This window comes from Brassica napus, chromosome C7, assembly GCF_020379485.1.
Source record: "Brassica napus cultivar Da-Ae chromosome C7, Da-Ae, whole genome shotgun sequence".
NCBI lineage: Eukaryota > Viridiplantae > Streptophyta > Magnoliopsida > Brassicales > Brassicaceae > Brassica > Brassica napus.
The window spans coordinates 23,719,121-23,790,404 of NC_063450.1; the positions used below are offsets into that span (position 1 = coordinate 23,719,121).

General features: G+C 35.3%; 7 protein-coding genes and 1 pseudogene across 8 annotated transcripts; 4 read left to right on the forward strand and 4 right to left on the reverse strand.

Annotated features, from left to right (window-relative positions):
* Positions 1-5,330: 5,330 nt before the first annotated feature.
* Positions 5,331-7,504, reverse strand: LOC125590500. Its single transcript, XM_048764086.1, has 11 exons — positions 7,484-7,504; positions 7,107-7,374; positions 6,996-7,023; positions 6,719-6,744; positions 6,560-6,644; positions 6,295-6,430; positions 6,145-6,200; positions 5,823-5,934; positions 5,702-5,747; positions 5,573-5,655; positions 5,331-5,492 (listed from the first exon to the last, which is right to left on the reverse strand). Exons 1-11 carry the CDS (start codon positions 7,502-7,504, stop codon positions 5,331-5,333), a joined length of 1,023 nt encoding a protein of 340 aa, XP_048620043.1.
* A 5,853-nt stretch (positions 7,505-13,357) lies between these two features.
* On the forward strand, positions 13,358-13,924 carry LOC111207988 (polyubiquitin-like). The gene is made up of 2 exons (XM_022706648.2): positions 13,358-13,399; positions 13,448-13,924. Exons 1-2 carry the CDS (start codon positions 13,358-13,360, stop codon positions 13,877-13,879), a joined length of 474 nt encoding a protein of 157 aa, XP_022562369.2. The 3' UTR covers positions 13,880-13,924.
* Positions 13,925-15,948: 2,024 nt separating this feature from the next.
* On the forward strand, positions 15,949-16,430 carry LOC106425599 (polyubiquitin-D-like). The gene has a single exon (XM_022706394.2). The coding sequence runs from the start codon at positions 15,999-16,001 to the stop codon at positions 16,425-16,427; it is 429 nt and encodes a 142-aa protein (XP_022562115.2). The 5' UTR covers positions 15,949-15,998; the 3' UTR covers positions 16,428-16,430.
* Positions 16,431-16,693: 263 nt separating this feature from the next.
* Positions 16,694-23,832, reverse strand: LOC106425611 (importin-9). Its single transcript, XM_013866331.3, has 33 exons — positions 23,584-23,832; positions 23,420-23,481; positions 23,257-23,349; positions 23,009-23,180; positions 22,807-22,922; positions 22,581-22,667; positions 22,361-22,477; positions 22,196-22,259; positions 21,959-22,101; positions 21,759-21,806; positions 21,609-21,677; positions 21,195-21,270; positions 20,928-21,058; positions 20,730-20,789; positions 20,573-20,642; positions 20,421-20,485; positions 20,282-20,343; positions 20,078-20,201; positions 19,933-19,990; positions 19,727-19,839; positions 19,500-19,577; positions 19,352-19,414; positions 19,161-19,256; positions 18,962-19,071; positions 18,410-18,599; positions 18,166-18,280; positions 17,960-18,072; positions 17,787-17,864; positions 17,541-17,606; positions 17,313-17,441; positions 17,178-17,234; positions 16,995-17,075; positions 16,694-16,913 (listed from the first exon to the last, which is right to left on the reverse strand). Exons 1-33 carry the CDS (start codon positions 23,699-23,701, stop codon positions 16,863-16,865), a joined length of 3,075 nt encoding a protein of 1,024 aa, XP_013721785.2. The 5' UTR covers positions 23,702-23,832; the 3' UTR covers positions 16,694-16,862.
* Positions 23,833-24,016: 184 nt separating this feature from the next.
* Positions 24,017-27,626, reverse strand: LOC106425614 (inorganic pyrophosphatase TTM2). The gene is made up of 12 exons (XM_013866335.3): positions 27,369-27,626; positions 26,785-27,140; positions 26,581-26,695; positions 26,298-26,493; positions 26,090-26,203; positions 25,838-26,011; positions 25,495-25,689; positions 25,258-25,380; positions 25,050-25,177; positions 24,845-24,959; positions 24,491-24,763; positions 24,017-24,400 (listed from the first exon to the last, which is right to left on the reverse strand). Exons 2-12 carry the CDS (start codon positions 27,122-27,124, stop codon positions 24,161-24,163), a joined length of 2,013 nt encoding a protein of 670 aa, XP_013721789.1. The 5' UTR covers positions 27,125-27,140; positions 27,369-27,626; the 3' UTR covers positions 24,017-24,160.
* A 21,403-nt stretch (positions 27,627-49,029) lies between these two features.
* On the forward strand, positions 49,030-49,781 carry BNAC07G12200D (protein SOB FIVE-LIKE 1). The gene has a single exon (XM_013866329.3). It carries the CDS (start codon positions 49,030-49,032, stop codon positions 49,516-49,518), a length of 489 nt encoding a protein of 162 aa, XP_013721783.2. The 3' UTR covers positions 49,519-49,781.
* A 2,118-nt stretch (positions 49,782-51,899) lies between these two features.
* On the forward strand, positions 51,900-52,506 carry LOC111207918 (annotated as a pseudogene).
* LOC106425605 (chaperonin 60 subunit beta 4, chloroplastic) lies at positions 52,419-55,790 on the reverse strand. Of its 2 annotated transcripts, none has more exons than XM_013866327.3 (13): positions 55,543-55,790; positions 55,336-55,461; positions 55,129-55,266; positions 54,951-55,046; positions 54,596-54,838; positions 54,263-54,497; positions 54,001-54,170; positions 53,828-53,905; positions 53,688-53,759; positions 53,515-53,619; positions 53,346-53,438; positions 53,180-53,272; positions 52,419-53,097 (listed from the first exon to the last, which is right to left on the reverse strand). In XM_013866327.3, exons 1-13 carry the CDS (start codon positions 55,699-55,701, stop codon positions 52,882-52,884), a joined length of 1,824 nt encoding a protein of 607 aa, XP_013721781.1. In that variant the 5' UTR covers positions 55,702-55,790; the 3' UTR covers positions 52,419-52,881. The 2 variants fall into 2 exon arrangements, with proteins under 2 accessions (XP_013721781.1, XP_013721782.1); XM_013866328.3 differs by having other exon boundaries at positions 55,336-55,471; positions 55,543-55,767.
* Between the last annotated feature and the right edge of the window lie 15,494 nt (positions 55,791-71,284).

A 71,284-nucleotide genomic window follows, 5' to 3' on the forward strand; every position in this document is an offset into this window, starting at 1 on the left:
AAGGAACTATTACAAACTCCTTGAGGTATTTGTTTGTTTGTCTCCATCCAATCCATAAACTTGGATTTATCTTGGTCATCGTGGATATTGGCTGAATGTTGGTCTCTGTGTGTAAAGCTCATCATATTGTGATATTGATGCCTCTGATTGACTTTATTCTCTATATGATTGTCAACTTTTTCGTAAATCTGTCACATATTGTACGACAGTTTATGACTTGTAAGTACTCCAAACGTATAATAGAAACTAAATATTTTATAAGATAAAAAAACTTACATAGCCATAGGAAGACAATGAAGTTTATCATGATCAAATGTGCATAATTCCTATAGGATCACAAAAAATAGTCCTTTATGATGAACAAATTGGTATTGCAAAAATATTTGGTTCTCGAATTCGCTAATACCTGGGTAGGAATTGACCAACTATATTTGTCCGGCTTCATTTTAAGCCAAGAATTTTAGGACGCTAGGCTTGTAATTTTTGGTGGCAGATTTATAGAGTGCTACTAAACAATAAGATCAATTTAGGGTTTCGAGTTCTGAAGGCCGTCTTCTTTATATTTGGGCATAACTATGTTTTCAGATAGATAACTTAAATGGGCTGTGATTGTATTAATGCATATAAAAGCCTAATAAGGGGGATCGGTTGGATTATGATTTTAAGAATGTAATGATTCTTAACAAAAGTTCGGTTTCATTTGGATAATAGTTGGTTTTGGGTGTATATATATCATGACTCAATGTCATATTGTATAATTACATGTATAAATCAGTGGTATTTTTATTATCGGTTTTGCACATTTGATGTTTGTGCTATCTCGATGATACGAAATAGTTAATTTGCATTTCTTATATTCATGGCAGCTTATTTCAAAAAATAATGATGGAAATAAAGAAATTCAAATATTTCAAAATTCTAACTGATGAAACCCTTTACCCAAAACTGAAGTCCTATACCCTAAATGCAAACCGTATACTTTAAATCCAAAATATATATCCCTAGACCCTTAACTCTAAACCTTAAATCCAAACCCTATACCCTAAACCCAAGTCCTATACCGTAAATCCAAACCGTATACTTTGAATCCAAATTCTAAACCCTAAACCGAAACCGTTAATTTTAAATCCAAATGTATATATACTGGTCTAACTCCTAAACCCTAATCCCAAATCGTATACAATAAACCCAAATCTTAGACTTAAAATCGAAACCGTAAACCCTAAACCCAAACCCAAGTATTCAACAAAATTAGCATGAAGGAAACATTTGAAAACTTTCGGTTGAATATAGGGGAATTTTACATATGGGCCTGCGTAAAAATCAATTAAACCCAATATCTGTAAAACGTGCTTGGAAAATAGTATCTTTAAAGTAATATTTAGTATGTTTCATGTCCTAATTACGAAAATCTAAATATAATTTTGTATTTTCAATAAAAACTTTTGATGTATTTAAAAGGTTTTTTAAGTCAGTGACTGCTTTTATATTTAAAAGGTTTTTGTGATATATTAGCTAAGTGAAGGCCAAATGATGAACAAAATCATAACTTTTTTTCACTAACACCACAAATAAGTGCTAATTAATATCACAAAATACTCTTTAAGTACATCGAAACTACACTGACTGAACACACAAGATCAGCAAAGACTGTTTATAAATCATTGAAACACATTGTTCAACAATCAAAATATCATATATTGCAATGATCCATGCAAATATAAAATCAGTTCATCAATTGAATACAATAAGTTGAAGCTATTGAAAATAACATATTTGAAAACTGGTTTACAAAACCAGAAGATAAATTCCGATATTGGTAGCCGAATCAACACAAAAACTAAAACATTTCAAACTTGGAGAGATTGTTAAAACAAAGACGTCAGTCAAACATTTGTGGCTCACCCATCTTGAACCAATCAACGTAAGGAATCTTGACCCCATCCATTTTCTCCTTTGCGAGCACAAGTTCAGTCTTTAGTTTATTCTTCTCCTTCCTCCTTGCGTCTTTCTTGAAGAGTTCCTTGAGTAACTCTAATTTACCTCGCACGCGATAGACTTCACGCTCTTCATCATGCTTGGCTGTGATGGCTTCCAATTGGTTCTGGTACATCAAGAGCATGGCTCGGTAGCGCTCCCTAGTCGCATTCTTTCCATTGTTGAAAGCCTCTTCGAAAGAATAACCGTAATCATCAACGATCGGTTTTTTGAGCTTTAGATCTCTGTTGAATGCCATCGCGAGATCTTGTCTTGCATGTGAACAAAAAAATATTGATTAACATATACAATGATTATATAAGCAACACAATTAGAAACATAATTATACAATTGATAATTCAGATCAAACATAGAGACAAAGCGACTAACAGTGAAATATATCTATTTAGTTAGATCCTCAAAATTAAACAATACATGATACTATAGAGATCTTACAGAATCATTTTTACTATTCCAATGACATTATATATATCCCTAGAAATATGATCGACATGTATTGTTCAATACCCAGATTATATAACGAAATATTGAATTAAGAAACCGTGATTCGATAATCAAATAACTGAGTAATGATATACATGTGTTGCTAAGAAAAAAAGAAAATGAAAGCTTACAAAGCATTTCTGTTTGACATTAGGAGAGAATTGTAGAGACAATGTCGGCGAAGAAGACTGATATTAGGTTTGATAAGATAGGCAACCTCCTACAGTTTATATAGAAAGATGTGTTCTAGAAAAATGCCTTTCCAATTGCCCTATAAATGGTCATCCAATTAGATTCGAATACAATATTTATAAAACCTTTATATGTTTGAAACTATAAAGGTTTCCAACATATATATATTTCCTTATATATAGATATTGTCCGAAAACAAACAGAAAGTAATAGATTTTGAACTACTATATGGATTGCATCGTACAGGAATTTAAAATATTGCCTTCCTTTTCGAATAGTAGAAAAAATTATTAGATATATCATGCCGATTTATTAGATATTTATGGGGTTATTTATTTATAATCTTTCACTCATGTCAATAAATTAAGTTATAAAGATTTCAAAAAATATCGTCATTTCCATACCTCGATAGAATATTTAACTTAACCAATCCGATACGAAAAGACGTATAGTTAAATTATAGACACAAACTCTTCATAATAATTATTTAGGCAGGCCATTTCAAAAATTGAATGTATTAAATCAGTTTCCTCTAATATTGTAAGATCTCAAGAATCCAAACTTGTTTCGATATTGTCCATCACATAATGACGCCACCTTGAAGAATGTGATTTAACCAAATCTATCAAACCACTTAACCCACCACTATACGTATAACCTACTTCCTCTGCCAAAGTCTTATACACAGAAATATATATTTTGTAACTAAAGCAACTAAATCAAACGAATGTGTAACCAAAACATGAAAGCCAATTATAAGCTATAACAATAAGAAAAAAAATGAGATAGGCTAATAAAAAGGCATAATATAATATAACAAAATTAGTTTAGTTTAATAACCGACCAAATTTAAAGGAAAACTGGTTTTAAAAACCAGAAAATATGTTCCGAAAGACATAACCATAATATCAAAAAACATTAAATGTTTTAAACTTGAAGCAAACAAGAAATTGACAAGGTTAATCAAACATCTGTGGCTCATTCAACTTGTACCAATCGATGTAAGGAACCTTCACATCAGACGCCTTGGCCTCTGCAAGCACAAGTTCCGACTGTAGCTTTCTCTTCGCTCAATGCAGACATGTTGAAGAGTTCGTGAAAGAGTTCCAGTTTACCTTGTAGCGAGCGACCTCACGTTCTTGAGCATGCTTTTTGATGACGGCATCATGTAATTGCTTGTACATAAAGAGAATGGCTTGGTAATGCGCAGTCGTCCCCTCCATTCCATTTTTGAATGCCTCTTCTAGAGAAGTACCGAAATCATCAGTCATCGGAGACTTGCGTTTAAGGTCCTTGTTGAATGCCATCGCGAGATCTTGGTCTTACTGTTATTATAAACAGTATTGGTTATAAATTTTATATTATCTAAGCGGAAATAATTTTTAGAATGATCAATAATAAGCATTTGTACACATAAGATCTCCTAAATTCTCATTGATTTTTACACATAACAATCTAAAAATTTGAACTAAAAGTGATTAGTTCATTGAATCTAAGTTATTATAAGCCTATCAAGATCATGGACTGGTTTTTGAACAAAAAGACGCATGACGGATACAAAACCTAAAAAATCTTGATTCAATTGGTAACAAAATATACAGAAAACGGATGAATCTACATGCAATATATTGAAAAGGAAAAACTAAGGAGAAAGAAAATTAACTTACCGAAAGTTGGAGAGACTCAATTGGAGAAGAAGAGAGATGAAAGGTTTTGGTCACAATTCTTCAGTGCTGTCTTTATAATGTCATCGCGGACTTTCGATGAGTCGTGTCTTTTCACATTACTTATCGAAATACATAAATTAAAAATATGTTAATTGCATTTACCTTTGCAAATAATAGTTTTATTTACCGACATAATCATATTTTGCGTGTGTGTTTTTATATAGTTCCCCTCCAAAATCAATTTATGTTGCATGTAAAACATGTTTTAAATAATTTACGATTTTCACTTCCGGTACAAAGAGCCCATAGTTTGCGTGTTTGTTTTTATATCTATGATCTAATTGCATAACCTTTTTAAGATTAATGTTTGCTTAAATAATCAAAAAATGTCTAAAAAGTAGTAGTTATTACAAATAATAGTCTAATCCTTGCTATTACAAAGAATCGTCTAAATAGTATTATTTATTAAGGAGAAAATCAGCTGCAAAGTCAAAATAATAATATGTGGGCTTAAATAATATTCGGGCATAATTTGGTTTTTAGTTGAGTATTACAAATGGGCTGGGATTGTATTACTACCAATAAAAGCCTAATAAGGGGGATCGGTTCGATAATCATTTTAAGATTAGTAAAACTTCGGTTACATTTTTTGTTGTTCGGTATTTCAAATGGGTTGAGATTGTATTTATGCCAGTAAAAGCCTAACAAAGGGGTATCGGTTCGATAATCATTTTACGAATGTAATGATTCTTAAACGTTACCGATTGGCATAAATACAATCTTAAAATGTCAGAGCCAACCAAAAAAATGGGGATCTGGTTTAGATTGGAACTTTTAAAAGTTTTAATCCAAACAAAAGCAAAAAACAAAGGTAATTAGACCAAATCTTAAACAAAACCAAAGACAAAGGTACTTAGACCAAATTAAAAAAAATGATGCAAAAACACAGCCATAACAATAGAAAGGACAGTTTTAAAAAAAAGGGACAGATCACTCGCCCTTGAGTTTCTTTTGAGAGGGTTTCTTGTTAACAGAGTGTTGAACCTCAAGGGAACTGTCTTCATCTTGTTCGCTTTTTCTTTTGGACAAAGGAGTTGCTGTAAAACCACCAGAACCAGAGGAAATATCATCTGCGGACTCCAACATTAGGATCTGCAAGAGACAGATTTAATTGAATCAATATTATGCTAATGTAACAATCAAATTATTCGCAATTATAAGCAGTGTAATACCGGTTTAGGAGGCAAATCAGCAAATTCCTCAACCATTTCACAGTCATCAGTAGCCAATCGAACAACATACTGAGAGCTCTTTCCTTTGATGTTATCAACATCAACTGAAATCTCAAAAAGGACTCTTACCAAAGAGATCGCTAACTGCTTCTGGTAAGAAGTCTTCATCTTCATTCTACAATTACATAGAGATAACACAATAAAAGAATTTATGGTGTTAATTGATGTAAATAGGAATTACTAAAAGTACCTCGTCATAGAGTTCAAAGGCAGAATGACGTACAATTTGTTGAGCATTAGCATCAAACAAAAGAAAATTAGCCTCACCGCTGTCGTCCTTAACATGAGCAATTAATTTGAACCTGAAAACAAAAATAAATAAACGTCACAGACTATTTCCATGACGATCTACCTAACTAAAATGTGTGTATATCTAACCCGCACAATAACTGGAAATGACATCACTGTGTTCTTTATCACATGTATTGCAGAAGAACAAGGGCCGGTCATTGTCATCAACATTGGTTGTAGGCATCACTTTTTTGTTGTGGTATTTGCAACCTAAATATTGCCAGCCACGTTCAGTATCAATTGTTTCAATAGTCCTCAGAGTGACAAAAGTGTCAACCTATTCGTCAATGACAATATGTTAAAAGCATTGATAACACATGGAGTATACTCATGTGTAAAAAATTAAAAAGTGAAGGGTGTAGTCAATATACCAGAGTACTATCAATGATCTCTCTTATGGTTAGCCTCTCATTAAGAATAAAAAACCTGGCACGAATAGATGTAGCTGTACCAACAGACCATTGGCTACTATCGTTGTTTGTAAGAGCAAGTAAAAAATCAGGGAGACTGCCAAATCAAATAATTACACATAATTTAAAAATGTTTCAGTTAAAAATGACGTTCAAAAATTAAAATAAAAATCTAGATGTATTGAACTCCTCAATAGGTCTGGAACGTAAGACGCAGGAGCCGTACCTTGCTTTGAACTCCTCAATAAATTCAAGTGTTGGGTTGAGCAAAATATGGGTTGAATTATACCCGCTAGATATGGAGTAAGCACCTACAAAGTATTTTGATCTTATTAATATGTTATGCGAGTAATAGTTTTCCACAAATTGAAACAATATTATATACCTTTCCACTCTTTAACAGAACAGAATCTGATAACACAAATAATCATGGTGGACATGTTACTCCTACTGTAATCGTATACTTGTTTAGCATAACAACCCCACAGAGTACACATCATCTTCACATTACTTTATAATATAAACTTAAGTTAAATACAGATTATAGATGTTTAGCTAGCAAAATTACTACTACGATTAAGAACTTAGTCTTACTTTGGGTCACGCAACTCAATCAAGAGCCTCATGTTATCTTTCATTTTATTATTTTGTTTTCTAGAGACCCGGAGTTAACTATTTGGCCAACCACATCTACATAACAAAAACAAGCGTCAAATCAGGAATAAGTATAACAAAAGTGAAAGACTCTTTAACCGTGTAAGAAACTAACTCACCAACCAAACAGCTATGATCAAGATTTTCACCAAGAATATCAGAGAAGTCCGCGAAATACTTTTCGGGAACTGCACTTGAAAAATCATCAGCTTTTCCAACAAATGTTGTTTGAAAGAAGCCAATTTTGTACGGATGTGGCATTGTACGGTATTCACCAATAGCATCGTACACTTTGAACAACTGGACAACAATCGCATCTCCCTCGCGTAGCTTGTCATCGAATTTTTTGATGAGTTGTTCACCAACAGAAGCATGAATTCTTGTCCCCTGGTCACAAAAATTATAAGAGTTTTATAAACGTAGAATAAGTATATATCTCGAAATGAATCATAAACGATGCTTCCAAAAAAATGCATTTTGTGTGATTTATACTTACTTCTTTATCAACAAAAACCATTTCAATGGTGTTTCCTGATTCTTTGTTATAGTTTCTCCACAAGCGAACAATCCTAACTTCAATACGCGACGTATCTTTATGGGGTTTTAATTATCTAACATAAGAAACAATGTTTTTGGAGGCTCGCACCATTGCCATTGTTCTTGTAAGAGCTGAATGTTTGTATTTTAAGCATTCGGGTGTCTCCTATATATATAAAGGCGATTTATTTATCATATTAATGACCCCTAATAAAGAATGAAATCGTTTAAATAAAGATATTAAATGTGTATTGTCAAAAAATGATTTGGATATGATATGATTTTAACTTGCGCAAGTAATGTAATAAATATGATATCAACCGGCGCAAGAAATTGGTTTGAATAATAAGGAAAGTTATTAATATTTACATTAGTTAACAATCTTGCGCAAGTCTAAACTAAATATCTAATTATTATCCCCCAAGCGAATATATATATGAGCTTAACTAAATCGACAATATATTTGGGCTTTTCTAAATAGGCTAAAGACATTTTTGCTCTCCTAAGATAATTAAAGCTAATTAAGAAGATAGGACCCAAATATTACCTCATTCTTAGCTTCAACTCAGCTAGTGAAAATGTGGGTACCAAAGCTACATACAGAATCTTCAAGCGCCTGGCTATTTATAACCAGTGCAAAGAATATAAAGTGTCCTGCAATTAGCGATGCAACAGACTGACTAAATAAGTAATGTGAAGCTCTAAATCGTGCTAATGAAACCGAAAACCAAACTTGAAAATCTCAAGAGAGGACTGTCTAAATGCTTGTTGAGTTATTAAGGAGAAGATAATCATACAGTCCTTCTTCAGAGACTGAAGTCGAATCCAAGTTTGTTGTAAATGTCAGTTGTCTCTTCTTGTTCCATCAGTAGACAGTCCGCGAAATACTTCTCTGGACGTGGCAATTAGTTTGATGCTCAAGCTTCATGTTATTGTTTAAGAGAATCAATACCTCAACAGCAAGAAACAGATAGGTAGAAAAACTTCAAGAAGTTAATAATACCTGGTCAACGAAGTTGTTTGACGATTATGTATGTAGCTTCTTCAACCTTTCGATCTCTGAAGGTTAATCAATCAATTAGATACAAAGATTAAAATTGTTAATAAGCAGATCGTAGTTTATAGCTTAACATATGTCGAATCCAATCAGAGAAACCAAAAAATCTTTGTATCATAGCTTAAAAGTCGAATCCAATCAGAGAAACCAAAAAATCTGTATATTCCGAGAGTATCGACAAACTTCACCTCGTCGATCTGATCGATGGTGGAGAGAAGGAAACTCATCTGGTCATCGCTTCTTGACGCGATGGATCTGATTGAGTCTTCAGAGTGTCGAGAAGCAAACTCATCTGGTCGGACTGTCTTCATCGGTTTCAAACCATATCCCCCTTCAATTGATACCCGATTGGAAAAAAGAAAAAGAAGAAACTTCATGAGATACGACGGCGTTTTCCACTCCACGGAGGCGAGTGAATAAAAAAAAGAAAAAGAAAAATTCAAAAAAATCAACCAATAGAATTATAAAAAATTTCTTGAGAAACTCTATGTGATTGCCACGTCAGCAAAAATCACTAAAGTGACTTCTCTTTTAATGTACAGGGGAATAGGTGGTCTGAGACTATTGGAGATAAAATGATTTTTGGGAGTGGGACTCTTTTATCAACATGTGTACTTGTGACTATTTCACCTTTGATAGTTCGTTCTACCATATGAGTCACGATGAGTCTTGTCCAATTGCAGAGACATTTATAGTGATGTGCTTAAGAGCGAGATAAGCAGTCTCTTCATATAAAAATATATGGAAATTCATAAAATGTAAAACTATACATTTTTCAGATATATGTTTTTTGTAGTATTTTCAATTCTTAAATTGTATATTTACTTAAATTTTTTAAATGATACATTTTCGGATAAATATTTAATGTGGTATTTCTATTTTTTATATTGTATATTTATTTATTATTTTATTTTATTTATATTTTATATTTATTTATTCTAATTTTCTTTCTTTTATATCAAATTGCAAGATTACGATAGATGTTTAATCTAATATTTATGTTTCTTCTATTGTATATTTACTTATTCTTTATTTTTCTAATAATGTAATAGTGTCAAGTGAATTCTTTTGGAAGAGGATTTGTATTCTGACGTGGACACTTTCTAGAGCCTCAAATAGCGGTCTCTTCATATAAAAATATACGAGATTTGACCCGTGCGTTCGTGCTGGTTTTTTCCTTCAAATTGCTACATCAACATTTATTATTGTTTAATATATTGTTTCTATTTTAGAGTAAATAGAAAGAGAGCCAATATATATACTGTATATGTATATATATATATATATATATATATAACGTATATTTTTAAAATCACGCGTTTAGCAATATAATTGTTTTTTAAAAAATCAGTTTGGTTCAATATATATATATTTATCTATTCTATTAAAACAGCAACATGACCTATTGATATATGTGTAGTCCAACTATTTTAATACAATTATTAAAACCTATTATTAATTATTTAACAGGAATATTATAAAAAACAAAAATATGACTAAAAACATAAATATAAAAATTAAATTTCTAAAAAAATGTAAAACAAAAAAGTGAAATTGCCACAAATACCACATTCATAGTACCAATTTTCATGTTTACACTTACTAATTTTACTCTCACTTTTAATAAAGTGTAAAAGACACTTATACCCCTAGGGTTAACTAATCTAGACTTAAGGTTTAGAGTTGAGGGGTGGGGTAGGGTTTATGGGATGTGAAATTTAGGATTCTAATAAATATATAAATAAATAATTCAAAATTTTAAAAATAGTTTCAAACATAATTTTCGATTTTCAAAAAGAAATTTTGAAAAAAAAATTCAAAAAAAACATTTCAAAAAAAAAAAAATTTATAGAAAAGTTCGAATTTGAAAAAGTATAATTCGAAAACATAAAAAAAAATATTTTTTTTTATTTTGTTTTTTTAAATTTTTTATTTATTTATATAATAATTTATTATATATATAGATAACAAGGGTATAAGAATTTTTTGTTACTTAATGAATAAGATATTTTTGAAAATATCTCTTTAACGGTGGTAAAAATTAAAAGTGGTACCATGAAATTGGTAAACATAAAATTTTATCAACAAAAAATATATCCGCATTTTTAAGTACGGGTCAAAATATAGTAAAAGGCCAATATATTTTCATGATTGTAAATAATAAGAAACATATAAACTACAAAATGAGCTTTCACGTTTTTGTCGGAAAAAGGCTTTGTATAATAAAAAATCAAAGGTCCAATTAGCAAGTAGATATTGTTGGAAAAAGGCTTTGTTTAATCTAGGGGCTTGTTATGTTAAGTTAATAAGATGTTCAATAATTTTAGGAATATTTAGTGGATCTGTTAACAGCGTAGAATATTTGAATATACCAAATCGATAGGAAATGTGTAATTCTTATTTTAGTTATATGTTCAACTAAATCGATAGAAAATCTGTAATCATTGATTTTCTGTTTAAAAAAGAATTCAAAATCATATTCACGATTAATATATACTAAAACGAATGTTAATTTTGTATATTTCATGTTACTCATATAATTTGGTCTAGTGATGTTCTTGTCAAATACATTGCTATAGTTATCTGGCAGTAAATTTTTAATGTTAATTGTTGTAAAATGGTTGTGTTAAAAAATATTGTAAAATATTTAGCAAAAAGAAAAAATATTGTAAAATGGATAGTAAAATTTTTGGCACGTAATGTTAGACTTTTGGTTTACTAATATATAAAACCAATTTATGAAGAGTTTGAGAATGTGATGCACGAAGGATGAAACCAAATTTTCATTGGTGTGAACAATACAAATGCAGTTATTGGATAAGCAAATTTTAGTGGGCTTGTTATTCACTCTTGTAACATGACGTGAAAGCCTAAAAATTAGTGAAGGTGTATATTAAATGTTAGTAGCATTTGATGGTAATTATTTTAAAAAATTAGACTTAAATACCAAATGTATTTTAGTTTAATAGTTTACTAGGTGATTTTTTCGTGTTCATGCATTGGAATAAAAAATTTAAAAATAAATAAATTATAGTATTGAAAATATTTGGTTTTGTATGCTTATAGGTTTTAAGTAATTTTCTAATTTGTTTTTACGATAAACAATTGTATTAAGTTTCTTCATGTTTTCTTCTTAATCAGATATGTGATTTTAAATATAATGTTTGTATTAATTTAACTATTTGATACGGTATGATGATTTTTTTGTGTTAATCAGGTTAAAATTGGTTTATTACTAGGAAGTACAGTTTATCCACTTATATTTGTATATATATTTTATAAACTTTTGTATAGTTTGATATAAGTTGTTTTGAAAATTTTTAAACAATAAATCTTAAATCAGATATGCATTAATAAACATAATTTGTAACATTTTAAAAAATATTAAACATATATAAATTTATAGATAACAGATAATTCATAATAATTGGTTGATTTAATTGTTCATATTTTGATTGGCTTCGCTATTTACATCTTTGTTTTGGGTTATATCATAATTTTTTGTTATAATTAGACTAAAATAAGAATAATATTGTTCATTATACTTTGTTTAGTTTTTCCATTGGTTGATAAATATATATATATATATATATATATATTATGTATGATTTTATATATGTATTTCAAGAAAATTTATGTTAATATTTTATAAATTTACAGATATTTATTTTTTGTTTATGATTTTTGGAAAAATAAAAATAAAAATAATTTTCTTTTATATATTATCTATTTTTTACATTTTTTAAATATTTAATAGTATTTTTTGTGCTATTGTAAAAAAAAATTTAAGCTAAAATTTAAGCTAAAAATTTAGTTAGTGCAAAAAAGAAAATTTAGTTAAAAGTTTTATTTAAATTTGATCAAGAAAAAAGGAAATAAAATAGTTGTTATCAACGGAAATTATTTATAATATTTTTAGTTGTTATTATAGGTTTTAAATGTAAAAGCTTGATATATTTTTATTATTTTTAGTTGTTATTATAGGTTTTAAATGTAAAAGCTTGATATATTTTTATTATTTTTAGTTGTTATTTTTTATCTTCTAATCCTTTCTATTTATATAAAATAAATTCGGTTTTATTAATGACATACTTTAAATATAAAAATTAATTTATATTTATATTTAATTAAGATATTGCCTTTTCTATTAAATTCCTTTTTGATTTGTATAAATTTAATTTCGATTTTATTAAATTTATAAAAAGCTATATGTTTATATGAAAGATATTGCCTTTTCAGAATAAGTTGATTTGGAAACAAATACTAACAAAAAAAAAAGTTAAATAAAATTTTTAATAATGCCATTATAGTAATTAACTTAATTCATTAAGGTTATCATTGTAATTAACCTTTCTAAGAATCAATGTGAGAGAGACACGTGGGAAACTGACTTATCAAATAAGATATAGATAGATGTAAATAATAAAAATGTAAAACTATATTTTTCAAATAATAAAAATGTAAAACTATACATTTTTCAGATAGATGTTTAATGTAATATTTCCATTTTTATATTGTATGTTTACTTATTATTATTATTTTTATATTGTATAGTTGTTTATTTTAATTTTTTTATTTTATATCAAATTGTAATATTACAATAGATATTTAATGTAATATTTTCGTTTCTTCGATTGTATATTTACTTATTCATTATTTTTGTTTTAATGTAATAGTGCCACGTAATTTCTTTTGGAAATTTTCTAATAGCTTCTTTTGGAAATTTTCTAATGTGGACATTTTTTGGAGCATCAAATTGTCTTTTTATTAGTATAGATGACTTTTCCAAAACGGGTCAATATACTATCTTGGGAAATTGTAACATATAAGTTTCTTCTCAATAATGTACTATAAAACATAATCTAGAGAGAGATAAGAGAGCGAGAGCGAGAGCGAGAGAAGAGAGAAGTTAGGTTTGCAATGCAGATTTCTATCAAGACATTAAAGGGAAAGAGCATAAACCTAGAAGTGGAAGATAGCTCCAACACTATCGACGTTAAGATCCATGGGGAGCCGATGAGTGAACTGGTTTTGCGACTGCGTCCTTCGGGTCGGGGTGAAGCAGCCATGCGTATTTTTGTAGCGACTCTCAGCGGCAGGTCCCATACCCTTCAGGTTAAGGGATCCGATACCATTGGAGAAGTCAAGACTAAATTCTTTGAGATTGATGGCACTCCAGTAGACCAGCTGAGGATAATATTTGCCGGCGTGGCTCTTCAGAACAGTCGGACAGTAGCTGAATGCGGCATCAGGCATGAGTCGACCATTCACTTGACCTACGATCTTTGCGGTTGCTAAAATCTCTCTCTCTTTTTTTTCAATGTTCTTATCATATTATTCTAAGATTTGGTGTTCAATTTATAAAATACTATGTTTAATTTCTTCTCAGACGTGACGAAGGAAAATAATTTCTACGTTATTATCTTCAATAGACTATGTTCTAAAAAGAAGTTTTAGACAAAAAAAGAAGTGTTTTTAAAAAAAAAAAGTCAACACCCTGGAATGAAACATGTAAGGATGATTTATCACGTAATACATTGTTATACAACACACATTTGATTTTCGAATGTACTTTCAGTTGTAAACACACACATTTGATTTCGATAGCTGTGACCTCCTTGTTATCACGAAACAAGTTTTCAATGGAGATCCAGAGTTCTCAAGAGGTGCACTTTGTCTTTAGAACCGTATGGAGGATAGTTTCAGAGATAGTCTCATAAATCAACATCTTTATGAGTCTATCTCGTTATTTCCATTGCTTTTCGTTTGGTGGTGTTGGGGAGGAACTGCCGTCAAAGTCATCAGCTATACCAAACGTGAGGCAATGTATTTTAAAAAGCCCTCTCCATGTGTCATAGTTGAGCTTTTGCAGATCAAGGACAATTGTGACATGCCCCCGTGTGTGATCCTTAAAGGTTTGTCGTTTGTATCCATAGCCAATGAGAGATAAGACTGAGTTTAGGAGATAGATAGAATAGAGAGAAAAGGAGTCAAAAACGTGAGAAAAATGGAGAAAGTGAGATTTGAGAGAAGAAATAATTGGCGGCTAGAGTTTTGCTTACTAAGTTGGTGTATAGGTAGAGCACTATATATATAGATTTACCCTTCTTATGTTATTAAGCACTATATATATAGATTTACATAGGAAATCCTAATCATGTACATGGATATATTTGTATTTATTTATATAGTCTAACAAAGATTACATTCTAAATTTTATTTTTTGCATATATATTCATTCCCCCCAAGGTACATGTAGTCATGAATTGAAATTAAAGTATACTAGGTTTAAATTGTGGGTGTTAGATTTTTTATAAATTGTTTAATGACGTTTCTAAAACACATAGGTTTTTTTCATTTTTTACATCAGAACTCAACCCACCCAGCTTCGAATCCCACCTGAAAATTTATAAAACTCGAGTGGAGCATAATCTCAAAATCCAAAATGCTCGATACCCGGAAGAACTAATTCGCACCCGAACGGATACCGTAATACCCATACCTAATTATTATGTAAAAAAATAAAAATTTCTTTCTTAACTGTTTTGAATATTTGTCACGGGTAAAAAAATTCATTCAAGCATGTGAAATTATTATAGTTTACATGATGTCAAATTATTATGGTAAAACAATTAATTAAGTAGTTTAAAATATAAAAAAGAATGTAAAAGATATAATAAAACAAAAAATAGGTAAGTTCTGTTTTTATTTCTATAATAAATACTGTCAAATTATTTGAAAAAGAACAATTAATAAAATAGTTAAGATGAATTAAAATAAGGAAATGACAGATCTAATAAATCTGTTGAAAATAAAATTAATTCTATTTTGTACTTCTATTTTAATAATATAGATACTTTAAAAAAAATAATAATAATTCATATAAATTATATAAATTTAGAAATTAGAAGATTATATAATATAATGGTTTCAGTTTTAAAAATAAAGAATAAAGTATGATATGTTTTTGATTGTTTGTATTATGCACATTGTTTTACCGTTAGTACTTTTTTTTATAGATATACCGTTAGTATTTAGATAGATAGTAAATGATGTTTAACTTTTCATTAGAAACAAAAGAAGTCATGTTTCTTAATTTGTGTAAAAAACTTATATAGTTTCTTGCAAAATTCGAGAAAGAAAAAAAAAAGTTAAGTTTCTTAATTTGTGTATAAAACTTTTATAGTCTCTTGCGAAATTCGAGAAAGAAAAAAAGTTAAGTTTCTTGATTTGTGTATAAAACTTTGAAAAGAAACCAAAGGGCTGCCTATATTATCATTGGGAAAATGTAAAGTTAACAGATAATTCACTCCCAAAGATGTAAGTATATATATAAGAAACCCCTTTTTTTCAAAAAAAAAAAAAAAAAGATGCAAGTATATAAAAAGAAAACCCCAAAGAGAGAAGGAGAGAAACAATGCAGGTATATAAAAAGAAAACCCCAAAGAGAGAAAGGAGAGAAACAATGCAGATTTCTATTAAGACGGTAGAGGGAAAAAGCATAAACCTAGAGGTGGAGGATAGCTCCAAGCCCATCGACCTCAAGATCTATGGACCCACCCGTCAACTGGTTCTAGGTTTGAATCCCGATGCCTATCCAACTCAGGACGCAGTCATGCGGATTTTTGTATCGACTATAAAGGAGAAAACATTCATCCTGCAAGTGAAGGGGTCCGATACCATTAAAAAAGTCAAGACCATGATCCATGATCAGGGTGGCTTACCGGTGGACCAGCTGAATCTTAACTTTCTTGGCACCACGCTTGAAAACAGTCGCACCGTAGCTTACTACAACATCAAGCCGGACTCCAATCTTGTCATTGTGCAACGTGGTTGCATCTGCTAAACGTCTCTTTGTTTTCCAAAATATTATAAATATTTCTTTTGATATTTCCAAACACAAGTAGCTTTAATGGGTTAAATATTTTTAACGGCTTAAACATTTTCAATATATAATCTTCTGCTGTTAAGAAATCGGTTAAAAAAATTTAATGGCCTTATTTATCATTTTTAGTTTATTTTGTCAACTTTCAGTTTTTAGTTTTCTGTAAGAAATCAGTATGTAACCATATGATCTAACATTACTTGGCAGAAAAATCGAAGAAACATATAAGAAGCTGAAGACTTTTTTCTTTTCAAAACATCAAACCGGAGGATCTTAGAATATGATTAATACGCCGAATATTATGTAAAAATGTCACTCTTACAAAAGGGATGTTGCTACCACTTCTTTAATTCCCACACAATCCAACGCCACGATTTGTGGGTTGTAACGCCAAACCTAGCGGTTCAGTACCGTCTGTATCACGTTTCTTTGCGCATTTGTTAAGCCCTGCAGTTTTTGGTAAACATGCCAAACAGTTCATATCAAGATCAAGATCTTTTTACGTTATATACATGATAGAAACCATACCTGGCAAACATTATCAAACAAAGGCCGGTCTCCACTCGAAAACTTCAACATAAAATCAGCCAGGTAACTTGCTAGATTAATCTGTTTGTTGCGCCGAAAAAGAAACTTGGTGAGACAAATTAAAGATTTGGAGAATTAAGCACAAGAGGTTATGTCGAACATATGCAGAACACAAGAGGTCACCTCATTCAGGGGGTCGGTAACATGGAAGTCATCATCACCATCCCCATTATCTTGGTTCTATCGAAACAATGGTTTAATCGCTGATGAGATACGGTTTAATGGTGTATAGCTTTCTAGGTAAAAGAGAAAGAGGACCTCAAAAGTTCGAGCCATTGCTTCAAGTTGGTCATAAGAGGGTTTGCTTGATTGAGAGGCACCAGTTGAACGTAGCAAGTCTTTCTCACCTTCAACGTTTACTTCATCGACTTCTTCCCATTCACTATCCTGCTACTCCCAAGAAAGGAATTAGCATCTCAAGTTCCACTCAACGTCAAGAGAGGAAAGGAGATTTTAAAAAAAAAATGATCAAGGAAGCATAATCACCTCATCTTCACAACCCAAAACTTGCTCTTGAATTTCAATCAACGTATCAGCTAGTAATGCCAGTACCTGCCAGAGCCAATAATGTAAAATTTCTCAAACCATGCACTAAATAGTCATGAAATGAAAGGAGGTTAAAAAACTGCAAAAGGCATCACAATTAGTCAAAGACAGAACTGTGTATCCCCAAATAATATACGTATTCTGACTTGAAGAATGTTTAGAGTAAGGAAGGAAACAAAAACATACCTTCATGGGTAAAGGGATGATGGTCCATTGTTCTGGAGCAGATTTAGCTTTTGAGCGCGTGGTTATGCCACCATTTGACTGTACAAGAAATGTAAACAAGTCTCTCTCTATTAGGCTGTGAGAGTGAATTGAATTTTCTAAAAATATATAAAAAAAGTACAGCAGCATAAGACCTGGATCCGATTGCCTGGGACATTGACCTTGGCGAATTCAGAATGTCTAGTTGACAGTAATAAGGCCAGAGCTGAGCAAGTGACTTTGATTTGATATGCCCCCTGTATTTCCCCTGAACAAAGATGCTTATCAAAGAATAAGTTTAAACGGCCGGAAAACCCCTCATCAGGTAGACAAATAGAATCACACAACTAGAGATGCTTGCCTTGTTGTTTAGTCCATTCTGTCATAACATAGGCAAATGAATTTTCATGGCCATCAGCGGGTACGCTAACAAGCAGATTGATAAACTGATCAACGTTCGGAAAGCTCATGTGGACCTGCAAAAATCAATGGAAAAAATAGGCTTCCAAGGTTACAGTGTAGGACAGGGAGGCTAAACAGCATCTTGCAAAGAAGAGAGGAACAATTATTATGCTAAAACTATCCAAGTGAAAGGTGAAGGATACCAATCTGGCAAAAATCAGTAGCAATGAGCTTCTGAAACCCGATATTTCAGCAGACTGCATCCGTCTTACAAGAGCAGCAACCAGATCCTGGACACGGGGTGCCATCTCTGATGGAAGATGCAAGATAAGCTGCAGAATGTACTTCCCAGCAAATAGAGATCCAGAACATTCCAGATCAGGGTTGAGAAGCCTACCCCCAACATTGAGAAAACAATTTAGCAAAGAAAGACGGCACAATTAAACCAGATACCAATTGGAAAACATTGAGAAACCAATAAACCAAGGTGCCTGATGAGATACGGATATATCCCCATGTTTATTCAGACGACTACTCTAAGAATCAGAAAAATGCAGGTGACAAAGACCAAATCTTTTATCATGAATAGATTTACCCATATATATGCAAAATCATCATTGATTTTCTTTTCACATGCGTAAGTATTGCCAGCATATTAACATAAGCACAACGTAGAAATGCAAAAAGGTAAATATTGCCTTGAACTTTTGGTGGACGTGAAATAAACCAAACAAAGAGGTAAGTGAAACTTATACCTAGAAGCTGCATCAAGCAAACTTCTCATGGTAAAGCTGGGATCACCACTCCAAGAGAGCAATTCTTGTCTTCCACTAGATATAAAAGCTGCCAGACATTCTGTTGCATTCTGACAAAATTATGAGGCTAGTTAGTGTTAAGTGATCATTTGTAAATAGAAAGCGCTGAACCAAGCTAAGACGTCGAAAAGTTTATCACCTGTAGTTCACTATTGTCCTCACTGTGAAGTATGATGCGAATGACAGCATCAAAGCAAAATTCATATGCAGTTTTCACTACATCACTTGGGGCACCCTATACATATGACTAGAAAAATAGTCAGCAAAACACGAGAAATGCTGAATTTTCACTTAGTAACGTTATATGAAAATCCAGCTAGTATAACTTGCCTTAAGAAGCATGGTTAAAAGATCCAAGGATCCACTCACTAGTCCTTCAGGTTGTTGATGAGGCTGATTATCACCACATAGATGTCATTTAAAAAGAAACTAAAGAAGAGAAAATAGTACACTGAGGATAAAAAGAACAGGTGAGTGCCTTCTTTAAAGCTGGTCCGATGAATGGTAAAATCCTTGATGTCAGAGGATGCAGACAGCCAGGCGAATTCTTTATGGCCTGTGTGACAGCCATACTAAAGACATTAGTCGTACACATAGTTGATTTATTGTTGATTTAATCGAAGCAGTGGTAAGAGATTAACGTAACATGCTACGGAAATTGCATTTCTAACAACGAGATGAATCATAACCACTTTAACTATTTACCTCCAGAACGTCAATTATATCGATACTTATGAAGGGATCAGAGACATGTGCCACCCACACATTAAGAATCACTGGTGAGATAATAGACTCTATTGAGGCTGATGCTTCATGGCCTAGCAAATGATTACATAAAGTAATCAATAAGTGAGAACTGTTATGTAACTAGATTCTGAAATTTTTTGTAAAGAGAAATTATGTTGACTTACCAGCCTTAATTGCTTGTTGGAGAGTTTCAAGTACCAAAATCAAAGTTTCATCTGAAGCCTAAGAAAAAGAATAAAAAATCTCTAGTGACACAAGGAAAATAGAGACACGCACACGCCAATTGTGGTTGTGAGTAGAAAAATTTACCCGATGGAGAAGATCCGTGAGAGATGAGAATAAGTTCATGATCTGAGGCAGAATAACTGAACGGTTCATATCAGGTAGGAGCTGCAAAAGTGCCCGACATGCGCCTACTTTCACAGGTGGAGGCCTGTTTATAATGGTATCTAGTAAGTTAACATTTATTCTCTGTACATAACTACACTACCAGCAGAAGAGTAGGAAACATACACGTCCATGTTAATAGCTCTAACAGCAGCATTGAGGAAGTGCTCAAGAAGTCCAGGGTTGATCTGATTAACGTGAAAATAATTCAATTAATATACTACATACTGAGGTTGTTTTGGAAGAAATGAAACTCAGAATTTACCTCAGAGGAGAACCTAGCGACTGCTGTAAATATGCGAGCATAAAGGAAAGGACATTCATGATGCCCTGTTAAATAAAGGGGCCAGTCATGTACCAAAGTTTGAATTTGAAATAAGATAAATTAGTTGGAGCAGTAAATCTTACAAAACCTACCAGTTCCAGTATCTTCCATTATCAATTGCTCAATAAATTTAGCTAAATTAGCATGGTCAGTTCCCAAGTCCTGAAAAGATTATACCAATATTAAGGATAACATGTTTCCCTCCATAATAACTTTTTTTTGTATTAACATTTCTATGGAAACACGCACCTCAGCATCAACAAGTTGATCGGCAAGAGAAGCCAAAGCATAGAGAGCGGCTTCTCTTATCTACCAAATGGAAAATATACGTGTAGAAAAAACATATTAACAGAATTGGTAACAATTTTGAGAAAAAATTAAGAGAAGTAATAGATTGTCAGACCTTTTAAAAAATACAAGAACAAAGAGAAACTAAAGTCCACTTACTCTCCACCAGGACGAAGAACCAGCTATCTTTTCATTTTGGGACTCATGGAACCGCTTTCCAGCAGCATCTACAACGGCGTTGATCCCTTCCCTACCAAAAGTATTGACAACTTCCTCCAGCAAAAGTATACCTGTGGTGCACCAGGTACTTGTATAGTTACATTTTCATAATTTTTGCATATACATATATGCATATGACCTCTAACTCTTGTCTCTGACTAAACATAAGCATATGAATTTGACTTTAAAGAGTGAGAGACAGCTTGCCTGATATACGACAACTGAAGCTACCCTCATCTTCATCGGCTACAAACTGGTTTACATCCGTGGACCATGTATGAACCTGTAGATGAGATAAAAAAAATAAAGATATGTGTGATTTTTTTAAAAGGCATGTGCAATGTTACACATATAACTAATTCAACTTTTGCTAGCACAAATAACAACAAAAGACTCTGTACAATTTTCTGAGACCAAATATAATGGAAAGGGGTGTCATGACTAGCCAAAAAACATCATATTACAAATTGTATCTGAGCAAGCTCAGGATGAAACAAAGCCTTTTTAAGATTTAAGCAGATAACTGGCGGTATATTAATCATCAGAGATTTTAAAAGACCAAATATAACCACTATATCTAATCATGTTTGAGTAGGCAGAAGATGCATGATTAATCCTTACTTGTTGTTCTGTAACCTGCAGGAAAGCAACGGTTTGATATACTAATTCTCCGACATTACTGGCAATGACCTGAAATAAAAATATTTGGGTAAGAAACCAAAGCACCATACAACCAAACGAAGGAGAAAACTGAAAAGGTTTGAGCCAAACCTTTGCCAGTCTTCTACTGCTAACGATGGTTGATAGAAACTCAAATAGCTGCACAAAGGAAACAGATATGCAAAATCCAGTGTCAGCTGGGCCTCAAACTCATTAAAATACATAATTCTATGAGCGAATACCCCATCTCTAATCAAAAGACTAACTTCGAAAATGAAGGAAAAACCTTGATAGTGAAAATAGCGAGTTACCTGGATGACAAAAGTGTCAAGACTCTTTTCTTCACCATCTGAATCATATCTTCCATCATATGAATCTTCAGCACCTTCAACTGACGATCGAAGATAGACTTGTAGAGATGATTCAAATGTGTGCCACAATGGCCTCATAATAGCTGCAAGAATATTATGTTTCAGTAACGATGCTTCAGATGCATATGTATGAATAAATTTGAATAAACAAGGGATCTGGGTCGCATGAGAACATACCTATCAGTTCACTTTCCATGAGAAATGGGAAATTCTGTACAAACTGATTCAAGCACTTCAATACCTAATCAGAGCAGACAAAACCAACACAAAGACATGGGCCTTGTCAACCATTCAGGCCATCTGATGGGAACAAAATTACAACAATCAGAAGATAAGACGAACCTCCATTCTTAAACTCCAATCATCAGGATCGTCAGGTTGCACAGGATGTTCCAGTATAAGTGAAAACTGAATCATCCAAACCTTAAGTAGAGGAGTAACTAAAGTAGTGGTTTCTGTCTGAATACAAACACTTTATATATGTCAACTGGTAACAGAGGTAGCTGAAGCAAGACGCATTTCAAATTAATGTATAGAATGAGAATTATTAAAAAGAAAGTACCTTGTACACACCACTCATTGCTCCAAGAACAGATATACAAGAATAAAAAATTGAAAGCGCTTTTCCTCGCATATACTTGTCATAGCTCTACATATACAAATGAAAAGTAGAACACAGGAGTGAGTTCGACAAGAGCCTTCATCACTACAATTATCATTTAAGGAATTTGACACGCTAAAGATGTGATTCAACACAAGTCAGATCGTATCAATATCAGGAAACAAACCTGAGGAGAGGAAACGACTGCGTGCAAGCAAGGAAACAACACAGGTACGAGTGTAGGCACATCTTTGTCATCCAAGTCACCAGAGAGAAGAGCCAAACACCTCAAAGCTCCATGAACTGTTGAAATTGGCAATAAAGTTTAGCCTAAGGAAACCTCTAGACTAATTTCATGAGAGGTAACAAAGAACTGAACAAAAATATACCTCCATTGATGTTGTTCTGATCGCTAATCAACTTCAAGAGAAAGGGTAACAGCTCAGGCCACTCTTCTGGCCAGTCATATGTGGCAATTGATGATATATCCATACTAATAGCCGTACAGATTTTTCGATGAGAGTCATCAAGTGAGCCCAAAAGTAGTCCTCTAATAAGATCCTAATAACAAAACCAAACAAGATTCCTTAAAACGTATACAAACTATATCGCAGCAAAACAGGAACACTGAGAGTACCTTTTCCTCACTTGAGACAAGAGGATACTCAAAATCCTCATCGTTCTCTCGCCAATGCTTCTTAATGAACTGTTTTAACAGGACGGCAGCTAAGTAACAAGTAAGTTAAAGAACTCCACAAGAAATAGACTTCACTCTATCAATAACAATGTAAAAAGGATATTTGACGCAATCCCAAAGAGAGGACTTTGTTAGCAGCGACCCTGCACAATGCGCTGCCAAACCCTACAAGTACAAAGAAAATGGGTGATCTTCCTCTTTCATCAATAACAAGAATCCATTAAAAAGCTTTCAACTTTCTGGGCAAAACGATTTAAAGCGACAGACCTGGTTGAAGAGAGGCTTGATTGAGTGAGGTCTCAGCGAAAGAACGAACGTTCTGGTTAGGGTCGAGACTTGCCGTCAAGCACCCGAGCAGCCATTGCTGATCTTGGTCCACCACCATTGTTTCAATTTTTTTTTCAATTTCGCGCTCGATCTTCTTGTAGGAATGTTCGAGAGAGACGGAGTCGCCTCTCTGAGATTTTGATGTCGGAGCCTTTATAGAGAGAGAGGTGATGAAGAGGAGAGATGATGGAATAATGTTTTAGTACCAATTTAAACCGGATCGGTTTGTCGGTTTAAATTGGTTTGATTCGCTTTTCTTATTTCAATCGAACCGATATTTCAATAATCAAAATAGACAGACGAAGAAGACTTGGAATGGAATTGGAATCTTCCTTGATATTTACCGGTTTCGTTAGACAAAGCAATTTGATTATGCTTGAACAAAATAACTGAATCTTATTGAATAAAATTTAAATGAGAATCTGTTTCATAGAAGCTCACAAAACGCCTCCTGTGAGAAAAAATTATCCAAAAAGAAAAGAAAAGAGAGAAGATCCATAATGGGTTAATGATGATGTTATTGCCGCTTGTTAATGTAACTCTTGATCACTACAATCCCTACGCTGCAAAGAGCCAAGGCTGTTAACTTGAGAGGGAGGCTACTAGACAAGAAAAAGCTTTTGCTTGATCGGCTTCTGTTGTTGCTCCCTGTTCTTGCTAGCCGTGACCTTTCTGCTGATGAGCTTTCTCTCATCAGAGTGCACAGGTTATCCAGTTGATGCATCACTTGACGCTGTCCACGTGAGAGGGTTGATATCTGGTTGCCACCAGAAAGCGTTTCAAATCAAATGTAATCAAATACAAAATTTCAAAAAAAAATGTATAAATAATGTGAGAGGTGACTTACCTCTTCCATAAGTGGGGAATCCTTGGCTAACTGGGAAGACGAAGATGAGTGAGGCATTATGGAATTTGTCAAACAGCCATTGTCCAGACTAGAAATGAAATACGAAGTTGGAGCTGAGCCGTTGCATACTTCGGCTTGGACTGTCATGCTCTGCTGTGTTGGTGAGTTCTTGTTGCAGCTCAGCTTTGAGTTCAGCTCTTCGATCCGGTTTGTGAACTCATCCATTCTCTCATTCAGTGATGATATTTGTTCCGAAAGCTGAGTCATAAACCCCTGAAAATAGATTAAGAAACCATTACAATTGCACTGTTAAGTTACAACGAAGACTCTGAATGAAAGAGAACAAACTCGAACCTCGTTGGCTGGAGAGTCATGGTTTCTCTCTTCGTACCTCCTATCGCTTGAAGAGTAACCAGCAAGCTTGGACAGATTCTTATCTCTTTGAGTTGAATATGAGTGTGACATGCCTCTGTATCATAAATGTCATAGCTACTTAAGGACACATGGATTGGATTGGAAGTAACAAAGCTTTCTCATACACTCCTCAAAAGAAGTGTACCTTTTGAGGTTCTTATTTCTCATGGCTACTCTATCTGCAGAGGCTCTCAAGAGCGCTTCTTTTGGGCTTGAACTAGACACCAAATCCTCATCTAAGCTTAGCTTGTGCTTCAAATCATCTGGTAGAGCCTGTAATGGGGACTTCTAATCAGAAACCCACTTGAGATCTAATAGAGAAAATATCATATAGCCTGAGCAGCAAATCATACCATTACTTCATTTATCAGTTTTTCAAGTTGGATCTGCTCAATATAGGTGCGTGGAATGAATGATCCTTCCAATCCTAGCTGCTCTGCAGTGCTCTGTACAAGTTGCCTATCTTTACCTTGCACCTGATGTTCTTACAAATTTAGAATTATATTTTTATAGTCATCATAAAGCCACATCACAGAACTATACAAATTTCTTGAACTATCTGGTGGTGAATGAGTTTTAGATAGACAAACCTGCATGTAGTGACGATTCAGCTGCTCAAGCCAATCGATTTTCACACAAACCTTTTCGGTAGCAAAAACATGGCTGTTCCTTTTAAGTATGGTGGCTATTGTGTATCCCAACGCCATAAGCCCACCAAGTAAGCGAACGCTCACTTCAAAAGTAATCCTTGGGGATATGACAAAAGGAGTATCCGTGACCCATTCCTGGACATCAAAATCAGAACCATAAGTATCCACCACACCACTTTAAGCAATCTTAACATATTACTGAATCGGAAGGTTGTCAGATTTTTCAGAAACTGAAAAGTCATGTTCATGAAAACATGGAAAGAAAACTATTAAAGGGACAAACCTCAAACATGAGGCTGTACTTTCCATCTTTATTCCGCATCCTCAAATGTGATTGGCACGACTCTGGATCTTCACCCGGTGGAAGAAGATATATGTCATAGGTTTCCTCCTTATTCTCTGTGTATCCTTCAGAAAGAACAGCCTTGATCTGATCAACAGATACATCTTTTCTTGACTACAATAAATCAACAGCAAAATAAGTTCAGTTTACTTGACAAAGCATTTAATATTATAACATAGATAGACAAAACACCTTCAAGATGTATGTTGGGCTCTGAAAACCAGTGAAGGGGTTGAATTTATTAATGATTTTAATCTGAGCCGTCTGGAGATCTGGTTCTATGAAAGCTTTGTACATCGGGTACACCTGCATAAACAGTGAGTGAAGCTGTTACTTTCAAATACTTTACATAACCAATAACAGCCAAGAAGCAAAGATATAAAAAGAAATGAGAACAAACTGTTTCAGATATCTGATGGATAATCTCCTCTGGCTGTTGGCCTGCACGTTGTATATCACGCAGAACCCTTTTAACAAGATCAAAGTGAACTCCACCAGTAACGGACACACGAAGATCCAACAAAGGTCGCAGTTTTTCACTCAATGCATAGATTCCTTCAATGATCACAATCCTAGAAGCCGGGACATCAAGAGTCCTAACAAGAGTAAAAAGCAATGTCTTCAGTGGAATAACCATGCTGAGGTGAATGTAATATAAGTATGCATAATGCATCAACCATTACCTATATCCAACACGAGAGCTGGACTTAAAATCATATATAGGAACCTCAACTTGTTTCCCTTCCTTCAAATCTTCAAGATTCTTGAGCAATGTGTCATAGTCCGTTAACCGTGGATCTACATTCCCACACAAAAAAAAAAGTTGTAATAGCTCAATAGATATGAAGAAAACTTGGTTCCTTTTAACTTTCAGATGATACTCTTACCGTCAAAGTTGCCATCAACAATCCGACTAGCGTCATTATAATTGTCCATCGATATGACAGCCACACTCGGCAGGAAGTTGAGTATCTTCTCGGTAAACACCGTCTTCCCAGCACCAGAAGGACCAGCGACCCCAACCAATATGATGCCATCGTTCTTCTGAGAAAGCAACTGGCACGCACGGATAACAGCAAAGAAGCCCTTCTCAAACGACAACCGATCTTGAATTGGGACTATCTCGTACCGAACAGAGTCTCTTCTCTTGACCAATTGGACTTGATCCTTCAAAAGACCGTGCCTCTTCTGATGAAACTCGATCCCGTTGGTGTCTTGACCCATCATGAAGCAATCACAGGACCTGCAAAAAACACATCAAAAAGACAAGAGTTCACATTTACAGTTAAAACACATTAGAGATCCAGAAACGATCAAACAGTTTCATATGAACACTAATGAGCAAGGCAAGGATCACAAGACGTGAAACAACAAATGGGACACCAGATTGGCGAAAAAAGTGTGAAACTTTGAAACACCCATTAACCAAAATCGAAAACTTGACGCCGATTTGTTGGAGTTTGTGACTTACAACGAAGAATCTCGCGTGAATCGGGGATCGTCACTTTCGCAGAGCAGTTCCGAATTGAATAGGAAGAAGGGTTGGGATTTTCGAAGAGAGCTTCTTTATCGGGGCGAGCGATTTCTAGAGAATCTGGCGAAAAGATCTCGTCGACCCACGAGGTTGCATTGAGGGAATGAATGAATGAATGAATGTGAGAGAGAGAGAGAGAGAGAGAGCCTATTTAATACCTTTTCATTGTTTTTTTGTTTTGTTTTATGTTTATGTTAGCTCTTTAGATAAACTTTGAAAATACGCCGATCTTATAGTATAGAGAAATATCAAACTGGGAGAATCCAAGAAATCAATGCGCTTTTCAATTATATTGAAAGTTAATTTCAAAAGATATGAAACTGATGTGTTATTAATTTAGGTATTCAAGTTTAGTTTCTTTGATACTCTGTATAATTTTCTTACGAATCCATGTATTTAATTGAATACAATCTCTTTTTGTCTGTAAACTGTTTACTAGTTAAAATGCTGTCGTATAAAAGCGAGGACGGCCCCGTGGCTTTGAGGGAATTTTGGCCCCAATACGAATATGAGGGAACTTTGGCCCCAATACGAATCTAGATTTGAATTTCGCTGACCACCGACAATTAAGATAGGGGTGAAAAATACGGTCCCTACTTAGATGCTAGTCGGGTTCCCTCCGGAGTGTCAACATTACCTGGATTATCAAAAAAAAAAAAATATATATATATATATATATAAAAAAACATAGATACTTGATATTTTCATGAAAAAGTTTTATGTCTATTTGAGTAATGGCTTCATCGTTTAGAAAAATATATAAGAGATTTTTTGTGTAACTTGTTTAGGTATTTTGGGCAGGGAAGAACCAAAATACAATAATTGAATTTGTAGCTACTTCCTTTAATTGGTATCCCTTGTAACATTTTATTGAATGTTCTCATTTGCTCAAACTAGAAACTTATTTATATGGAATTTACTCCTTATAAGATTTTATTGAATGTTCTCATTTGTTCAGACTAGAAACTTATTTTATATGGAATGTCTTTCATTATTTTGGGATGGTCAATGTTCACTTCAGTGCTTTGGTTACGTACGCACTTGACTACTACAATAATTGGTACTTCTTCCAACATTTATTATTCATATCGGTTCATGCGGAAAAGGATCGTCCCAAGCAGTACCGGTCCCGACATGGTGAACAACACAAGCAATTTTACAAATTTGTGTAAATTCTGTAGTTTTTTTATAAAGGTTTTAGAATTATGTTTGTGAGAGATAAAAATTAAACTGTTTAATTACTGTGTGAACTCTGTAGTTAAAATAATATTTATATATATATATCAATAATTCTTTCTAAAAGCTGATTTATTCAAATATTTTTCGAGGGGTGCTTTTCATGAAGACCGGCACTGCTCCCAAGTTAGTAAGAATAGTAAAAACAAATAATGGGTATGAGTCATAAACATAACAAATGTTCAGTTTAAGTATCAATGCGTATATGGATGATTATAAATCCATCCTAGCTATAAACCACATTGGTAGCATTTTCTGGTTTTATATAGTGAGTTATTACCGGTTGAGAATCACATTAATTCAGAGGTAGGAGTTTTTGCTTTGTACTATATTGTTGTGTACAAGAACATCTTTAATGTTGTGTACAAGAACATCTTTAATGGTATTCTATAATTTTCTATATTCCACTTTAAAAATAGAATTTTTATTATATGGTTGGAATTGCTCTAATGATTTATTATATAATATAATTATTATATAAAGACATCTTCAATGATACATTATAATTTTATCTATATTTCACTAAAAAATAGAATAACTATATTATAAAGTTGGATTTGCTCCAATAGTTTACTGTATATTAAAATTATTCTATAATAGAGTAGAATATAAATAAATGTTGCTTTTTATTCTAAAAATGGAGTAAAGTGATAACGATCCTCTATATTCCATTATATTATAGAGTAAACTCATTTGAACAAATTAAAGTATATAATAAAGTTATTTTTAAAATGAAATATAGAAGAAATTATAGAATACCATTGAAAATGGTTTAATAGGGTGAAATATAGATGAATTTTTTTACTCTAAAATATAGTAGAAGTATAACAACTTTATATATTCCACTTTGTTATTGAGTAATTCTATTATAGATTAAACTATTGGTGTAAATCTAATTCTATAATAGAATTGTTTTATTTTAAAGTAAAATATAGAAAAAACTATAGAATGTCATTATAAATTGTCTAGTTACGCATATCCAATTTTGTTTGCATGTATACGTACTAAATATAGCACTTAAATGTTTTGTTGCTACATATGTTTTCATAGTTTGCTTATATAATTATTAGGAAAACCACATGTTACTTAGTCGGTTTTTCGTTTTTTTAGTTAAAAGATAGTTTCGTATATTCCGCTAAAAAATCCACTCTAAGAACTCTCCGTTAATCATGCTATTATCGACCTAAAATATGTAATTAAAGTCAATACAAATATTGTATAAGAAACTAGCAGAAACAAAAAAAAAACAAGAAATACGGAATAGTAGAAATACGGAATAGTAGTCTAAGAAATTAATTACAGAGTGACGAGGATCCACATGGTGTCTGCTTCTCTGACTTCGTAAGTCGTACACTAAAATTCACATGCACGGTTCAAGACCCTTTAATTTAGGTTCACTTAAAAATATGGGTCCTATAAACTCTAATTTATTGGTAGAAAATCTAGTTTGATTTAATCTATACATTTAATAGCTCATGAATATGCAATTTTTTCTTGTGGAATCTAATAAAGAAATAAAAAGTGAACCAAAATTCAAATAAAACAAAATTAAATAATAAGCATTTAATTAAAAGGACTGGCATAAATACAATAAACGATTACACTTTCGGCATTTCTCCGACTACGAAAAAGGGTGAGCCGTTCATGCCTTTATGGGACCTTAACATTATATATTTGTTTCTTTCTTCCGACAATCGATAATTATATTAGCCTGCACAACAATGTCCAGAGAAAACTATATACTAGTATTTTTGGAGAAAATGATTTTCGTCGAACACGAAAGGCCAACTTCCAGAATCTCACTGTTTTCCAAGTCCACAGAGGTTTGTTTGTTGTGTCTGTATATCTCTATATTCCATCTGCTTGCCAGCCTTAAGCCCAAGAAGAAAATAGTTTGGGCTTGTGGTTACAGTTATAAATTATTTAGAGGAGCATAAATTCATCTAGTTCTATTTCAATTGATTAACTTGTACTAATAGTTATGGCATCAGTGTACCACCAACCAAAAAAAAAACTTAGCTATGGCAGTCAAAACAAAATGTATAGGTCCGATTCCCAAAAGTGTTCGGTGGATAAATGTTATAGTGTACATCTTGTTATTGTTTGGAATTTCTTCTTAACCGAGGTCGGTTGGGTTTAGTTTTCGATTGACATACATGTGTTTGATTAATTCTCCTTTGTGTATTTGCAAAAAAAAGATGGTTTTTATTCTAACGTATAACACGTCGACACTACTGATGCTACAAACTGATCGGACAAAAGTCAAGACAATTAATATTGGTGTTCATGAGCTTTCACCTTTTGAATCTTCTTCGAATGTCAACATCAATCGTCCCCCTCAACTATTCACACCAACACTCAATACACCCATACTTTTTAGCTCTTCAATTTTCCCTAGACTAATTCGATTAATTTTCACAATTGGTTTTCAAATTAACCAAATCACATTTAACTAACAAAATCATATTTTGTATAAACAGATTTTATAATGGTTTAACCCTACTAAAACCTCAATCTAACTTTAATTTTCACTTAAATAGGTTCGTAGATAAGAATTAAAGGTCATATGATTATGTTAATTAAATGTCATTTGATTAATTTAAAAACCAATTGTGGAAAATTGATCAAACACCTAAAGAATTTAAAAGCCTAGTGTATTGAGTGTTGGTGCCAATAGTTGAGGGGAACCCAAATCTTCAAAGTAAATTTGGAAACAAATGGCAAAGACAACAAAATCCGTAAATAGTATTCACAATATCACATAAACCATAACTTTTGACAATATTGGACAGAGATATGAGATATCTAGTGTCGTCTAATTCAAATGAAAAGAAAGTTCCCCAAAGTAGATTTATGTGGACATAAAATACATATATGGTAAAGATTGTGGATCATTTGCAAAAAGAAAAAGAACTTACAAATGCCAAAGTAAACAAACAAACACTACAAGAAAACACAAGCTTAACACAAGCTTAACGACGAAAATTAACGAGGAAAAGTAATCCTCGTAAAATTACGTCGAGTTTACGAGGAAATTACGTGGAAAAGTAAATTCAGCGTTATTTCCTCGTAAATTAACGACGAAACCGTTTCGTCGTAAAGTCGGTGTAAAGTGACGTGGCTTTTACGAGGAAATACGCTTTCTTCGTAAATTCGACGTAAAATTAGCGTGTTCTTTACGAGGAAATAATTACGTGTACTTAGCGAGGAAATTATAGTTGTAACACGTTTTTTTTCGGCCACCTAACTAATTTTCGTCGTAAATTCCTAGGAAAATTACACCTACCAGATTCGAAAGTTTCCTATAAATATGGACATTTTAACATCATTTTAAACACACCAAAAAACAAAAACGTGAAAGAAAAAAAATGGCGGGCTCCGGGAATATTTTCGAGTTGCGGAAGTGGATGTATATGCATAGAGATGCTAACGAGAGAGTGACGAAAGAATACCTTGCGGGGCTGGAGAAATTTATGCATCAAGCAGATTCGACACCGCTCGCCCAAGAAAGTGGTAAGATGTTCTGTCCTTGTCGGAAATGCAACAATTCAAAATTGGCAAACCGTGAAAATGTTTGGAAGCATTTAATAAATAGAGGTTTCACGCCAAATTACTATATCTGGTTTCAACATGGGGAAGGTTATAATTATGATCAGAATGAAGCTAGTAGTAGTAATAGCAATTTCCAGGAAGAACCGGTTGATCATTATTTGTATAATGAACATAGTTACTATCAGGAGGAGATGGTAGATTATGACAGGGTTCATGATATGGTAGCTGATGCATTCGTAGCTCATGATGAAGATGAAGAACCTAATATAGATGCAAAAAAGTTTTATGAAATGTTAAACGCGGCGAATCAGCCACTTTACAGTGGTTGTAGAGAAGGTCTCTCTAAATTGTTGTTGGCTGCTAGAATGATGAATACTAAAACTGATCACAATCTACCTGAAAGTTGCATGAATGAATGGGCATACTTGTTTAAAGAGTATTTGCCGGAAGACAATGTGACTGCTGATTCTTATTATGAGATTCAGAAACTGGTTTATAGTATTGGGTTGCCTTCGAAGATGATAGATGTTTGCATCGACAACTGCATGATCTACTGGGGAGATGATGAAAAGTTAGAAGAATGTCGGTTCTGCAAGAAGCCACGATTCAAGCCGCAAGGACGGGGACATAATAGGGTACCGTACCAAATGATGTGGTACCTACCAATTACATACAGATTGAAAAGATTGTACCAATCAGAGCAGACTGCTGGAAAGATGAGATGGCATGCCGAGCATACTCAGACGGATGGTGAGATGACTCATCCAACAGATGGAAGAGCCTGAAAACATTTTAACAAAGTACATCCGGATTTCGCTAGCAATAGTCGGAATGTGTATCTCGGATTATGCACAGATGGATTTAGTCCATTCGGAATGTCAGGGAGATAATATTCATTGTGGCCAGTCTTTCTTACGCCATACAACCTGCCACCGGAGCTGTGCATGCAACGGGAGTTGCTATTCTTCACCATATTAATACCTGGTCCGAACCATCCAAAAAGGTCTCTGGATGTTTTCCTACAACCACTGATAAAAGAGTTGAAGGATTTGTAGTCAACAGGGGTGAGGACGTATGACTGCTCAACGAAGACTAATTTTACGATGCGAGCGATGCTTTTGTGGACCATAAGTGACTTTTCTGCCTATGGGATGTTGTCTGGATGGACTACACATGGGAGATTAGCTTGTCCATATTGTAATGGAACGAAAGATGCGTTTCAACTGAAGAATGGTAGGAAGACAAGTTGGTTCGATTGTCACCGTCGATTTCTTCCCATTGGCCATCCGTACCGAAGAAACAAGAATTTGTTTAGGCACAAAAGGGTTGTGAGAGATACTCCTCCTCCATATCTAACTGGAGAACAAATTGAAGCGCAAATCGACTACTACGGAGCTAACGAAACAGTTCGTTGTGGTGCTAATTGGCATGTCCCTCGTAATATGTCTGATTCTTACGGTGTTCATCACAACTGACACAAGAAGAGTATATTTTGGGAGTTGCCATATTGGAAGGATCTTCTTCTGCGCCACAACCTCGATGTGATGCATATAGAGAAGAATTTCTTTGAGAACATCGTGAATACAATATTGAATGTCCCAGGGAAGACAAAAAACAACATAAAACCGAGGTTGGACTTGCCGGATATTTTCTCAAGAAGTGAGTTACATATAAAAAGCAATGGACAAGTTCTCGTTCCGATATTCAGATTATCTTCAGAAAAAAAGTCGGTGTTGTTCAAGTGGGTGGCATCAGAAGTGAAGTTCCCCGATGGGTATGTTTCAAATCTCTCTATATGTGTTGAAAAGGGTCAAAAGTTCTCCGGGTTGAAGAGTCATGATTGTCACGTCTTTATGCAACGATTACTGCCCTTTGCATTTGCGGAGCTACTTCCAACAAACATACATGAAGCACTTGCAGGTAGTATATTATAGCGCAGTAATTTTATAATGGTTTAGTTTGCAATAATATATGAATAATAATGTGTTTAATTGTTTTTGGAATATAAAATAGGCATTGGAGCATTTTTCAGGGATCTGAGCACACACACTCTTAAAGAAGAAGTTGTAGAACAGCTTCAGGAGAACATTCCCATCTTATTGTGCAACTTGGAGAATATATTTCCTCAGGGATTTTTTGACGTCATGGAGCATCTAGCTGTCCACCTCCCATATGAGGCATTGCTTCGTGGACATGTACATTACGTATAGATGTATCAGTATGAGCGAGCCGTGAAATATTTGAAGGGAAAAGCAAAGAACCTTGCCAAAGTTAAAGGTTCTATAATTTCTGGAAGTTTGACGGAAGAAGTTTTTCACTTCACATCATACTACTTTGCGTCAAAAGTACGTACACGGAGAAGAGCTCCAAGAAGATATGATGATGGTGGTGTTGCGCCAACATATGCAGTTGCTGGTGTTCCATACATCTTTAGCCAGATTGGGCGACTCGGTGGGAAATCAAAAGAGGTTTAGTGGTCGAGTGAACAAGACGCTCATAGTGCACACACTTATATTCTACTCAATTGCGAGGATCCATTGATGCGTTATTTTGAAAGGTAACATATATGGACACTTCTAAACACATATAAGTATATAATTGCGAAAGATTAATTAATATAAAATGTGATTTTACAGTTTATTTGTTTCTCAAGTTGAAGAAACATTTCCAGGTATATCCACAAGTGACGTAGACAAAAGGAAAGATCAACACTTTATTAAGTGGTTGAAGAATCAGATATTAACTCAAACTCTTTTTCATACATGATCTGTATTTCAACATTCTCTTTATTTTTGCAGGTTGATTATGACGACGATGCAGATTATCCTAAGTGGTTACACGAAGTAATTCAATCTCCACTTGTAAATGTCACCACATCACAGATGTATTTCACACGAGGCTATACTTTTCACACATATGAGTATGGTAGACAGCGGGGCAACCAGTAACTATGGAATATGTGTGAAAGGAGAAACATATTTCTACGGGATCTTGACGGAGATTATTGAAGTCGAATTCTCAGGGATATTGAAGCTGAAATGCGTCCTCTTCAAATGTGAAAGGTTCGACCCCGTCGTCAACAGAGGTGTTCGGTTTAACAAATTCGGTGTAGTTGATGTCAACGGTGGACGAAGGTAAAACGAATTCGAGCCTTTTATCTTAGCTTCACAAGCAGACCAAGTTAGCTTCCTTCCATACCCCCTGTTATTCGGGTCTGGAGACTGTCCCCGAGACTCAGTCTTCTCAGAGAGTCTCTCGGTCGTCTTCTTCTAGTGCACCTCATGTGCCTCTTCCGATGACTCCTCCGACGATGTCTCCTCTTGTGCCTCCTCCGATGGCTCCTCCGATGCCCGCCGAGATTCATCCCGATTTGATGGTGCCTCCGAGTGCTCCTTACTCGCAGTAAACTGTCGAGGACCTTCTCCGTCAGCCAGGCAGAGAAAGTTTACCAGTCATAGACCCCGACCGACCGGACGAAACTTTGTGGTATGTTACATTAATTTTTTTTCAATTCTTTTTCAATTCTTTTATAACATTAATAAATAATTTATACTTAAAATTTTTTTTTTCAGGTTTGGGGTTGGCGGATGTCTTGCATCAGACGTAACCGACACGATCAAAGGTTACTTCTCCATGCCACATCCAAACAGGAGAAAGACGCCGATCTACGTCAGAAAGACGTGGTTCAAAATTTACGCTGTAAGTTACTTTTAATTAATTATATGTACATTTATTTTTTCATGATTTATATTTATTTTTTCAAACTAATTATTAATTTAATTTTTTTTTTGCAGCAAAAAATATCATTGGTCCATGGGGGTCACTGAGAGGGTGAGGAAAAAAATTTACGCGAAGGCGAAAGTTCGCTTGTTGGACACGGTCTCCAACTGGAAGGGTGACTGGATCGTGAAGGGATACGAGCGTGACAAACCCGCTGAGCTCACCACAGATGTGTGGGATGGCCTCATCCGTTATTGGCGGGATCCTGAGTCCATCAGAATCGGTCAGTCTTGCTCTGCCTCCCGTAACACGGTAGATGAGCACGGCCACGGGCCGATGCTTCACTCTACGGGCCAAAAACTCCACGCCGGTGTCCGTTTGAAAATGATAATTAAATATTTTATTTATTAAATTTTTTAATATATATATTATGTATATTCTAACTTTCTTAAATGTTTTTAGGCCAAAGAGACGGGACAACTCATGTCTCTTATGCAACTTTACGAGATGACCCACAAGAATAAGTCGGGCCAATTTCTAGATGGCAAGTCCGAGCAAATCTTCAACGACTTGGCTGCTCAGGTTGACGACCGCCAGACCCAGCTGACCCAGCAGTCCACCGACGGATTACCCGTCACCTTATCCACACATAAAGTGGATAAGATTTACGAGGAGGTAAATTTTTCAAAATTTTAATTTTTTTTATTATTCATTTAATTTAACTTTATATTTTACTAACAATATTTTTTTTTTTTTTTTAAGCTGGTCCCTAAGAAAAATGGACGTACATTGGGGATTGGTTCCGTCAACGATGTTCCGAGAGCGACATCGTCTTATGCTCAGACATGGGAAGATGAAGTCACTGCGCTGCGTAGAGAGTCTGAGCAGCTGCGTAGAGAGTCCGCTCGGATGCGTAATGTGATGGAATCGACGCGATATGCGTTCACAGCTCGTATGGGTGGACTCAAGGGCTTCTTGGACGTTGTAGCGGCCACAAATCCGGAATGGGAGTCCTTGTTGAGGAACTTGCGACGACAAAATCTCATTCCAGGCGAGTCATCATCCGACACATATCCCGAGGCGGATGTTGAGAGGAGGAGTGATGAATTCTACCGGGCGATGAACGACTCTTAGTTTTTTTTTTCGGCTGTTGAATTATAAATTCAAAACTTATTTATATATAAAATATTTTGGTATTGATTTTTTTTTTAAATTTTAATTTTATTAATAAATTCAATAATTTTAATTATTTTTTTAATTATATTTTTAAATTCTTTAAAATAAAATAACGAAGTAAATTCGTAGCTAATTTACGACCTATTTGCATGGAAACTTTACGAGGAAATGACGAGAAAAAGTAAACGAGTATTTTACGAGGAAACATTTTCGAGGATATTACGAGGAAAGATAAACGAGTACTTTACGAGGAAATACTCTCGTGGTTGTTATGTGTACTTTACGAGGAATATCTTTTGAGATATTTACGTGTAGTCTACGAGGAAATCTAGCGATCTCCTTACGTGGAATATTTACGTGGTCTTTACGACGAAATGATTACTTCGTCTTTACGACGAAATATTTTCCTCGCTAATTTATGACGAATTGACGAGGAAATATGTGTTACGACGAACGAGTAACGACAAAACGTGTTTCCTCGCTAATTCCTCGTAAAGCCTCTTTTACGACGAATTCACGAGGAAAACTGCCTTCGTAAAATTTATGTTTTGTTGTAGTGAAACAAGAACCAAGTTATGAGTAAATGGGGGGGGAGCCAACTAAAGTAAAACAAAAAAATTTAGAAACACATAACAAAAGTGAATCGTTAGACATGCACGAATGGTGTGGCTGACGATGAAGAAATGTTTAAGAATCTTACTTAAGACACTGACACGATAATTTCAAACTTCTAAAAACCATATACCTAACTATCTTTTCTTTTATAGTTATCTACTGCAAATACCCTAGTAACAAACTGGACAGAGAATTCTAGTGGGATGGACCAAATGGTGTGAGATGCTTATCCTATATGTAACCAGAACCAGAAGTGCATGGACGCGTCTAATTCAGATTATAAAATAAAAAGTTCTCAAAGGAGACATACACTGATACACGCACTTATATATACAGGTCTGCCCATAATTTTATGAAGTTAATTGTATAGTAATACTAGGATCGTTTAAACCCAGGTTTTTAATTTAAATTTTAGTTTTTAATATATATTTTGCATGTTTATTTTGATATATAAATATCATAATCTATTATAAAAATATAAGTAGCTAGAATATTATAAAACTATTTTCAGTTTTTTTTTTCTGTCTTATGAGTTTCAAATTTTTTAATATTTAAATTTTTTATATTTTTGTTATTGGAAATTATATATAAGGTGATGAGAAAAATAAAAAACAAAATTGATTAAATTTTAGATGTGTGTTTGATTGGTTGGATTGTAGAAATGTTTCATTTCACTTATTTTTTATATTTTTAATTATTCTCTTGGTAATTTAATTGACCCTCCTCTTTAAAACTACAATCCTTTCAAAATATATATTTTTTATTAAAACACCAGTTTAAAAAAGAGAAATTAGTTATGTCTATATAAATATAGTAGCCTTTTCTTGGTTAACGGTTCTTTTTCCAAAGTATATATGCATTTATCTAAAATAGAGAATAATTATGATCTAATCTTTTTTATCATGATTGTTTATTTTAATTTTTTTATCAAAATTATTTATTTTTGATGAAAAAAATTGTTAGATTAACAACTGACTAAAGCTTAATTGAATTATTCTATTTGTTCTTTTGTTCGTTTTTAAATAACTTAAGGTGGACAAAAAAATAATTTAAGGAAATGGTAGATGAGGAGTAACTCAAAACAGACGACATCTGCATGAATTTTGAATATCATGTCGTTACTTTAGACTATCTCTACAACTTTGTGCGCCTGATTCATCCAGTGAGTGGTTGTTAGAAGTAGTCACATAGGTGTCCCTTGAGCAATTGTCTCCACTCTCTACTCGAACGACCTGTTTCTAGCTCCGCCTAAGACTTGCTGGTCTCCTTGTTGTGATCCACGCTTGAACTCTCGTAATATCACCTTCTTTAATCAAAACAGAGAAGCATAGCAGGATCCAATCATTCAAACGGAGCTTTACAGCCAAAGCTACCAGCTTTAAAAATAAAAATAAAAACGTTACCAGCTTTTTTCAGACTTCAACCGCAAACGGACACCTAAACCCTAGCAATGTATCTGATCATAGACTTCTAATATTTTTAACCCTTCTAATAAAAATGATATTGTTATGTACAAACAAACTCTTGCTAGTGTTTATTTTTGGGTTGTGATTGTGTTACTGTGATTATATGTAATTGGCTATTGTGAGGTAAAACTGGGTGTTTGGAGATTTGTATTAATTTGAAAAAAAACAATATTTGACAGGTTGTTTGATGTGCTTTCACTTGGTGTGTGATTTATAATTTTATATTGTGAATGTGTTTTTACCCTGGATCTATCCAAAAGAAACCATTTCATTGCTCTTTACTTCATCTCCATATTATGATTCTCAACGACTTGTCCATCGTCTTTTCCGTGCTTGGTCACTCTGCTTTCACCTCTGAATCCGCATGCATGGCCTTCAATTCTTGCAGAAGACAGTGTCTCATGCACCATTTTCCTTGCTCATGTTGTGTTTTACTCGGTGAGCATTAGAAGTTTGAATCGTTTAATGCATTTCTTAACATGGCCTCCCCCACATTTCTATTATTATTAGAAAAGTTTGTCGCTTGTTAATAATATCTAGCAATGTAATTGTTGGATGAATAAAACAAACGTTTGTCCTTCTCTATTTATTATCCCAAGAAATTCAAATATAGAAAACTCTTGTCTCATCATGTTCGACCTCCACATGTGTGTTTTGATTTGTTGCTGTCTCTTGCGTGCATGATTAAACCATAGGAGAAGTAATCTCAAAGTCAATTTTTTTGGAAAAGTATCATAAAATTGATAATCTAGAAAAGAAAAAGCTTAATATGCATCACCCACAACATCAGATTCTTAGATATAAATAAGTTAATACCATACCTTACCTTCCTCATCATAAGGAAGATAGAAGGATATGAATACTCAGCATAAACACCAACCATGGTTTTATAGAAACCTGCGTATACTACCGAACAAACAGTTATATTGCCAGACACAAATTCTAATTATTAGACCAGTCCTAAAAGAAAAATATTGTCTTCTTCAGTCTCTTTAATGCTAGTTTTTACTTCTTAATCCCAAATATGAATTAACTCAAGTTTACTGCTCGGTTGAAAAACGAAGCACAATGGGTCATAGAACATATTCTTCATCTCGGCTGATCTTCTGAGATTTGGTTCCTCAATCGCTCTCTCTGTCAGCATACAGAACTCTTCACCTATTATGAGAGATTCAACCAACTTAGGATTCACCAATTATAATCCCATATCTCCCATGGTAATAAAGTACAGAGGATATATGCTTTTGTTAGGTCTCCAGAAATACAAAAGCATTTTCTTTAAGAAAAAAAATTATTTTTCTTAAAAACATTCATCCATTTTCAACAACTTAATTAGAAGCAAGCGCTCGGGCCATGTTTGTATATTACCTTTCAAATGCGTTCAGGGTTTGGAAACATCAGTTCGGCTGAAGCATATTGCCCTGAGTCATCACCAGGTTTTTCAATTTGAGAACAACATACCACAGCTTCCAAGGTTCATCCCATGACTTGAGGCGCAATTCTGAAGCTTTCCAACCTGGAACTAACACAACAAAAACAGAATAAACAATCAATAGATTATTCAGTTATAAAACACCTCACCACCCTATTTGATGATGTGAGCATCCTAGAAATGGAGCATTCGACGACATCTATCTATATATATTATTATAAAGTAATGTTTACTCTCTCCTGGTGATGCCAACTATGATTCCAGGTCAGAAAATCAAGTGTTCTCAACGTGACACCTATCCAGTTTTCAAAAACTCACCGTTTCATTAATATGTATACATATGGGTTAAGTTTTGTCTTCGATTAAATGGGCTACATAGTTGATCGTAGACACAAATATTTGGGCCAAAGAATACATCTGATAAAAAATCAAGTAGTATTTTGGAAAAGTCGAATCCTTTCCATCTTCATCTCTCTCGGGGACCTCGCCACTGTGATGTCGATCGATGATCCATGAAATTGCTATGAAGACGAGGGGGCGTAACCGTAGGCTGCATTCAATTAATGTTATTTAGGTTATTTTTAACACCACCTACCCACTTTATCTCATTCAATACACATGCCTAAGAAAACTAAACCTATAAATAAGAGAATTCGATTCTCACAAATTTATCAGTTTTTCCTTCTTAATTATTATAATCCGTAGAAAAACATACCTATCAATTCTGCTCGCCGAATTGAAAGCAGGTTATTTTTCCATGGCTCCTACCGCTATTGAGACAGTTTCCTCAGACGCGGGTGAAGAAAAGCTATAAATAATTAGGTTTTTAGGCATGCGTACACACATGACACACGGTTAAAGAGAACACTTTGGTTCACAAGTTAATTACAAATTACTGTACGAATTATATTAAATAAATTAGTTAGTAACATTTATTTCAAAAATTCTAATCAATTATTTTAATACTGTGGTTAACTTCATTTTGACAAACACCACTGAAGTCAATCCACCATAGTATTTTAAAAGTTTTTTAAAGTATTTTTATTAAATTAAAATAAATATTAAGAGAAACTAAATAATTATAATTTAAAATATTATAATAAATCTACATTATATAATTTCCAAAAGAATAATAAAATAATTAGTTAGAATAATTCTGAAAATTTTATGAAAATAAATACTACTTTTAGTTAAAATAAATTAAACATTTAAAAGAATAGTTATTATTATAAGTTTATTATTCATAAAATCATGTGTTCTTTCTCATTTTATCATAAAAATGACATACCAAACCGTAATGCAATTCCAAACTACGATACTTCAAATAAGTTTATATGTGTTTAGTCTGCATGTAATAATTTTCACATGTTAATGGGTGTTGATCCCAGTGCTGAATATACATGTCCACACACTTAAGATCTCAAATTAGAGCAACCCATTAACCAACAAATTATGGATTACTAACTATAAAGAATATACAATAAGAAAACTCACATACACTTCAAACATAATTCCAACAAACTCTAAAATTATTTGAGACCATAAACGTCAAAATACACCGCTCTTTCAAAAACGAACATAAACTACACACAATGGAAAGATACAGTTATATAATTATATAGATCACATGTAAACCAAATTCCGCGCGTAGCACGGACCGACCCTCAATCATCATAATATAATATGAAATGATTTCTTGGATAAGTCATTGTAACTTAATTACATCATTAATCATAATAAAATAAGTACAAAATGATTTCTTGGATAAGTCATCGTAACGTAATTACATCATTAATCATAATAAAATAAATACTATTATAAGTTCAGACATTTTTTTTGCTGCCATCTCAACAAACAAGAAAAGAAAACATGATACATCATTGTAAATTTTTAAAATTTATAATAAAATTCACATTTTTAACATTTGAATTTTGAACCATATATAGTAACAATACATCAAATGCTCAATAAATAATCTTTATAGCTAACAATACATCATATAGTTATGGTTGTTTGTTATCTTTTTGGTTTAGCCTAAACTTTGGTAATAAAAAAATAAACAAATTGCAGAATTCATTATTTTAAATTTTTTGTTAATGTGAGTTTGAAGAAACACAAAAAAGACAACATGAATATATTTCTCAAATATAATAATACATAAATATATTTTTCAAATATAATAATACATAAATATATAACCTAACATATATTTGTAAATATTAAACAATAACAACTAATATCAAATTTTTATGCTACTTGACTATTTTTCTTAACAAAAGATAAAAACTGGCTTTTTGTTTTCGATTTTTTAAATTATATAATTTCAGAAGAAATGTATTTAAAATCCATTAAATTCAAGAAAAGCAAATATTGTTAACAAAGTAGAATATTTATATTTTAGTGAATTGTTTAAATATAGTAACAAATGCATAATTACAAAAACAAAAGAAATAGTAAAATTTGTAGTAAAAAATATTGAAAATTATAATAAAATAAACTAAAATTTTCATTAAAATTTAAAATATGTTTGTATTGTTTTGCTCATTTGCTTACCCGTGCTTCCGGTCCTAGTTCTGAGATAAACATCTGAGGGAGAGGTCATCAGAGGTGGCGTAGTTACCGAGCAAATCAATACTTGTCCTCCAATAATTAAAAAAAAAAAACAAAAGCGCCTGGGAAGAAAATTTAGTAATGAAAAACGAATAAATGGATCTCCAGTAAACGAAACACTAGATTTTGATCCGCGCTTAGAAAGCGCGGATTTGTTTGTTTTTCATTTATTAATCGAAAACTGATTTATAAATTACCATTATTTTTCATTTCGAACCATAACAATTGAGTTTTTAGGTTTTTATCATTTGTTTTTTTTCTCTTCAAAATATGGTATTTGTTCGAAATATGGTAGCTGTTCTATAATAATGTTTGAGTTTTAAAATTTGTTTTCATATCTGACCTAGATTCATGTTTGAACCTATAGACCCGATACATTGTATATAATCCTGTTCGGATTTAATGAAAAATTTGTTAATTAAAAATCCGATATAACCCGGTAAAAACCTAAAAACTCACTATTAACCCGCGATCTGATACTATTGATCCGATAACAAAATATCTTATAGTACTTTTTTAAAAAATTGATTAAATTACTCATATATTTATTAATATTACATAAATTAGTGATTCCTTAGAATTTGATAAAATTTTATCATGTTATCTAAATAAAAAATGATAATATAAAATAACTTATTGATATGACAATATTAGTTTATTTTCGTTATTAATAACCTATTATAAGTTTGTGTTTGTATTTTAGATTTAAAAATTTATTTTAAGATAGTTTTAAAAATATTCTTGAACACTCGTAATTGCCATATTAATATTATGTATAAAATGACATTATACACTGAAAAATGATATTCAAATATGTATATGATATATGGTGTAGGATATACGATTTTGGTTTGTATTGAAAATATGTATAATATTCAAATGATCTATTTTGAATATTGATACGTATATTTAAGAAAATAATATTTTCATGTTTCTTAATTCATTTATTGTTCATAATATATTTATACTTATATTAAATTTAAAATTAATATATATTTTAAATATATATATAGGCCTATTATTTAGAGATCCATTTAGGTGTATCTGTAGGCCCAAAACCAAAAGACTTAAATGCCATTAATGAATTTTATTAATTCTTTGTAAAAATAAGGGTATTTTTGAGAAAACTGCAATTTTTATTAAGGATATAATTTGAGAATGATCATCTTTTAATGGTATTGATAAGGTGTATAATCAACACATGAAGAACGCAAGACAGAAAAAACAAACAAAAGAATAATCATCTACCCAATATTTTAAGATTCTGGCAGCGGAGTTACCTGAGAGTCGAGGAAGAACATGTCAACCAACCCCAGTAACTCGCCGCGCTTCACATCTCTGGCTTCTCAGAACCTAAGGAGGCGGACCTCGACGGTGGAAGTACAATGGTCGATCTTCAAATCGGAAAAGAGGACAGAAGAATTAGCCATTTTGGAAGATAGATCTCTTAGAAAGCTAATGAATGAGAGAAAGGAAATGATGATCTTAGCGGTGCAGAACAGACCTTTTTATAGCTTAAGATTGTGATGAAGGCAGTAAATGGGAAATCATTGAAGATTATATCGACAATAGTTGATGCCTGCGTTGAAGATGACTCTTCGTTTGAGCTAACCACAAAACGTCTCCAGTTTCGCTCGTTGGGGAAGACGCACAGAATCATAGCCTAGGGTTTCGTTGTGATGTTACATTGCGACGGCGGAGACTCGTATAACCTGGACCGAGATACATAAACAAACCATTAGAGTGAAATCACTTTTCCAAGCTCATATCGTAAGCCCACTTAAAAACGTTTAACTCAAAAATATAAGCCACGTGTCACGTCCTCATAGACCTATTTATCTGGGTGGCGAGTTAATGTGTTCTTTATAATAATAAGATCAGTCAATGTTTTTTTTTTTTTTTTTTTTTACGTCGAACGGCCATTCTATTACTCAAGCTTGAGGTGGTCTGGGTAATCAGACCGGAATAGAACAACCAATGAAAAGTAACTCTCTCTACGAAAGGTCCTAGCAGTCTTAGCTAAAAAGTCCGAAAACTGATTGCGCACTCGCGGAACATGGGTGATTTTGAAATCTGGAAAGCAAATCTGCAGCGTCTCTATCTTCTCCAATTCTATCACAAATCTTGGCCACTTCTGGGGTTCCTTTACCATTGCAATCAGCTCCTTACAGTCTGTTCCAAAGCTCTGACATGGCGAATGTTGAAGCATATTCTCCATCGCCCAGCGCAGTGCTTCTACCTCAGAATGTAATGCTGATTCACATCGAGTGATGTTCCGTGTACCCATAAGTTGTATGTTCTCCCCACTATCCATCCAAGCCCATCCACATCCACTAAAGCGATCAAAAGCTGTCCACGATCCATCCAGGAGGCAAATATTATCCAAGCTTAAGACTTGGTTTTCCTCACCATTGTTGACTTGCACTACCGATGGTATCATCTCGTTTGCACTGAACCAGGCTTGACATTCGCTTTCTGCATATCGGACTAGTTCCAAAGGATCTCTGTCTATTCCCCTGAAGAGTTTATCATTGCGAGCCTTCCAAATATACCATATTATCCAGGGATAAGGATCCCTGTCTTGATCTAGTTCTATGATATTCTTCTTCCTCCAGAATATATAGTCCATGTTTGTATAGACGCTTGACACTGGGAATGTGCCTGGATCTGTAGGAGTTGCCGATAAGGACCATGCTTGCAGAGCAGGAGGGCATTCAAATATAGCATGAGTTACAGATTCCTCTGCTTCCCTACACCTTGCGCAGTAATTATCACACCTCATATTCCTCCTTACTAGATTTCTTGTTACTGCCACCTGACCCGTTATCAGTTGCCATATAAGATGACACATCTTTCTAGGCGCTTTCAACTTCCAAGCAAAGGCTTGAAGTTTAGTGATACTTGGTTCCAGTATCTCCTTTTCCTCATATGGCTTCAACAAATTCTGAGCAACCCAGTATCCACACTTAACTGTGTATTGATCATTTCTCGTGTACTCCCAGCAGAAAGTATCGTGGCGATGAGTAGAGCTTATGGTCATACTGCGAATGAGTGGTATATCACCAGGATGGACATAGTCCTCTAATACCCCTTCGTCCCATTCCTTTGATTCCTGATTAATGAGATCACTAACTCTCATGTTCGGGTTCATCATAGGCGCTACAGGTATAGCTGGTCTAGCAGGTCTCGTTGGGATCCATGGATCCTCCCACACCCTAACTTCATAGCCAGAATGAATCTTCTGTCTGATCCCCAGGAGTAATAGTTTCCGTGCGGCGGAGATGCTTGTCCACACATATGATGGACTACTTGTAGAGACTGCTCGCAATGGCGAGGTCATCCTATAATATCTGCCCTTCAAGACTCTGGCAACAAGTGAATCAGGGTACTGGACCAATCTCCATAATTGTTTGGCCAGTAACGCTAAATTGAACTCATGAATCAATCTGAACCCAATCCCTCCCTCTTTTTTTGGTAGACAAACATTTTCCCATTTCGCCCAGTGTATGCCTCTTTTTGGCGGATTCGAACTCCACCAAAATTGTGCAATGGCACTAGCGAGGTTCTCACAAATCTCCAATGAGAGCAAAAACGTCGACATAACGTATGTCGGGAGAGCCTTGAAAATTATAAACAAGTCACAATAGTCAATCATAATTTTATTAATATCATTTGTTCATATAAAATTTCATATCTAAAATTAATTCTCATTTAATAATACACTTACTCATTATATTTATTAGCAAAAAAAGTTATAATCAATCCTAACAGTTCTTATAAATATTACTTATCAACATAACTATAAATTATATTTACATATAAATATTAACAAAAAAATTAATGTGAAACAATAAAATAAAGTATGCTCCCTTAAAATATAGAGAATATATGACATAGTTGCTTGAATGGTTTTGTCTTATGGACCGGTCTTGAACATGGTATATAGTAATATAGATTGTGAAGCATGAAATGATCATAAAATTTATACACATTTTGTGAGTGATGAAGAGGGGACAGACAAATCAAGATTTTGGTGCTAAAGGACACATGCCCTTTTTCATAGCATTTCACAAACACAAGATAAATGATATTATTCAACCAATCTATCAAAAGTTTTTAGCTAATTCATTCTGTTTCTTCTAGTGATTAAGTTACCAACAACAAAATGAATCTTTGATCCTAAACTCACCACTTGTTATCAATTGATTTAGAGATATAACACCATAAACTTCACAACTAGTCCAACATGCACTAAAGAGCCAATCCACAGAGTGTCCCGTCCTTTTTCACACCGACTTGCCAACCAAAGTTAACAATTAGTTCAAGCCAGTGGCTGATGATGATGCTTTCAGAATCTGTGACACATCAATACTTGAAACCTATAAATAAATGAATGGTGACAATAATAGCGACGTACAATGACATTCCACTGTCACACACGTAGGGCAATTGATAGAAAGAGACCCACATGAGAAAATCCAATGAGTCCAACTCCAGTTTTTCAGACATTACCGATTAGTACAAACTGTAACAAATCCTAACACATATCTCTCCAAGTTCGTTAGACCCACTGTAGTACTACCCCTTTCAGAATTGTTTCTTAAAGAAAGCAAACTGTTTTAAAGCCCAAAGCTAAATAACTTTCTTTATCTTTACTTAAAAATGAATCAAAGTCAAAACAAACGACCCTTTAGTATTATGGACAATCTCATCACACACTTGAATTTGCTAGCAGTCATCAAGATGGCCTCCATTGAAGAACATGTTAAGGTGATGACGCCAGAGAAACAGGAAACGCAATGAAGGCAATTTATATTCAAGCAACCCCTTTGTAATATGGACTCGATAAGTATGGACTCCGTAAGTATTTTATGTGACAGTTGTTATACTCCTTTTAGTTCTGTCCTTATCTTAAGAGGAAAATAAAATGACAACTAAAATCCAGTTGGGTTTCACCTTTCATTGAATTAATTGAGACAGGAAGAAAAGGCTGCAACAGTTTTAAAGATAGTAAGAGGATTGGAGGAGGAAGAAGAGTATTAAAGGAATGAAGAAGAGAAACAGCTCTTAACCTACTTAAGTAAATGCCTTCTTTTATTCCTTCTTGCTGTTGAGGTGGGTCTCTTCTGCTTTCCACCTCGAAAGCTGATCTTTAATATTTAAGATAGCATGTGATACATAGGAGATAAGAAAGAGTACAGAGAAGTTAAAACTTACTCGAGTCATATGAATATTATCAATTAAGAAGAGGCACATAAAGATAAGTTCAACTTATGAGCTCACTAATGACAAGCTCAGAAGGATGATTCTTATTTCGTGGATATTGATGTGTCCTGACTCTAGACTAGATTACAGGTTGTTAGTAACCAATATATTTGTTTAAGGAAAAGTTTAGATAAATATAAATATTATAGAAAAAGAAGAGGATAGGCTTTTAATTCTATATGTGAGAGTACTTTATATTGAAGAAGGCACTAACCTTCCTTGGTTGACATATATCTGCAATGGCTTTGTTTGGTAGTGCTTCAATTGAGTGAAAACAATGGTGCTAGGGGTTGCCATGTGGGTGAAACTTACTTCTTCTCTTCAATTATATGAGGCTTCTAATAGGCTCCGGCTTTTCTTGATACTTGGAAAAAAAAACTTCTATTTATTGATGATGGAAGAGCAAAACCAAAGAGAGACAGAGACACAGAGCCTAAATCAGAGAGTAAAGTGGTGAAGTGGATCGAAACAAACAAGGTATGTAACTAGACAAATCTAGTTATCTTTTGTGTGTGTGTGCGCATATATGCTAACATTGAAAACTTGGTTTGTTTTCTTCTTTACGTTGATCAAAGCCATGGAGTCCCCTAGGAACCATGGAGCCTCTGAGGAGGAGGAATACAGCAGTTGTGAGTCAGGGTGGACTATGTACATAGGAGACGCCTTCCAAGGAAATGGCCATTCTACTGTTGTTGTTGATGATGATGGTGATGATGATGATGAGTACTCACATGTAAAAGATGTCGATGATGGTTACGAGAATAATGATGGTGGTAAAGAGAGTGATGACTCGATGGCCTCTGATGCATCTTCAGGGCCTAGCAATCAGATTTCAAACAACATCAACAAACATGCAGCTAGGAAGAATGGTTCTAAACAAGTCTGCATTCAAAAACGCCAACCTACAGAGAAAACATTAAGCAATGAAGGAGAAAAATCTGAGGTCAAAGCTAGAACAAGAACAAGTGCAGCTAGCCGTGCCCAGAGTAGAGGCAAGGTGAGCAAAACCAAATGATGATACTCACGAGAAGAACATATGGTGGTTCTCATAGAATCCAAATCCTGTAATGAAGAGAGAGATGTTTAAGGTCCCTTACCAGTCCTGTTGTTTGCCTTTAATAAGCCATGTGTGTAGGTAGTTGCTTTGTTTTCATTTGCCGGAATATGTTTTTTTTGTAGATGCTGTCCCAAATAAGTTATCTGCACGGTTCTCCGTTCAACCCTGTTAATGTTATACCATATGTACCATGTTCTTCACATACATATCTTCATCTTCAACACATGAGCCATCAAGAGGAGAACAAACATTTCCTGATTAATTCACAATAAAAACCACTTGATAACCAATCTATACCATTGAAAAGCACACACTATTTATGAAATAGAAACTAATCATCCTTTACGGAGAAAAAAAGTGATAATGGAATATGAGTATGACAAAGAGGTTGATGTCAAAACAGGCGTTTCTAAGGTTACCAATATTGTTTCTATGATGTGTGGCTCAAGTACCTAACAGCAGAGCTTTGCTTGCTAACAAAAAATGTCCTGCTACTTTCAAGAGCTTCACATGATTCTTCTACAAAACAACAAAACGTAATCATTCAAAATATGTCACTTTCGGTTACTATAAACTGTTTGTAAGCACATTTTAAAGAAACTATTGGCATATCAGGAAATAAGTTATTAGAAAAGATCAGAAACGATCCTGTTGTCATTTCTTTCCCACGTTGTCAACACAGTAGAACCACACCCATCAGAGAAAGTTAAAACAAACATGACATATATTAATTGCATTTATAGTAGCTAAAGAAACAGTTTGCTGGAAAGCTATAGTTAGAGATGTAACATATAAACTAAAAGATAGAGACAAGTCCTTGCTTGACCAATTCAACTGACAGCTATACCAAAATTTGCTGTTACAAGATGCGATCTGTTCCATGGAAAATGAATTAGCTGGTATACATATATCATTGAGCTCTAGATAAATCATTGCAAAAGTATTTAACCTTAATGAGGCACACAGTTAATGGGAACAGAAAAAAACAAAAGAGACTCTAGCTGGCAACTTTCCAGAAGAGGAAGACCCTCACGTTTGATGTTATTCTCAGGTCGCTTTCGGACTTTTGTATAATCTACAGTTCATGATAAATGCACGTAGGAGAAGTATACAGATAGATGAAAATGAAAGATGGGCAGTCCCAACCTAATTACGTGACCCACAAAACGTAAGATACATGAGAGAATATTGCTTGGTGAAAGCATACACCACTAAACTTGGTCTACGAAGATTGAAGGACCAGATTGGCTCAACGAGTAAAGGCGAAGAACGAAGCATTTGTGGCAACAGTAGCATGTGCACGTTCCATTCCTAGTTGACAATGACACCAAGAAAGATTAATAAAAGCATTTGGACAACCAAAGAGAATACAACAGTGTCTTGGTACACCAAACAACCACCAATTATATTTGCTTTGCCAAACAGTACCTAGGCCTAACAGTACTATTACAAAACAAAACAAAGTTCAAAAGCTTTCTGTAAAAAAAGTAATGTTTTCAAGTAACCAGGTCAATAACTGATATGGGGTTTCCAGGATCAGAAGAGAAACTGTATGAAATCCAACCAGCACATCAACCCTAAGAGCATTTCCAACTCCCCTCAGTCACATCATTATAATGATTCAAAAACAAAGTTGTCAGGATAGAGAATACTTTTTTCCCAGTCCTAGCCTCTCTCGTTATAAAATTTGAATGTTACATTTGATTTGCCTCATTAATAGGCTCAAGATCAAGTTTCCAGAAATGTAATTTCTAACCACTTAGAAAGTTAAAAGAAAGTTCTGAAAATCACCAAAGCATCATGAGACCTGGAAGAAGACTTGAGCGATTGTAGATCGGTTCTGCAGTTTGGACATGTTTCTTGGGGTCTACCAACAGAAAGAACACTAGGGAGTTCAAAGATACAGAGGAAGTGGTGTTTAGCTGAAGTTGAAGTTAACCAAAAGCAAAACATAAAAAATTCCCAGCTGGTTATTAGCTGTAGAGCTGAACAAGCAGTAGTCGTAACAATGGCACTGAAGATGTGCGCATGTTCGAGAGTTAGAAGAAGCTGCAACGCATCAGAAGTCGGAATATGCCGCAAATGTACCTTTTTAGTTTCAGTTGATGTACAAATAATTGAGGAAAACAGCATAAAATAAACATAACTCTGACCAAAAGTACCAAATGACAATGGTACATTTAACATAACTGTTACCAAAAGTAGATACTATTATAGGAATGCCCTCATCAACTACCAAACGACAATGGTCTCTGACAACCACCACGAGAGTTTCTTCGTACTGATTTTAATCCGATTTTATTTTTTTATTTACTCAAAACAGAACAAAAAGAGTAAAAGCTACGTAATACACAGCCACACACTCTTTATCCCCCAAAAGACAAATCATTACTTCAACTCTTGTTTGGTCTGTTTTTTTTTTTTTTTTTTGAAATCTAGCGAAAAAGAAAAGCCGACATTTTGATAAGAACCGGTTGTCTAAAAAAAATGCTTCTCGGAGGCACAATCTCCCTCCACTCCTCCGGCTTCCCTAAGGTTATAAGGTCCACCTTAAACCCTCAAACGCAGTACCCACAGTCATCACCGCAAGCTGCGTTTTCAGCGGCAATACGACGACAGCTGGCGAGCTACTCAATCACCAACGAGGATCAGCTAACGTCTGTCTTCGGTCGCGTTGGCGAGAGAGAGGGGAGACGGCTTGTTCAACGCAATCATATGAGACGTGGTGGTTGATGGAGAGGCTGATCGAGGATCTGCAGATGAAAGGGATCTGTAACATTGCTCTGTGTTCGGATCCCCGGATTCTCGGGTTACCCGGATGGGATCCGAGGAATGGTGTTCATACGTAAACAGAAAAATCAAGAAATGAACAAACTTTTTAGCTTAAATAGATTACAATTGTCTCTTGTTTTACAACTAAATCAATGAGAAGCTCCTTCGTCTCTCCCTCAAAGATTCAATCTTTGTTTGAAAAAGATTCGCTTTTTTGATGGTCAAGAAGTAGCTTTGACATGGTGGAAGAAGGCCACGGAACAAAGGACGGCGGCGATGAGAGCGAAGAATCCTAATCCGATCATCAGAGAGATTCCGGCGATGATTAGATCCATCGCTGTCTGCACGCTTATCCACATCATTCTCTTAAAAATTCTCCGTTACGACAAGATCTCGTGTTTAGTGATAACAAGAAGAAGAAGAAGCTTCTAGCTTGGACACGTTTACTAGGTGAACAAAGATTAGCGCAGTTTCAGAAAACATGAAACGTAACCTTCTCATGTTATTTGGTCGTTTATACATTATTTTATTCTAAAAGTAGATGGTGTCCTACTTCCTTGGAAAGTGGTTTCGAGTTCTGGGCATAATTTGAGGGAATCTTGGCAAGTTTCTGTCAGGGAACATGGAGGATGCAGCTGGAGAAGTAGGCAATGGTGGGTTAATCATTGGCCTCGGTTTGTTTTCTTTAATCTCAACCACAACAGCGTCTGACGTCAGAAACGTATTAGCCACTGATGCAGCGTGTTCCAAGCAACATCTCACAACCTGCGTGTTTCAATATATATATATATATGACAAAACGGTTTAAATGAGAAGCTGGAACAAGACATCATCAAAGGGAATTTACCTTGGTCGGATCGATGATACCAGCCAACATCAGATCTTCGTATTGATTCTTTGCAGCGTTGTAACCGTACATCATGTTTTCGTTCAATAATACCTGTAGATTTCAGAGTTAAGTTCCATTACAAGTTAGGTCTGGTTCTACCTAGAGAGATGACGTTATCAAATACCTTTTCTATGACAATATTGCCATTTGTGCCTGCGTTTTTGGCTATAAGTCTTATAGGGTAGCTCAATGCTTTCTTGAATATTTCAGCTCCAATCTTGCATATTCAAGAAAAAAGATTAAGCATGCTTTAAGAAGTCTAAATACTATGTTCCACTTTTAAAACTGAGTACCTTCTGTTCTGTGTTGTCTAGGGTGTCTTTAATGCTGTCTACTTTAGCAGCCAGTCTCAGGAGAGCACAGCCACCACCAACTACAATCCCTTCTTCAATTGCTGACTAAAATTCTGAGAGAGATCAGATTTCTTTGCACTGACAATTTCTGGAATCATATGTTTTGACTCTACCTTAGTTGCATTCAGGGCATCTTCAACCTTTAGCTGTTTATCCTTCAACTCAACTTGCGTCTGTGCACCTACCTAAGGCCTTTGAAAGTTAGTTCATGACAATCAGACTATTTTCAGTATCAATGGGTTTATAAAGTCACCTGGATTGATGCAATTCCACCAGATAATCTGGCTATCCTTTCATTGAGGATCTTCTTCTGAAAATTTTCCTCAGTGTTCTGAATTACACATTATGATCAAATGAAAACACATGAGCCTCAAATATGATGTCTTGGTTAATGAAACGAGAAAAGACTATTGATAATAGAAGGACCTGGACAAGTTTTTTAATCTGAGAAACCCTTTCCTCAACTGCTTTCTGAGTGTCCCCATTAGTAACAATCAGTGTTGAGTCCTTAGTTACAAGAACCCTTTTTGCTGTTCCTAAAACTTCTTTTCCTGCCTTCTCTAAGCTCAACCCCATCTCATCTCTGATCACAGTAGCTACACAGAGAGAACAACCCCAGTGATCCAAGTACTAAGAACAAGAAAAAAATATACACTCAAAAAGGCAAAAGTGTTATATGACTGACTACCTCCAGTTAAGATAGCAAGATCATCCAAGCAATGGCTCTTCCGCTCTCCAAACGAAGGAGCTTTAATAGCTGCCGCCTTCAGGTTACCTTTTAGTTTGTTCCTAATAACAGGAGCAAGAGCGTCTTGCTCTATCTCCTCAGCAACTATAAGAACTGGAAACTCCTCTTTAACAGCAGAGTCAAGTATCTTGAACATATCTTTTGGATTTGTTATTTTCTTATCAACCAAGAGCAGCTACAACACAAAAAACAAGACATGTATCTACATATACTCTTAGCCACCACTTCCAAGACAAAGGGTAAAAACAAATGATGAGGTCTTAGTTTTCTAACCTTGCAATCATGGAACTCAACTTCTCTCTTCCTTCGATCAGTAACAAAGTAAGGAGATAAGTAACCACGATTAAACTGCATTCCTTCCACAACCTCAAGATTGTTCACTAGGTATTTGCCTTTCTCTATCGTAACTACACCACTCCTTCCTACTTGCTGAAAAGCATTTGCAATCATGTTCCCTACTTCGTAGTCGTTCCCTGCGCTAACTGCTGCAACATCAGCAAGCTCATGATCCTCAATCTGCAAACACAGAGGTCCAGAGTTTACTCTATCAATGGCTAGCTAGCTAATTAACTAACTCCATTTTCATGAGTACTCTCTCAAGGGTGTGTCAAAAGCATAGATCTTTCACCTCTCTGGACATAGACTTGAGCTCTAAAACAAGAGCTTTTGCAGTTTTATCAATACCACGAGCAACTTGGATTGGATTTATCCCAGCAGAAACCACCTGAAGAGAAGGCATGATGGTTCAAAAGTAGAAGCACATGTAATCAGGCATTATCCAGTTTGGTCATAATGGGATTATGTACCTTAATACCTTCAGTGATAAGGCCATGAGCAAGCACTATAGATGTAGTGGAACCATCACCAGCAAGGTCATTAGTCTTAGCACCTGCTTGCCTCACAAGTTTCACTCCAACATTCTCCAACGGATCCTCTAATTCAATCTACACCGCACAATATAAGCGTATGTGGCTATAAAAAAAGATAAAAAAGCAAATAGAACAATGAGTTACCTCTTTGAGAACAGTTTCACCGTCATTGACGATCTTGGGAGGTCCATACTTGTTCTGCAACACCACGTTTCGTCCCTTTGGACCCAATGTAACGCCTAATAGCTTTGCTACCATATCTGCACCTGCCTGCACCAAACTTCACCACCATTTTCCCCCATAAGAAAAACAAAGTTCTCGACGAATCACTCACATAAAAGGAAAGTAAACCTTGAGTTTCTTGGTGACAGAGCCATCACGGTTGAAGTGGACCTCTTTTGCGGCGGCTCTTGCTCTAAGAACGAAACGAGAAGACGAAGAGTGCAAAAGAGAAGACTTTTCGCGAAAATTTCGATCAGCGAGAGGTAATGCAGAGAGTGAGGAAGCCATTGCTGTAAATGACTACAAGAAGAAGAAGAAGAAGAAGCTATCAGTAGCTTCTGTGCGGAAGAAAGATATAAGGTGAGAAAAAGATTTCATTATATCTCCTCTTCTCTTCCTTATATTTGTCGTTGGGCCGAGTCTTATGTGTCAAATATTGTTGGGCCGAGCCTAATATTTAAACAGCCTTGTCTCTATTTGAAATTAGCATTTGCAAAGCATTGGCATGAAGAGTATCACTGTACTATCTTCATGTATCTACAAATCTCAGACTCCAACGAACTCAAAGCTCAAATACTTGAGAGGAGGGACTTCGAAGAGAAAACACAGTAAGGTATGTAATATATAATCCACATGAATTTTGATTTCAGAGGATATTTATATTCTCATCATCATGCTCTGCTTCCTTCCTATACAAGTAAACACAACCCTAAAATTCAACCCTTTTCTCTTGCACCACCTAATTAAAATCATCCACAGAACTGATAACAAAGAATATATTGCACCACCCGAGTACCTTTTCACGTTATGTTCCTTAGCATCTATATATACTACTATCTGAGGACAAAACCACTAGATTAATAAACTTTGAAATACTATCCTAATCATATGTACGTAGTAAACACCCCAACATCGACCAATGATATTAAACTAATCAGAAAAACTGCTGAGAATGATTTTGTTGATGCTAGTCGCGACTGTGTGCGTTAGATCATTCATCATGGAAGCGTTTTATGAGAAGACATCAATAACAACCGGTTAGGTTAACACTTAACAGAGAGAGGAGAGAGAAGTGAAATTCTCTCTTTAGTCTCTCCCTCCCCAAATCGAAAACCCTAAGCCGCCGCCTCGCTTTCTTCACGCTCAGGCGACCGATGGTACCTCCCGTCGTCGGTCTCCCTCTCCCCTGTCAACCTGTTATTGTTCATCCCCTTCACCCTCTGCTATTTTTTCCTTGTTTGGTATGTCTGGGTCCGATGGAGTCTTTTCCGCAGGAACTAGCTGGAATCAAAGGGTCTTTATTTCTTCTGGACCACCAGCTGAGGCGGGATAGGTCGGTGATAGCTATGAGAGCCCTGGATTTGCTTCTAGTCGCTGATTGCGCTTGGATCTGGGTCAGATCTAAGATCCGAGATCCGCCAGAAGCTTCGACGAGTCGTGCCGTCTCGCTTCTGCTCCGCCGTCTCGCCCCGGCCGGTCTATTCTAGCGGGCAGTTTCCAGGGTCTGCGTAGAGCTCCTCCTCTCTCTGAGTGAAGGGTGGTTGTGCGGCGCACCACCGAGGACATTTTTTCTTTAGCTCGAATGACGACTCCCATGGTCTATCTCAGTGAAAGGTGGGCTTCTCTCATCGTCTACTACTAGGGTATTGAAGACAACCCTTGGTGTTGACGTCTCCTGCGGAAAAAGTGAAGCTCTCTTTTGCCATCAGATCACCTGCTTTAAGGAGTACCGTGCTCCTTCAGTGCTTCATTTCCCGTTCCAAAGCTCCCAGCAGATAGCTGATATGTAACTTGCTCTCTCCGCCGCATCTTCTGTGTCGCATAGCGGATTGAGGGGTTAAACTACCGTCTGCGCTTGAACATCTTCATCTTCAGCAGTGGGAGTTTAGTCTTACATTCTGGCTTTCGTCTGTGTTAACTTGGGCTTTGCTTTGTCGACGTCCTCCTCCAGCGGAGTTTTGGGGCGTGAGCTAGGCGCTTCCGTAGATGTCTGCTATGAGCCACTTCGGTGAAGCTCGATCAAACTCGCCTTCAGGTTATTCTCTTGATCGCTGCTTCAAACCAGTAGATTAAAAAGTGCTTTGGTATGAGAGCTCAATATGGTTGTCTTTGTGCTACAATGTAATATTAACTTCAAGGTAGCCATTGTTGGTTGTTTGATGTTAATGTTTTAGGTTCTTTGGGGTTTTTTAAAACTTTTTGCGGTCCCTAAAACCTGATCGGCTGGAAATCATATCTTGGTTTCAATCACTTGCTCCGAACCTTCATTAAGTTCTTAATGATATTTACAATTTACCATTAGGTTAAACTTAACAAGTAAAAACAGGGTTGTTTCTTTTAATACTCGGCCCATAAATATTTTACCACTCCCAACTTTAATATTTTAATTTCCTAAGCTTTATCATTTGACATTGTCAACCCCGGCCCCACACGGTAAAATGGTGTTAATACTTGTAGAAGGTTTAAATGAACTTTAATCATATGTACTAGGATGAGATCCAAATATAATATGTATATAATTCCAATGTAGAAGAAACAATGGCTAGCTTGGACTCAAAGAGATTACGTTAATCAGTCATCATATAAATAAGAGATTTGGGGTTCCAATAGCTTGATTATAGTAGTTTTAAATTATACCAAATCATTTTAGTATAATTTCATCATATATTCTAAAATACAGAAGAAATAGTTATACTATAGATGAAATTCCAATGTAGAAGATTTTGAATCAGTCACCGAATAATCAAATATATTTTTGCACTCTGCTTTGTCCAATCCCCTATATATTAATCCCGGAGCATTACAACAAATTTTCGTAGCCACGTGTCATCACGAAAATGATTCTTAGAATTATTAGAAAAATAAGTTGGTCCATATAAATATATACTATGAATATTTGTTTTTCCTTAAATAAAAGCTACGGAATTGTCTAATATTGTTAACATATATATGATAATTAACGATTATAAATAATACATATTTGATAACAATTTTTCTAACCTCTTTTTTTTTTTAATTTTATACTATTAAAAAAAATTAAACAATCACATTAAACATATAATAAAAAAATTAGATTTTTTTCCTATATGTTATATTTTGAATTTTAAAAAACGACTATAAATTACTAAAATGGTAAAAGTCCCACACTGAAAATTTTGTGATCAATGGTTTAACTTTTTTTGGGTCAAGCAAGATACAAATGATCATATATCGTAGGGGTGGGCGTTCGGATACACGTTCGGATTCATATCGAGTATTTCAGTATGAAGGTATAGAAATACCCGAACATGTATTTTATACTTCGAGTATAAACACTAACCTGTTCGGGTATTTCTATACTTCGAGTCGGGTTCGGGTATTTTATGTTCGGATTCAGATATTTTGGGTCGGATTCATATATTTAAATTTTGAAGAAAAAAAATCAATTATTCATTGTTTAAGTTTTTTTTTGTATTTAAAATATATTTTAACTTAACTGGTTTTCTAATTTTTAAAAGATTTAACTATTAATATGTTTGGAGATAAAACTTTAAAAATAGAAAGACACTGATTTAGTTGTTGTTTTGAAATTATATATGCAATTTTTGTTAATGCAAGAAACAAGAGCTTGATATATATTTTAAGTGAGTAGAAAATGATTTTATCCATAGTTATATGTATATTATCTAATTTTGAGCAATAAACATCATTAGTATAAATATTTTGAATAAAATGAAAAGAAAACTAGAAATATAGGGTTAAATATACTTATGTGGGGTTATCTTCGGATATCCATTCGGGTTTGGATATTACCTGTTCAGATTCAGATATTACCCGAACTGGTGAAATAAGTAATTTGTTTTGTTGTTCTAGAATTATATTATTTTTAAACCGAGCTGGTGAATATATACTCACTACAAGAAAACAGCGATATTCTGACGGACATTCCGACGGAAAATGAAATCCTCGGAATATACCGAGGAATTTCCAAGGAAATTCCGAGGAAACACAAAATTGGGTTTCCTCGGAATTTCCTCGGAATATACCGACGGAATTCCGAGGAAACTACAGTCTGTCGGAATATTCCGAGGAAATTCCGAGGAAAACTGTGTTCCTCGGAAAAAACCGATGAATTCCGAGGAAATATTATAGCCGTTGGAGAGCCGTTGGGGGATTTTACAAAATTCCGAGGAAATTCCGACGAACTAGTTTTGTCCGTCGGGATTCCGTCGGAATTTCCTCGGTATGTCGGCAGGATTTAAACTATAAATACAAGCACTCCTCTTCCTCTTCATTCACTTCATATCTTCATCCTCCCTCTTACTCTATTTACACACGAATTTGATTCATAAAAAATATGTCTTCTTCAAATTATTTTCGTTCTTGGATCGATCGACCTCATTTGGATCCGAACACGAGATTGCTTACGGAAGAATACCAACGAGGTATAACCGAATTCATGGGGTTAGTTCACCGACAACCGGAAGCAAAAACAGGTATGTTAAGATGTCCTTGCTCTAATTGTAAAAATAGAAAGGTTATTAAAGAGTGGGATGTTTGGACTCATCTATATTTGAGTGGGTTTACACGAAGTTACAAAATTTGGTATCATCATGGGGAAACTGATTATGAACATGGTAGTACTAGTGAACCTCAGCCAGCGGTTAGATTAGAAGAACCAATTAGAACGGATGTAGATTATGGTGTAGGTACTGAGCAGATGGTAAATGATCATTTTAGAGGGGAAGATTTACCCAATGCAGAAGCTAGGAGATTTTATGATATGTTGGATGCTGGAAAGCAACCATTGTACGAAGGTTGCAGAGATGGTCATTCAGCTTTATCATCTGCTACAAGATTGATGGGCATTAAAACAGATTATAATTTGGCTGAAGACTGTGTGGATGCGATTGCTGATTTTGTAAAAGGTATTCTACCCGAGGATAATGTAGCTCCTGGTTCATACTACGAGGTTCAGAAACTCGTAGCTGGTCTTGGTTTATCGTATCAGGTAATAGATGTATGCAGCGACAACTGCATGATTTATTGGAGGGCGGATGAACAGCGGGTTACATGCAAATTTTGTGGAAAGCCTCGTTATAAAGATACGAGTGGAAGAGTTCCAGTGCCATATAAAAGGATGTGGTATTTACCTTTGACGGAAAGGTTGCAGAGGTTGTATCTGTCTGAACGCACAGCGCAACCAATGAGATGGCATGCGGAGCACTCAACAGATGGTGAGATCAGACATCCTTCAGATGCAAAAGCGTGGAAGCATTTCCAATCAAAGTATCCCGACTTTGCGTATGAGAGAAGAAATGTCTACCTTGGATTATGTACTGATGGTTTCAGTCCGTTTGGCAAGAGTGGAAGACAGTATTCTCTATGGCCCGTCATTCTTACACCATACAACCTCCCCCCAAACTTGTGCTTGCGACGAGAGTTTTTGTTTCTCTCGATTCTCGTTCCCGGACCAGAGCATCCTAAGAGATCACTTGATGTGTTTCTTCAGCCACTAATATATGAGTTGCAACAACTATGGGCTCAAGGTGCTGAAACATACGATGTTTCGTGTAAAGAAAACTTTCAAATGCGGGCAGTACTAATGTGGACAATAAGTGATTTTCCAGCATATGGTATGTTGTCTGGATGGACAACGCATGGAAGGCTATCATGTCCATATTGTCAAGATAACACTGATGCTTTCCAACTAAAGCACGGAAGGAAAACGTGTTGGTTTGACTGTCACAGGAGATTCCTACCACCTGATCATCCATATCGTAGGAGTAGGAATTTGTTTACGAAGAACAAGAGGGTGTTTGACAGTCCACCTCCGGAAATTTGTGGGAAAGATTTGAAGATACAACTAAGAGATTTTGGTGCAGAAAGGACGCCAGAAGTCGGTGGACATGAGCGTTTTCCGGTAGATGCTGTTGGAGAACTACATAACTGGCACAAAAAAAATATTTTCTGGGATCTGCCATACTGGGAGGATCATCTGCTAAGGCATAATTTAGATGTCATGCATATTGAGAAGAACTTTTTTGACAATCTCATGAACACGATCCTTAATGTTCAAGGTAAAACAAAGGATAATTTGAAGTCAAGACTGGATTTAGTCGATATATGTGCTCGTTCAGAACTTCATGTTGATGAGAATGGTAGGGCTCCTTTTCCCATATACCGACTTGATGCAGCGGGAAAAGATGCGTTCTTTGATTGGATTTCAAACGATGTGGAATTTCCAGACGGTTACGCATCAAATTTGCGTAACTGTATCGACAGAAAGGAAGGAAAGTTTACTGGCTTGAAAAGCCACGATTGCCATGTAATGATGCAGCGCCTCCTTCCGTTCGCCTTCAAGGAACTATTACCACGAAATGTTCATGAAGCAATTGCAGGGATAAGTGGTTTCTTCCGCGATTTATGCACGAGATCAGTGACTCTTGAAGGTATTGAAAATTTGAAGACTAACATAGCCGTGATTCAGTGCAACCTTGAGAAGATATTTCCTCCCTCATTTTTTGATGTTATGGAGCATCTTGTTATTCACCTGGCAAGAGAATTGGAACTTGGTGGTCCTGTGCAGTATAGATGGATGTATCTGTATGAGCGGTATATGTTCCATTTGAAGAAGATGGTGAAAAATTTAAGTAGGGTGGAAGGTTCTATAGTCGCACAGATGATCAATGAAGAAACTTCAAACTTTGCCGAGTACTACTTTCCAGCAGAAGTTCAGACCAAAAACAGAAGACCTGCTCGGCATGATGATAGAGGCGAACGGGCAACATATCATGTTACGGTTCCAGACATTTTCACAGACGTTGGACGACTTAGCGGAAAACCAAAGGACCGTCGACTTACTGAGCAGGAGCGCAGTCATTTGCAAACATATTTGCTCACCAACTGCGAAGACGTTCTTCAATATGAGAGGTAAATAAATGAGCTTACAAATTTTTATTTTAACAAGTTGAAATTTAAATCTTAATTAATTACATTATTGTCATCATATACAGGATTTTCATGGCAGAAAAGCGGTTCGAGTATAGATACGCCACAGAGGACGAACTAGAAGAAATGAAGCAGAGAGAATTTACTGGATGGATGTTTACTTATGTGAGTGCTTTAAACAAATTAAAATATATTTTATCACATATTTATACTAATTCACATTTATTGATATAATATATATATATGTGCTATTAATAGGTGTCTGCTGGTTTGGCCAGAGGTGAAACATTTGACGATTGGATACGTGAGATGGTCGTTGGACCAAACTTTGTTGTGAAGTCATATCCGAGATTTTGTACTCGAGGATATGCATTCACAACTCAGAAGAGGAGACGTTCGAGTACGACTTATGATGCTGGCGTTTGTTCTGCATCAGGAGATGATGTATACTACGGACACATACATGAGATTTTGGAAATCAAGTATTTGGGCATGGTTGGATTGCGCTGTACTGTTTTCTATTGTGATTGGCACGACAACACCCCAGATCGAGGTGTGAGAACAGATGCATTTGGTGTTACATCAGTAAATTCGAGGCGAAAGCTGCAATATTATGATCCTTTCATTCTTGCTTCCCAGGCCGATCAGGTAATTAAATGTTAATTATTCAGAATGATTCATCATCATGTGTATTAATTTATAATTTTTCTAAATGTTACAGGTTTGTTATATCAAGTACCCCCGGGTAAGGAACAGAGATGATCCATGGGTTACTGTTACAAGACTCAACCCGAGAGGCCGAGTTCAGGGAAGTTCTGAGCTGGAAGACCCACTACAACCAAGCACATCCGGCAACTGTAGTGCAGCAGAAGATTTAGCTGGAGTTGGCCTTGTAGTCGATTTAACCGACTTTGGAGAGGAAGCCGTCGTTCACGTAGAGGATGAACCAGTGATTGGAGAGTTTCACCAAGATCCAGATTCAGATTCATCTGGTGATGATGACTCGGAAACAGACTACCATTGAACTTATTTTTTTTTTTTTTAAGAAATACCGAGGAAATTCCGAGGAACACTTGATATAACCTCTTTCCTCGGATAATAGTTATTTGGTTTATCTAGCAAGGCAAAGCTGAATACGAATTAAAAGCTACTCAAAACACAACCAAATAAAACGAAGAAACCATGTAAAAGAAATACGAACTCATAATTAAGAAACCTAAAAAAAAACTCAGTTCAAAATTAACAGAAAATAAGACCATAAAACGTTAGAATAGAAAAGAAAATAAAATAGCCGGTGATAGCTCCTACTCCTCGTCTCCTGCTCCAGATGTTCCTGCATCGTTGGGTCTCTTGGACCTCTTTCTTACCCTGTGTGTACCACTCGAACCCGAACCAGAGCTGGATGGAGAGTTGTCCCGATGAACTACATCATCCTTTTGGCAACGACACGGCCTGATACGTGAAATGGCAGCCCAGATCTTGTGTAGCATGTCGTTGTTTGTCTTTATGCTCTGATCTCTCCAATGTTGTTGCTGGCGCGAAGTGGCGTTCGGTGGAAGCTCTTGCAGCTTGTACTGGCTGGAGTCTGATGGGAGTAGCTGATGGGGTTGTGAATCATCTGGAATGGCTTGTGCAGCCTCATCTTGTCCTTCTTCATCAACCACGCCCTTGCCTTTGGTCTGATATTTTGGCGTGAAGAAGGATGGCTTGTCTACTAGTGCGGTAGCAGGGGGTAGGAACTCAACTGCAGCCTCTGAAAGTAGAGCAGTCAGGCCGATCTGAGGCAGGTGGCAGTAGAGTGTTTTCTTCGCTCGGTCCTGGAATACGTAGACGTAAGGACCATCCCGATGGATCCTCGAGTGGGGACCAGCTATGAACTCCTTACTTACTAGAGAAATGACATCCAGGTAGTTCCAAGCAATGTTGTTCGATCTGTCCAGTGCTACCTGCTGGTTCTCGCAGTCTACACCCACATGTCTAAGGATCCGAGTAATCACTGCACCAAATCCACATGCATTGCTCTTGGATTTGGTTACTTTCCCCTTGTATCCTGCTAAGTTTGCGGCCAGCACCGCTCCCATGTTGAAGGCAGTAGCAGGTGGGAATGTAGAGTTTCCAAATGCCGGTAGCAAATGCCTCACACCTTGGTACAGGAGGCACAACTCCCATTGCGTGACTGATGCGGCTGTGGTTGTCCCGTATAGCAATGAGCCAATGAGGCGTGTCGCATATCTCAGTACTGGGCTCCGGATAAGTGACTCCTTTGCCTGAGAAGATCTATAAACCCCTGTGCCAATCGTTTCCCAGAAGTTCAACAGCTCTGAAGTCCAATAAAGACCAGATGTCCTCTCCCCCGCACTCAATCCAAATAGTCCGCAGAGGTCTGTGAAAGATACCTCATAGTATACTTTCTGCACTACGAATGCCAGAAAACCTTCCTGATGGCTATCATCGGGACGGGTGACGTATGCGGATGCTATGAACTGGCGTACCAACTCCGGATAAGTGGGTTCCTTGAGGTTGCATAGTTGGCCTAGACCCATGTTCTGGAACAGTCCTTCAATGTCTGCTTTGATTCCCAATATTGTCATCGTCTCAGGACATGCTAGTTGTGTAGCCGGAACGGCTACCTTCTTCATGTTGTTGTAGTGGGTGGTATCAGACTTATCCCACTTCTTTGGCCTTTGCTTCTCCAGCTGAGACGAACCCTCTTCTTGTGTGTTTTTCTTTGCTGATGTTTTCGTGCGCTTCATTCTCTACAAAATAGAATCATTGCTCTCAACATGGTTATAATCAATTAAGAACTCAAAGCAACATGAAAATGAAAAGCGAAATCGAGTTGTGATAAAAAAAAACGAAATTGAAAAAAATTCTCAATCCCTAAATCATCTCAAATCATGTTCCAAACTCGTTGATCACAGACAATTGTGTTCTATTCCATGTTTAAACATCTGTTTCATGCATATTTGATCAAGGAATCAACACGGAAATAAGAAATTCACAAAACCCAAAAAATTGCTCAAGAACACGATTTCAGAATGTGGAGATTCGCGGAGTATACCTGTCTTAGGGTGAAGACGAGTGTAGGAATCAGGTAGAGCTCGAAAAATCAAGTGGAATAGAGCCCAAAATTGTTCAAATCGGATGATTATAGAGAGAGAAAGGGGGGGGGGCGAATTATAGGGGAAATCGGAGGGGATGAGAGTTCTAAGGTTTAGATCCAAAAAAGGTCGGGTTTTGCCTTATAATTCTGTTTTCCGAACACGCATCGATCGATGCGTTTTTGTTCTATAACGCATCGATCGATCACATTCTTACGGCCCGGGCCATCTTGGTAATCGATCGATGCGTTTTTGTTCTATAACGCATCGATCGATGCGTTTTTAAAAAAACATACAAGATTTTCCGAGGAAATTCCGAGGAACAATTCAGATTGTCGATCGATCGATGGGATACTCTCATCGATCGATCACAATCTTACGGCCCGGTCCATCTTAGTAATCGATCGATTTGTTTTTGTTCAAAAACGCATCGATCGATGCGTTTTTAAAAAAACATACAAGATTTTCCGAGGAAATTCCGAGGAACAATTCAGATTGTCGATCGATCGATGGGATACTCTCATCGATCGATCACAATCTTACGGCCCGGTCCATCTTAGTAATCGATCGATTTGTTTTTGTTCAAAAACGCATCGATCGATGCGTTTTTAAAAAAACATACAAGATTTTCCGAGGAAATTCCGAGGAACAATTCAGATTGTCGATCGATCGATGGGATACTCTCATCGATCGATCACAATCTTACGGCCCGGTCCATCTTAGTAATCGATCGATTTGTTTTTGTTCAAAAACGCATCGATCGATGCGTTTTTAAAAAAACATACAAGATTTTCCGAGGGCATTCCGAGGAACAATTCAGATTGTCGATCGATCGATGGGATACTCTCATCGATCGATCACAATCTTACGGCCCGGTCCATCTTAGTAATCGATCGATTTGTTTTTGTTCAAAAACGCATCGATCGATGCGTTTTTTAAAAAAAAATTACGTTTTGAAACCCCAAACACTAGTTCGTCGGAATTTCCTCGGAATATTCCGAGGAAATTCCGAGGAAGAAGAGGGTTTCCTCGGAGTTCCCTCGGAATAATCCGAGGAAATTCCGAGGAAATAGGGTTTTTAAACCGAAAACAACGTTTTGCCGTTTGAATAACACCTATATAACCCTTATTAAGTGTCTTACGTTCATTATGAAGTCAAAAATTTGTTCCTTACCGTATAATTAACACTTTTCCGATTGTATGAACGAAATCTCGCAACATAAGAGAAACACTTATACCTTTTAATGAACGGTAAAGGGAATACTTTCAATTAGTTTTGAAATTTGTTATTTCATGGTTTATGCTCATGTATACAAAGAATCCTCAATGGTATGCATTACAATTGTATAAGAAATGAAATACGGCAAAAAAATTGATGTTTTGAAACCCCAAACACTAGTTCCTCGGTATTTCCTCGGAATATTCCGAGGAAATTCCGACGGATATTTTACTATCTGTCGGAATTTCCTCGGAATATTTTCATTTTACCGGGCAAATATTTCGCGAAAATTGAAATTAGAATTCCGACGGAATTCCGACGGATAATGTCCGTCGGACCCTAGGTTTTATAACCACGAGCCCCTTCTTCTTCCCCATTTCTCTCTTCTTCCTCTGCGCGACTCCTCTCTTTCTCTCCGGCGATTTCCCCCTGAAATCCGACGATATCTCCGGCGATCTCCCTCTTCTCTTACACAAATCATGTAAGGACCCTATCCCACTCTCTTAGGTTCTATTTGTTAGGTTTTTGTGTAGTTTTGATAGATTTTTGTTAGGGTGATTGGTTAGGATTGTGATTTGGTTGTATAATAGGTTTAGAATTGTGATTTGGTTGAATAATTTGTTTTGTTGAATTGATTTAGATTTTTTTTATAATTTTTTTATTTTTTGTATTTATAAAATCGATTTTTGTATATAAAATCGATTTTTTTATTTTACAAAACGATTTTTCTATATAAATTCGATTTTTTGGATTTTACAAAAAAAAATTTCTATATAAATTCGATTTTTTGGATTTTACAAAACATTTTAAATATCTATAAAACTTTTTTTGTGATTAAATACTATTATTTGGGATTTAAAAATATTTTTCATATATATATATTATTAAAACTATTTTTTTGTAATTATTAAACAATTTTTATTTATTAAAACTATTTTTTTCTTATTAGAACTATTTTTATATATTTATTAAAAAAATTTAATATATATAAATCTTTTTCTGTGATTAAATTATTTGGAATTTTTTTTAATAAAAAAAATTAATTTATATATTTCTGTATTTATTAAATATATTTTTTTAATTTACAGGTCTCATGATGATCAGACCCGGCCTCGACAGCGTCGTGGTCGTGGTGGTACGGGGAGCCAGTCTCGGGATTCCAGCCATTTTCAGGATTCCCCTTCGCCCCACAGCTCCAACCATACATCTCCCTCTGCTGCACCCGCTCATGCTCCTCTCGCTCCCGCTGCTGCATCCGCTCCTGTTCCTCCGGGTCCTCCGGGAGTGATGAGGGTTGCGGAGTTGGTTCAACAGCCCGGTCGTGACCATCTTCCGTATCTCACTCCGTATCCACATGGACGGGGTCAAACATGGTAATTAAACATTTTTTTTTCTTTAAATTTGGATTCATTATTAACCGTTTGTTCTTTTAATAAGGTTCAACCGATCCGGGAACGGGATCAGCGCATGGATCAACCGTATGATGTACTCGGCCCTCGACAGTGGACATCCGACTTTCACTCACTTCCCAACCGACAAGCAGGTTCTGTGGTTTCGTCAGTTTGCGGTAAGTATTCTAATTTTTTACTTATATTTTTAATCTTTAATATAAATTTTCTACTAATTGTGTTTTTTTTTCAGCAAGAGTTCAACTGGAATTCCGATGAGACGCTCTTTATCTATCACCACTTCGTCCATAAAGTAATGGACAACTATGGGAAGCAGATCCACGAGTGGAAGAAGAAGTGGGAAATCAATAAGGTTCGATTTAATTTATTAAACAATTTTTTAATTTATTAAACTATTTTTTAATTTATTAAACTTTTTTTTTTTAATTAAAAGGTCCCAAAGTCGATGAACGACACGGTCTGGAAGGAGTTGTGTGCGCATTGGGATAAGGAGGAGACGAAAGAAACTTCTTCCACCAACTCCACCAACCGCAGGAGCGACCGTAAAGGGAAGGGCATCTACAAGCATAACTTGGGTGCTCAATCTATTGCCACTCTCGGAGATCGCATGGTAAGTTCAACCGCTTTTTCTTCAATTATTTGAGTTTCAGAATTTAAATTTATTGTGCATTTCTTCTAATTTCTAATGTTTCTTTAATTTTATGTTTTTTTTCAAGGCGGAAGAAAATGATGGCGAGCCGGTTGATGATCTCGCCCTAATGAGGAGGGCGTATACCAACAAGAAGACCGGCCAGATTGATGACGGTCTTGTGAGGGACGTGGTCGACCTGGTCCAAACTCAGGTGGTAGACGAAGTGTCTCAGCTTCAAACCGAGGATGACGCTTCGACGGCTTCGACCAACTTGTCCCGGTTTCGAATCAACGAAATCGTTGAATCCGTAAGTTCTTTTTTTTTTAAAGTTCAATTCATTTATTTCTTGGTTTAAATTTCTAAATTTGGCTTTTTTCTATTCAGTCGGTTCCAAAGAAGAAGGGACGTTTGGTCGGTTTGGGTCGTCGCACCCGGTCGGTTCCTCCTTCTTCTGCACCACCGCCCTTTGTTGATCCAGAAGTACTACGGCTCAGTTGAAGGACAAAGATGATCGTATATCTTTGTTGGAGACCCAGATGGCGGCTCAACAGGCGGGCTATGAGGCACAGAGGAGGCTGAACCAGCAAATGATGGAGATGATGCAGAGGATGTACCCGAACGAGGTGTTCCCGGACGTGCCAGACCCGTAGTTTTTTTTTTCCCCCAATCTCGGAATGTTTTATTTTTATTTGTGAAACTTTGAATATTAATTAATATGATTTCAATTTTACTTTTAATTTCATATTTTTGAATTTAAATTTCAGAAATTTTATTTTTTCAAAAAATTAATATTTTTTACATTCCGAGGAAATTAATTATATTTTTCACTAGATCGATCGATGCGTTTTTTTTTAAAAATATAGCGAGGGACATTTCCCTCGGAATTTTCCGAGGGAGCTGTCCCTCCGAAAATTCTGAGGAACGGATCCCTCGGAATATACCGAGGGAACAGTTCCTCGGAATAAACCGAGGAAAAAGTCCGTCGGTATACTCCTATCGATCGATGTATATATGTCCAAACACGCATCGATCGATGAACTTCCGAGGAATTATCCCGACGAAGTTCTCCCTCGGTATATTCCGAGGACTTTTCCGACAAACAAGGGATCCTCGGAATTTCCTCGGAAATTTATTTCCTCGGAATTCCGTCGGAAAATTCCGAGGGATTTCCGAGGAAAAAAGAAATTCCGAGGAATTATTTCCGACGACGTGTTTCGTCGGAATTTCGTCGGAATAACGATATTCCGACGAAATTCCGACGATTTTTTCCCTCAGAATCCTTGATGTTTTCTTGTAGTGACTAGACATACATTTATATTTCAAGTCTTCACTTATATTCTATAACAACTTGATATATTAGATTTAAACACTAACCTGTTAATATAGTTTGCCGGTATTTTTTTTCAAAATTTTGATTCTTAGATATGTATATGAAGTGAAACTAATTTTTACAGATGTCCATTTTTTTAATTGACACTTATGTAACTCACCGAATTCATAAAAGAAGTAAAAAAAAAACTTAACTCATATCAATGAAACAAAGACGAGAACGAAAGCACAATTTTATAGAGGTAGAAAATGAAATCACTTATAGTAAAAAACTCGAGAGTAGAAAACCTAATCTTCTTTCGTCATTATACAATCGATGTTGTCTATTTGGTTTTAGTGATTTGTGTCAACCGCAAAACTTAATTTTCTTTTGTGCATATGAAGTCTTAAAAATAATTAAAATGAGATGTAATACATTAACTCTTCAACAACGATGATATATTTAAGAGACCAACATTTGTATTCATCATTTCATAATCGATAAAGATTGTAGTGTTGCAACTTTTTGAATCCATTTAATAAACACATTATTATAAGAACTCACTCTGCGCATGTGCACAGGTTATCATCTAGCTTGTTTAGTATAATCAATATATTTTGGCACTCTGTATTGGACGAGACTCGTAAATAGGGGTAGGCACGAACCAGATATCCGGATTTTTAGAAGTAATTGTGGTTCGATCCTTTGCATCCGAATAATCAATTATTCGATCCGATTCGATCCATAGCTATCTGGATATTCTGAAAATTTTAGATTTTTAACTGGATATCCTATTCCTTCCGTAATAATAAATAAAAATTAAATTAAAAATCTTTAAATAATATAAAATAATAATAATTTTTTTTTCCAAAAGGCGATGGCGATAGCGATCTATGTCTAGGGTTTCGATGGATTTTCGAAATTGGGATCCAGGAAATCGATGGGGATCAGGTGATTATGTTTGTTATGGTGAGATTCCCTCACTGGGAATTAAAGGGTTTCGGAAGATCTGGGAAGAAGACCAGCCATCTTGAGGAGGATTTTATTGGCAAAGGATATACGATTGAAAGAATCTCAATCAAAGGAGCGTGATGGTATTGCAAAATGGAGCTCGATCTCGACACTCTTTATGACGAGATCGTATGAATTTCCAGGAACTGGATCAGAATTACAGGTTTGGAGAATTTTGGATTTGACGTGCGTTCCACATATGCTAATTGGGATAGAGCATGTTTTCGTATATTACGATTGTTGGCTTTTTACAGTAGCTGT

Coding starts and splice junctions, on each gene's coding strand:
- LOC106425614 (XM_013866335.3), bottom strand. CDS start 27,124: ATGATGGGTCAAGACACCAACGGGATCGAGTTTCATCAGAAGAGGCAC. Junction 24,960..25,049: donor AGAAATAAGAACCTCAAAAG/GTACACTTCTTT, acceptor TTTATGATACAG/AGGCATGTCACACTCATATT. Junction 24,401..24,490: donor ATTCCCCACTTATGGAAGAG/GTAAGTCACCTC, acceptor GGTGGCAACCAG/ATATCAACCCTCTCACGTGG.
- LOC106425611 (XM_013866331.3), bottom strand. CDS start 23,701: ATGGTGGTGGACCAAGATCAGCAATGGCTGCTCGGGTGCTTGACGGCA. Junction 22,923..23,008: donor TCAGAACAACATCAATGGAG/GTATATTTTTGT, acceptor CAATTTCAACAG/TTCATGGAGCTTTGAGGTGT. Junction 20,790..20,927: donor GTTCTTCGTCCTGGTGGAGA/GTAAGTGGACTT, acceptor TCCATTTGGTAG/ATAAGAGAAGCCGCTCTCTA.
- LOC111207988 (XM_022706648.2), top strand. CDS start 13,358: ATGACTTTTCCAAAACGGGTCAATATACTATCTTGGGAAATT. Junction 13,400..13,447: donor ATATACTATCTTGGGAAATT/GTAACATATAAG, acceptor AACATAATCTAG/AGAGAGATAAGAGAGCGAGA.
- LOC125590500 (XM_048764086.1), bottom strand. CDS start 7,504: ATGGTTTTTGTTGATAAAGAA. Junction 6,645..6,718: donor TTCTGTTAAAGAGTGGAAAG/GTATATAATATT, acceptor AATACTTTGTAG/GTGCTTACTCCATATCTAGC. Junction 5,935..6,144: donor ATTGATACTGAACGTGGCTG/GCAATATTTAGG, acceptor TTTTGTTTTCAG/GTTCAAATTAATTGCTCATG.
- LOC106425605 (XM_013866327.3), bottom strand. CDS start 55,701: ATGGCTTCCTCACTCTCTGCATTACCTCTCGCTGATCGAAATTTTCGC. Junction 55,462..55,542: donor CTGTCACCAAGAAACTCAAG/GTTTACTTTCCT, acceptor AGTTTGGTGCAG/GCAGGTGCAGATATGGTAGC. Junction 55,047..55,128: donor TTATCACTGAAGGTATTAAG/GTACATAATCCC, acceptor CCTTCTCTTCAG/GTGGTTTCTGCTGGGATAAA.
- LOC106425599 (XM_022706394.2), top strand. CDS start 15,999: ATGCAGGTATATAAAAAGAAAACCCCAAAGAGAGAAAGGAGAGAAACA.
- BNAC07G12200D (XM_013866329.3), top strand. CDS start 49,030: ATGCTAACATTGAAAACTTGGTTTGTTTTCTTCTTTACGTTGATCAAA.